This window comes from Mercenaria mercenaria, chromosome 1, assembly GCF_021730395.1.
Source record: "Mercenaria mercenaria strain notata chromosome 1, MADL_Memer_1, whole genome shotgun sequence".
In the NCBI taxonomy this organism is placed as follows: Eukaryota; Metazoa; Mollusca; class Bivalvia; order Venerida; family Veneridae; genus Mercenaria; species Mercenaria mercenaria.
The window spans coordinates 23,952,242-24,024,330 of record NC_069361.1 but is presented as its reverse complement, the minus strand read 5'-3'; the positions used below and the strand labels follow the sequence as shown (position 1 = coordinate 24,024,330).

General features: G+C 35.4%; 1 protein-coding gene across 1 annotated transcript; it reads left to right on the top strand.

Annotated features, from left to right (window-relative positions):
* Nucleotides 1-14,142: 14,142 nt before the first annotated feature.
* LOC123545724 (serum paraoxonase/arylesterase 2-like) lies at nucleotides 14,143-41,097 on the top strand. Its single transcript, XM_053536479.1, has 7 exons — nucleotides 14,143-14,544; nucleotides 34,678-34,831; nucleotides 37,794-37,914; nucleotides 38,457-38,657; nucleotides 38,973-39,054; nucleotides 39,764-39,895; nucleotides 40,389-41,097. Exons 1-7 carry the CDS (start codon nucleotides 14,143-14,145, stop codon nucleotides 40,560-40,562), a joined length of 1,266 nt encoding a protein of 421 aa, XP_053392454.1. The 3' UTR covers nucleotides 40,563-41,097.
* The last annotated feature ends 30,992 nt before the right edge of the window (nucleotides 41,098-72,089 follow it).

The following is a 72,089-nucleotide window of genomic DNA, read 5'->3' as shown; positions in this document are numbered from 1 at the left end:
TAAAATATAAAATCATGTGTATTATATTCAATATCATTTATGAATAAAATTCCTCTGGTATGACACTAAATAAAAGTTGACAATGACCAAGTTACTACATGAATACATCTATGGATGTTGTATGACTACCCGAGTGCATGAATGTTGAGTAACTGACCGAGTGAGTACATGAATGTACGGATGTTGAGGTAAGTAGCCGAGTGGGTACATAAATACATTATGAAGATGATGAGTAGATGACCAAATGAGTACATGAGTGTAAGGATGTTGAGTGAGTACATGAATGCACAAATGCTGAGTAACTAATCAAGTGAGAACATGAAAGTACAGATGTTGAGTGAGTACATGAATGCACATATGCTGAGTAACTGACCAAGTGAGTACATAAATGTACGGATGTTTAGGTAGGTGACCGAGTGGGTACATGAGTACATGTATAGATATTGAGTAGGTGACCGAATGACTACACGAGTGTGTGGATGTTGAGTGAGTACGTGAATGCACTAATGTTGAGTACCTGACCAAGTAAGTCATGAATGTACAGATGCTGAATGAGTGCCAGAGTGGGTACATAAATATATGTACGGATGTTGAGTAAGTGTGTGTATGTGTGTGTGTATTCGGGTTAAACGTCTTTTTCAACAATTTTAAGTGACTAAAAGAGTAATGAGTGTACGGATGTTAAGTGACCAAGCGAGTACACGAGTGTACCGATGTAGAGTAAATAACCGAGTAAGTATATAATACCTGTATAAATGTTGAGTAAGTGACCGCCTGATTATATTTTATATTTATTCATTTCTATAGTATCATCTATGCAAATAACTTCTAATAGAATATAGCATTGTGCATATCCGTTCTTAAGATACAATAAAAGGTCATTGTGTCATTCCTTTCTAGTACACTATAATTACTTTTGTTATATATTTACATACTAACACTTAAGAACATAATAACAATGTTAATCTTACAGAGAGTAATTGTTACATATTCTGAAGAAAACAGCAAATACTGTCTGTTAAAAACTAGTTAAAACAAGGAGTGTAAGACCGGAGCATGAAAATCTAGGCAAAGGCTGTTATAATTATTAAATATATAGCTTAAAACACTTATCATCTCAAATCAAATATGAGAAGATCTGAAGTTACGCAACGTTCAGGTGAACGTGAAATTACATTAGTTATGCCATTATTTAGTAATTGTGGTAGCTTTTATGGAATGTGTAATCACAATAAACATTATCATTAGTTAACATACTGCCAAATCCGAGTATCTACCGTTCAGACCCGAAAAACGGAAATATTATGTTTCTGCGAGGATAAGTACTAATTAAAGAATAGGCTGAGACTGTGGAATTCGTTTATAGTGATAAGAATATTATCACATCAGTGGAAACACTAGTGTACATTTTCTTTCAGTGACCTCATTATCTGCGTGGTCATATTCGAAGTTATGCAAGATAATAAACATGTATTATTTGAAACTCTTCTAACATATACAAAATTATTGCTAATACATTTTCCGCAAAAGTGAGTTATAGACCTGAGCCTATTTAACAACGTAAATAGTTAACATATTTTATATACTTTGTATAAAAGCGTACCATATTTATGGTTATTTATTTTACAGAAATGACCGTCTATAATAACATCAAATATTACGCATTTGTTCAGAACAAACTGGCCGTTCGCGATCTTGGTGTGGTCAAAAAGACATGTAGTCTCAGATAATAGCGGGTAGTTCTGCACGGATTTCTTGACGCATATTTCACGATTTTTATCGCTTCTTTATTACTAGGTATACGATATATTACTCTAGATATCTTAATGAAAGTTACATTCATTTGTAGAACTATTCAAGAACTATTTCATAAAGATATAGCGCAAGGCTCAAACCCGACCCCAAGGGTCGTCCGGGCTCGAACATGGGTGCCATTATGTCAAAAAGCAAAAACATTACGAAAATACACTTTATTTTTCTGAAAAATATTTACATCAACTCATGCTCTTAAGTAACACGTTTTGGCGAGTATCAATTATTTCTATGGGAATAAATAGTTTTAGGTAAGTTTTGTCCGTCTGTACGATCTGTAGACTTGCTATAGGGACCGTATAGCGCTAAGGCTTGGTCGCATTTTTTCGAAAAATTCATCAATTTCTTTTTATTACAAAAAGCGTTAAGAGTAAGATATCAAACTGAAATTTCTTTTAAAAAGTAGTTGGAAATATTGTCTAATCGAATGTGAAAAACAATTGTCTTCCCCTATGAGCACGCCTTCGGGAACATTTGCTGAACTTTGCCATTTTTGGCTTAAAATATTTGCCGTAAAATAAAGAAAAAGTGCTTATAAATATTTACTTTGGCGAAATAACTGCAAATTAAAACATTTTTTGACAGAAAATGACAAAATTTGAAAGTTTGTGACAAAAAGGACAACATCTTTTCGTCCGTCTGTACGTAATTTAGGATAAAAGCTGTATTTCCGTACTTTTCCGTACGGTAAAAGGCAGTGTTTTTCATTAACTTCACATAATTGTAGAATTTTCAAACACAAGATATTTTAATGAAATAACTTTTATAAATTATATCTAGACATTGTCTAAGCAGATATGTAATTTGTATATTTTTTATCGCCGACGGTTTCGTCGGAGGACCGTCTCAAAATGTATCATTTTCGAGAAAATATGCATACTTCTTCATATATTAAATAGAGGGGCTGGCCTTGTCAGAGGAGTCATATCTTCATAACCTGATGTCCGATTTTAATAAATGATACCTTGTTGCGAAGGGCAAGCAAGTATCTAGAGAAAACAGGCCACGTCAGCTTCGAACCCGGTCGACTAGGGGTCAAGGTCATAGGTCAAATTCCGGTAATGTTCTCAAAATATGAACTTTTCAGAGCAGTCAAGACAGTCCTGGAAACTCAAGCCCTACCTTCACCGAGTCCAATGACACCATTGGAGCAATTCTCACGGCTCCCCAGGTTGGGCCAGCTTAGTCTTGGCCAGCACCCTACTGCAAACAACAAGTTTGGTCATTTTCTGATACCTGTCCTGAGCTCTGATGTCATCATATGGACTTGCAAGTAGCTTAAATGTAAAGCTAAGACATCTACAAACATATTCATATATGGTATAGGTAGGTACCTGGGGTGTAGAGACTCGAACAAAGGTCAAAATCTAACATAGTGTCATTATCAGCTGAAATTCAGTATGAATTTAATACAATACCGTTCCTCCATGTATTACCTCCCGTGACACATATGGCTCACCCAGGTTTTCGAACATGGTCTTAATCCGTAGCCAGGACCCATACCTAGTCGACCATGTATTAAAAGGGTACAAGTTTATGTCAAAAGGGACCCAACTGGGTCGAAAACCTTCTAGACATGATCAAAAAAGCCATTTCGAACCTACTTCGTAGCTGTGACATGGCTTTATACCTAATAATAAATATATTACAGTTAATTGTAACTATGTAAATAAAAACTGGCGGCACCTTAGCTACCTACCCTATTTTTTAGCATGTTACCAGAAGCACGATTATGATGTTGGCAGACTTAGATTATATTTTTTCTTTACACGAAAATTGCCGTTAGGTAACAAAGGGAATACGCCGATAGTCCGGAGTTCACCGATTATTGTTCCAGTTCACGCAATGTTATCCAGGCAATTAAACTGCATAGCTAAAGCTGCTGCTGTTATAGGTTAGTGGTAGAGTGTCTGCCTTAGGTGTGAGAGGTCCTGGGTTCGAGTCCCAGTTAGAGCTTAACTATTTGCATTCTGCTAAAGCATAGTTTTGCTATTATTAGACTGTTCCAGATGTTCTAATTTTTTAGCACACAGTATCATGGATCATTATTTAGCAATCCAGATCAAAGTTGAATGTTAAATCAAATGCACCCAATTAGAAAATATTCACTATATTATGTCCCTTTGATGTTTATGCTCTCCATATTCAAGAAGAGTTACATTTCCTTGATCACAAAATTTTCTTTAACATGAAAATATTAAATGCTCATAACTCTACACTTCTGGTAAAAATTTTGTCTATATTTCTGTTTTTGAGAAATATATGGACATTTGTCTTCATTTCAAAGCTTTTTAACTTCAAACCTATGATTTGAAAAACTTAGGTACTATCTCTAGATCTCAACTTCAGATGCCATGTACTAGTGAGAGAAAATATCTTTGACAAAATATATATCCTGTACAATTGTCCGTATGTATTTGACCTGGCACTCATTAATCTTCGCTAATAATTCCGGACGATTTCGTTACTTCACGCAATATTGTATCCTGAAAAGATCTATAATTACACAAATTACCTTTATAGTTAACCGTCTGACTTCCACGCACGTTATTACGGATACGAAATTACCGCAGACTATCTTCTAAATTCAATGTAATGTAGTGTTACCGTATTTGCTTTTATTCTTACAATGTCTTTTTCACGATTTTCACGTATCTTAATTGTTTTCTCTTGTAGTATCTATTTTCGGGAGTAATTTGTCTATTTATCTAAGATACCTTTAAAGATTTTTATTCGACACTTACTACAAAATATCTTAAATACAAATATATTTCTTTCAATAAATGAGCCATAAAAAATAGATAAGTGTATTAATTTTCCGTCCTGTAAAATTTGGAGATAAAATTTGAAAAAAAAAGATGTTAGACTGAGGACTACAACCCACAACTCCGAAATTAATGGCTAATCGTTTTGTCCCCGCAGCTACTTGCACATGCGATATTTTTTAAATCATAAAGAACAGTAGTTATTTCTCTATTGAAGGCCATGTCAATACTTATGGACAAAGTATCCACTTTTTACTATTCATTTGTTATTCCTGTTGATGGTTTCAAAATGCAGATTCAAAGCTTGAAGAATATATGTCTTTTCTGTTACTAATCTTCTCAGTCTAATGCAAAATGCTAACTTAGCTTTCTAAAAAAGCTAGTATGCGGTCAGTTGATTTCGTGAAAATAGGTACTTAAACATGTTTTAAACATTTAGAAATTTCGTTCATATGTAATTTTATGATATGAGGGTTTGCCTGATTTTACCAGAAATATTTATCGACGCATGTCGGACGGTTGCTCCATTCCACATGTATAATCAGCACGAAAACAGTATACCAGATCCTATATCTGATATGAAATTAATATTTTTTACACGGATTAATTTATTGTGAATCATGAAACAAATTCTACCAATTTAGACATCAATCTCCACATCTCATTCGTGCGAGATTACGAGTTGAGAGAAGAGTCTGTTCTATACGCATGATGCTGAGCAACTGATATCATTTTTTATATCTTTGGTTAACAACTAGCGATCAAAGTCCCGACCTTCCGCGCGAGAGAGACAAAGAAACAAAGACAGTGAGGTCATAGCAAGGCAGAGTAGCTAGTTCTGCGAACAGACTTTATTCTTAAAAAAAATGATATTCAGATGACTATAAAGTATTGCAGTTGGTCAGACGCAGAGAATTTATTCTTGAGACAGTGTCTTTTTATTACAATCAAGCACGACTGCTGGTCCGATGCAAATAATATATTTTTTGGCGGGAACCTTGTGATCAAGTGCAGTTACCAGATTTAAGAAGTACGGAAAAAGTAAAAGCCATATCTGTTTCTCCGGATGCCCAGGATATAGATGTAGAAACTGTAGTTTCGTGTTCACACTCTGAACACTTGTATGTAAATAATTATAAGTCATATCTAGGAATCAACACACATAATACATGTTGATTGACCAATGATCAAAAGTTTTTTTCGATAATATCCTTAGATGCGAAATGTCGTTTACATAATTTACACCATTTATCAAATATCTCATTAAGATATTTCATATCTACAATTCTTCTTTCCGGAACAGGTCCGTAATCACCTGAATGTTATTATGCTTAAAAAAAATGGACTTTTCAACACTTTCTTAGCAAATCTCACCATATGTCTCTCAATACTTTCATGTCGATTCATTTCATCAATTCATTCCGAATTTACCTTTAATACATGCAGCTTCGCATATTCTTTAGATTATTTTGTTTAAAAAATGACGATTAAACGTGTCATTTCTTAATGGGGTAGGGGTAAAATATTGTCAAATATTGAAAAATTAAAGTCGGTGACCCCTACGTATTTATGTGTCTACTAGACGTACACAGACTGCGAAACAACATACCAAAATTTTACATTTTTTTATCGAGTCGATTTTTTATAAACTGGATTTTAAGGCAAAATTTGTAACAAAACTTGGTGTGAGTTTTTCCGTTCTGACGTCACAATATCGTCTCTGACGTCCTAAGCGTAAATCTTAATTCGCTGAATTTTATAACATTGAATAGCATTTTCTGAATGAAAAGTGACAATTATTTTGTATTTTTCATTGATATGACATTCAGAGCGCAGGAAAGGAAAAATGCCGAAAACACCCGAAACTGGGCGTTGCACGAAAAGTGACGTCAGGGCCCATGTTTGTGACACAATAGCAAAAAAACGCGAACAATATGGCGACAAAGTAAAACCGGAGCTCAATCGCATATATTTTGAATTTTGTACAGTATAAATTTCAGGACGAAATTCGGCAAAAAAATTTTGGGCGCATTTTAATTGAACGAAATACATTTTAACGATTACAGGAAAAGGGGTTAATTTATTAATATGAGGGGGCTTCTATCTAGAGAAGAGGGAGAAAAAAAAAAGATTGTTTGCTGACAGCAATAATGGGAGTTTAATTTTTTTCACTACAAGGGTCAGAAATTATGGTATTAAAGGCAATGAATAGCTCCAAATTTACTGAAATTCCTCATTATTATTTTCTCTCTATTAATGTACCTTCTTTCAACAGTCTTAAGTAAAACATAAGCAGAGAAGTTAGATCCAATTCCTAAATTCCAGTTTTGGTTCTGCTCATTGTTTTCTCGTTTATGGCAAACCCATAATTGGGGAGAATATGCCGGTTTTCTTGAAGTTACATGCAAGTGTATCACTGAAGGTTCCGTGGGCACCGCCGTATGAATAACGTCGCATCGACACAATCATAGGTCATATGGCGACTTTCCAGCTTTGATGGTAGAGGAAAACCCCAGGTGCCCCTCTGTGCATTATTTCATCACGAGCGGGCACCTGGGTAGAACCACCGACCTTCCGTAAGCCAGCTGGATGGCTTCCTCACATGAAGAATTCAACGCCCCGAGTGAGGCTCGAACCCATATCGATGACGGGCAAGTGATTTGAAGTCAGCGACCTTAACCACTCGGCCACGGAGGCCCCTCTATCTGTCTCTTAAATTATGTTTCTACTTGCAGCATGTGTAAATGTTGTAAATGTTGAGTTCTGCTCAATCCGGGGCTAGAGTGAATTATTAAATTTAGAAATACACTTTTTTTATAAAAACAAAATGCATCTATCAATACATTTCGTATATTCATTTGAACTTAATTCAAAGTAATTAAGCAACTTTCTCACCTCAGTCACTGGTCTTAGGTACTCGGCAATTAGGGGCTTTATTAAGAGTTAGTTCGTCAGTTAGTTAGTTAGTTAGATTTTACAGTGAACCGACACAAAAAGGTCTATATATCGCCGAAAACAAGCGCTTTGAAAACGTAAATTGTAAAGCATCTCTAAACAAGAGGGCCAAAATGGCCCTATATCGCTCACCTGTTATCACTGCACTTAAAGACAAGGTCAAAAAACTATAATCAAGATCAATCAAAAGAATTATGAGAAAATATCGTTGAAATTTTCTTCAAATAAAATTATTTTCAAATCAGACCAGTAGTTTCATGCCTGAAGGATTACATCAGAGGAGGTTAGGAGCATTGACTGATGAAGCCCAAAGGACAGGAACAAAAAAGGAAAGAAATTAACCAAAATAAAAAAATCTTACATGGTACAGATACGTCAAAATACACCTAAAAATTGGAGGTACCATCCATGTTGTACCACAGAGAAGTGGTCTCGGTTTTTCCCTATGGGCAATAATAAAAAAGTTACTAAATAAGCTATTTATAGTAACATAAAAGGGAAGTAAGAGTTACAGAGCGGAAGAGAAATTTCTAACCAACAGACAGACGGACACCGAGGCGATAACATAATATGTCCCTTCGGGCGAATAAAAAGGAATCGAGATCTTATGGTGACACAAGTTGTGTGCAAGTTTGGTTAAAATTAATGAAGCTGCTTTTGTGCAGACAAGGTCAAAATAGCTAATTTTGGCCCTTTCAGGGGCCATAACTCTGGAACCCATAATAGAATCTGGCCGGTTCAAGAAAGGAACCAAGACCTTATGGTGACATAAGTTTTTTGCACGTTTGATTAAATTCAAATCATAAATGAAGCTACTATTGTGCAGACAAGGTCAAAATAGGTAATTCTGGTCCTATCAGGGGCCATAACTCTGGAACCCATAAAGGAATCTGGCCAGTTGAAAAAAGAAACCAAGATCTTGTGGTGATACAAGTTGTGTGCAAGTTTGGTTAAAATCAAATCATAAATGAAGCTGTTATTGTGCAGACAATGTCAAACAAGAGGGTTATGATGACCCTGAATCGCTCACCTGAGTAATATGAGCTACATGTTTCAAATGTCAAACTGATGATTTTTAGATTTTTTTTTGGAAGATTTTCCGATGTACAATCAAGTAACCCCTGGGGCGGGGCCAATTTTACCCCGGAGGTCATGATTTGAACAAAGTTTGTAGAAGTCTACTAGGAAATATTACATATCAAATATCTAAGATCTAGGCCTTCTGGTTTATTTTAAGCAAATTTATGAAGAAGTCTGTATGTACAATCAAGTAACCCCTGGGCTGGGTCAATTTGACCCAGGGATGGGGGAGGGGTCAAGATTTGAACAAATTTTGTAGAGGTCCACTAGGCAATGCAACATGTCAAATATCTAAGCTCTAGGCCTTCTGGTTTATTTTTAATAAATTTTGAAGATTTTTCTATGTAAAATCAAGTAACACCATGGGATGGGGTCAATTTTACCCCGGGGGTCATACTTTGAACAAATTTTGTAGAAGTCTACTAGGCAATGCTACATGTCAAATATCTAAGATCTAGGCCTTCTGGTTTATTTTTAGAATTTTTTTTTAGATTTTCCTATGTAAAATCAAGTGACCCCCTGGGGCAAGGTCAATTTTGACACGTGGGACATGATTTGAACAAATTTTGTAGAGGTCCATAAGGCAATGCTACAAGTGAAATATCTAAACTCTAGGCCTTCTGGTTTATTTTAAGAAAAATTTTGAAGATTTTTCTATGTAAAATCAAGTGACCCCTAGGGAGGGGTCAATTTTGACCCCGGGGGTCATTATTTGAACAAATGTTGTAGAGGTCCACTAGGCAATGCTACATGTCAAACAATTAGCTCTAGGCTTTCTGGTTTATTTTTAGAAAATTTTTGAAGCTTTTCCTATGTAAAATCAAGTGACCCCTGGGGCAGGGTCAATTTTGATTTCGGGGTCATGATTTGAACAACTTTAGTAGAGGTCCACTAGGCAATACTACATGTCAAACATCTAAGCTCTAGGGCTTCTGGTTTTTGAGAAGAAGATTTTTTAAGATTTTCCTATGTAAATCAAGTGACCCCTGGGGCGGGGTCAATTTTGACCCCGGGGTCATAATTTGAACAAATGTTGTAGAGGTCCACTAGGCAATGCTGCATGTCAAACATCTAAGCTCTAGGCTTTCTGGTTTATTTTTAGAAAATTTTTGAAGATTTTCCTATGTAAAATCCAGTGACCCCTGTGGCGGGGTCAATTTTGACCCCGGGGTCATAATTTGAACAAACTTGGAAGAGGTCCACTAGGCAATGCTTCACACCAAATATCTAAGCTCTAGGGCTTCTGGTTTTTGAGGACAAGATTATTTAAGATTTTCCTATGTAAAATGAAGTGACCCCTGGGGCGGGGTCAATTTTGACCCAAGGGTCATGATTTGAACAAATTTGGTAGAGGTCTACTAGGCAATGCTTCACACCAAATATCTAAGCTCAAGGTCTTCTGGTTTTTGAGAAGAAGATTTTTAAAGTGTTTCCTTTCGGTTGCCATGGCAACCAGAGTTCTGCATGGAATTCAATTATTTCAACAGTTTTGAAAGGGGGCCTGTGAAGTTTGGTGTTGTTCTGCCCAGTGGTTTTCAAGAAGATTTTTTTTAGAAATTGTTGACGGACGACTGACGACGGACGACGCACTACGCACGACGGACATCAAGCGGTCACAATAGCTCGCCTTGTCACTTCGTGACAGGTGAGCTAAAAACAATTATGTAAAAATGTATAAACAGTAACGAACCCATCCGCTCAGCGGACTAATAATTACTGATAGTAATCTCACCTGTCCTCGTTACTCAACGTGTCATACACCTAATTGCAATTAGAATCTAAGACCTGTGTATAAAACTGGTGAAAATACTGGCAAATCAGACGACTTAGTCTAACCACTAAAGCAACAACTGAAGTGATTTACTTCAGTTGCCTCTCATCGATGTGGGTTCGAGTCTCACTCAGGGCGTCGAATTCTTCATGTGAGGAAGCATCCAGCTGGCTTACGGAAGTTCGGTGGTTCTACCCAGGTGCCCGCTCGTGATGAAATAAGGGGCACCTGGGGTCTTCCTCCACCACCAAAAGCTGGAAAATCGCCTGGCCTATGAATGTGTCGGTGCGACGTTAAACCAAAAAAAAAAAAGTGATTTACTGCGATCATAGATATTTTCGTTATTAACCTTTAGACTGCTGGTGGCAAGTGATTCTGCCTTTGCGACCAGTCCAGACGAAGATCGGCCTGCAAATCCATGCAGGCTGATCATGGTCTGCACTGTTCGCTATTCAGTCAGTAAATTTTCAGTGAACATCCTTTCGAATAATGAATGGTATTGCCCAAATTGAATGATGGACCAGTCCATTATAGATATTTAGCAGGGTAATGTGTGTGTGTGTTCGGGTTTAACGTCTTTTTCAACAATTTTTCAGTCATAGAAACGACGGTGTCTACTTGTAGCAGTGAGAACAATGCCCAACTTTATAGTGCTGCCTCACTGGAGTATCACGCCGTAGACACATGACATGATACCCCACCCAGTCACATTATACTGACACCGGGCTGACTAGTCCTAGCACTGCCCTCTTAATGCTGAGCGCCGAGCGAGAAAGCTACTAGTACCATTTTTTACGTCTTTGGTATGACGCGGCCGGGGATCGAAGCCACGACCTGCTGTACTCGAAGCGGACGCTCTACCATTAGCAGGGTAAGGGTTAATCATTGTGTTCACAAATTTTATTTAAATTTCTCATAAATTTAGTTTTCATTGCATTTGCTTTGCTATCAAATTAATAGTTTTCATTTAGATTTAATTATATACAGATATTCTATTTTTTTACAATTTATTTGTTTAGCAAACTGATAATTTTGCCGAGTTTTCTCTTTCTACTTCATAGGTCAAGAAACATGACTCAGAAGCAACTTATCGCCACTGATGAGGTAGAATCTGTAAGCAGCCGGAGAGAATTAGGAGAAAAGGAGTTCAAGGTAAGCATTATTTTATAAGGAAATGCAATGTTGTTGATATGTTTATTCCACCTTCCTGCTAGGATTGTTTATTTCATTTAAATAGGTTAAATAATTCAAGAAATGCGCAATTTTGTTCTTTTTCACCATGGAAACAAAATGGACGCCTTGACAACGGATATAACACATCGTTGTTTTAGTCCACCTGCATAAATAATACTTGTCTTTGTAGGCGACAGAAGTTACATACAAGGCAAATAACCAACTTTTAATGTATGTTAATTCATATTTAAGAATGCAAGAGGATCTTTTCTATACTGCCCTTGGTGTGTTACTTACTATGGAAGTCAGTTGCAGAGACACATGACGTTGTCCTGCAAGGAATGCCCCGTTCAAAGCGAGAAGAGGAAGGAAGAAGCGGCTGCATGGGTCAACAAGTTAAAGTAGTCAATGGCCAAGTACCCGGCAAACATGGCTTTTAACCCGTACCAGATTAAGGACAGGATGTACACTAAGGCTGAATTGTGCCACACGCTGGAGGTCTGGAGCCATTGAGCAGTGCCGCAGCACTTGCAACAAAAGGTCGAGATCAAGCCACTTTCCACGAACCACGTCCAGTATCAGTATCGTGGAGCTGCTTCACAAGTCAATATCTCATTGGATGCTTATAGACTGCCTTTGTTACGTCTGCCTATCGTGTCCGCAGCCCCTACAATGGCTGCTCGCAATGCCACTACTACGACAACGGCCGTAGGGGATTTCATACCAGATTCGGAGTACTCGACCAAGAATACCGAAGATTTATCAAGCAAAATGGACATTGGAGGATCTGTAGGCAAAGAAGAGACCTTTAGCGACACCGGAAGTGCAAGGAGAAGATTGGTCATGACGGAAGAAGATGAGGAGGACGCAACAACAACACTGCATGAAGACATCCTGGATTATTCTACAGAGGAAGCGGACCAAGAAGACACCACCAGGGAGAGATCCATAGACAATTCTACGGATGAAGAGGATGAACCTACGAAACCCGTCAGCAGGAACAAGAGAATAATTTTAAGCAGCCCAGAGGATGTGACACCAAGGAAGAAGCCGGGCCCAAAGAAGTCTCCATATGGTTACAAAAGGACATTAACCCGAGCACCTGGCCTTAGAACACCAAAGAAGAATCTCGTGAATACCTACGATTATACAGATGGAACAAAAGGAAGGTTAAACAATGCTGGTTTTTACGCAATTCCCGTTGGTTTGAACAACAACAAGTCTTTTTAAAACTAGGGGACTGGTACGTTATGCAGGGGAAGGGCAACAAAGAGCAGTCGATGAAAAACGTCGTGAGACTTACTTACTGGATGGGAGACAAATCTTCAAGATTTGACATAAGAAACATTACCGTCAAGAACTACCTGGATGCCAAAACCTTTTTAAGATTTTACAACATTGACGTACAGACGCTCGTCAACTACAACAAATGCATGAAACACTTTATGCAGGTGGACTAAGAGTTTCTACCTCAGCGATGACTTCAACAACCTGAAACAAGCGGACAGGAGCAAATACGACAGGGTTAAAGGAGTGAAATACAAGAATGGCCTAATATTCAAGCAGCTAGAGAAGGAAGCAAGAGATCGACAGAAACAAAGGAAGGCGACTGACCTCAAACCAGCGACACCGTACGAAGTACAGACAGTATTGAGGATGCCAAAACAACATCTGAAAAGTCCATGGAAGCATGTAAACAGAGGGCACTAACGTAAATTTAAATCGCAGAAGTGAACATGTATATAGCGGCTTTCGTTTGCCTGGACCAGGGCAATAGGCCATCGTTGGCAACCAATCTAACTACAGCAAAGTACCACAACGCATCAAGTCAGGTTCCAATGGAGAAATGAGGACGAAATTTTGGGTGGTGATGGTGGCGAAACACAAGACCACTTTACAGTATGACGCCAGCATTGTTTTGGGCGAGTACTGCAAGAAATTTCATACATACAACAAATATATAAGGCAACAGAGTGCAGGCAAAGAACACAGATAACGATAATTTCTTATTACAACATGACGTACAGCCATTTGTTAAGGTATCTCATTGAATAACGCAACTACATTGTACACAGGAAGTACAGTTTGAAACCAGAATACACTGCCAACGACGCGAGGAAGAGTTTTGAAACATACAGCGGGAGGTTAAACAAGGATATAAGGAAGGATATATCTAACTATTTGGCTCACTCAGAACACGTGGAACACACATTACAGGGAACAGGGACAACAAAGGCAGTAGAGACAACAATAGTAATGCAGGGGATGTACCAGTATTATGCCAGACAACCGAGACGAATATCCAGAGGACGTCGAATTGATGGAATGCTCACCAATGGAAGGAGAAGTCGAACAAATACAACAGGAGCCACAAGAAGGGACAAGCACCGGCGGCGAAACCTTGCCAAGAGATGAGACAGAGGAGACCAACGTAAAGACCATAGCCACACCACCCAGACAACCACCGATGGCCCTAAAACAGGCAAAATTACAGTCGTAAAGAAGACCAACGAGATTCTCGAGGAACTACTGAATCAATTTAATAACGACCTTACGCAGGCTAAGATACATTCAACGACAACAATAATGCAGCAGTTCAACGTGAGGTCGGTCGACCAGGCCAAGCACATAAATCGGAAGTTGCGGTACCAGAAGGAGGAGGCGTGGATTGAATATTTTGCGCAGAAGCAACTGGCCAGGACAGCGAAGCAGAAGAGGATTCCCGTTGCCCAGCTGGAAGAGGCCCCACAACCACCAACGTCGGAGGACCTGTGTGACAAGTGCAGTATCAAAATTAAACTGATCAAAGTACAGAGTAGGAGGATAGAATTACTAGACCAACAGAAGACAGATTTCAAACAGAGAAGCGAGGAGGGTTTTAAAATATTCACCGAGAAGCAGAACTTGAAACACATTTGTATTGGAGACACCAGCGACGGAAAAGGACAAGAAGTATTTGCAACTGACGACATGATAAAGGCCGGTGACGTAGTTTGCAACTATCACGGGGCGATCAGGACAGCACAGGAAGCGGACAGACGACTGAAGGATTTGCCTCCCCTATATGCAATTATATGTTGTTTTCCGGAAACAAGCATGGAATAAAGATGTGTGTCAACGCGTCGACGGATTGTGGATGTCACCCACCAGGAGAATTTCATGCAAGCCCCGGACGATTAGTAAATCATTCTTCGAAGAAACCGAATTTGAAACCGATGCGGAGGGAAGTGAATGGGACAGAAGTTGTTCTGCTACTCGCGACATGACAAGAGATATCCAAGCAGATGAGGAGCTATTTTTCGACTACGGTGCTCGCCGGTCTGAAGATGGCGAGAAACTAGATTGGCTATACACATAGGTATTTCTTTACTTATGTATTATCTACAACAGTACAGTACAAAATCTCAAAAAGCTCTCTTTAATAACATAATCAAAATTTTCCTAAGCTGAAATGAACTATCAAATTTGCGTTTTCAGAAAAACAACCTCTACTTAACAGTAAATATTTGTATTTCTTAAAGGGTGCTGCTATGTAGGGATTGCACTGTACTTATTCAAGTGTTTAAATATGTTAATTATTTTTGCATGCTTGAATGTTTCATTTTGAATTTGCTAATGTATTAATCTATTCATTCATGTATTAATCACTCACTTAAATGTCTACTCATTTCCTTTTCTTGTTGGATTAAACGTCGCACCGACACATGATAGGTCATATGGCGACTTCCCAGCTTTATTGGTGGAGGAAGACCCAAGGTGCCCCTCCGTGCATTATTTTGTCACGAGCGGGCACCTGGGTGGAACCACAGACCTTCCGTAAGCCAGCTGGATGGCTTCCTCACATGAAGAATTCAACGCCCCGAGTGAGGTTCGAACGCATATCGATGAGGGGCAAGTGATTTGAAGTCAGCAACCTTAACCACTTGGCCACGGAGGCCCCTACTCATTTGCTATTTGCTATTGTTAGAGAATGTGCATTGGCTTCTTGAATAAACGGGGTAGCCGAGAACGGTCCCCAGAGCAGGAGGCTTAGCGTTTTGTTTATAATGATTGTACTGTATGTCCTATTGAGTGTATGCTTGAAGTGTCTATTTGTATTTATTTACTTTGTTGGGTTTAACGTTGCACCGACATAATTTTTAGGTCATGTGGCGACGCTCCAGCTTTGATGGTGGAGGAAGATGCGGTAGGTGCCCCTCCGTGCATTATTTCATCACGAGCGGGCACCTGGGTAGAACCGCCGACCTTCCGTAAGCCAGCTGGATGGCTGTCTATTCGGAAGTTCATAATATTAATATCTCCTTATTTAGGTATTAATTACTTACTGATATGCCTACTCATTTGTTATTGATAGGGAATCTTCATTAATTTGAAATGAAATTTGAAAAACAAGATGTATTGATACATGTTCTTTTATTAAAAAAAATGGATTTATAAAATGAAATTAAAAACTCTGCCATTTTGTTTTTTGTTAGATGAAGTTAGAAATCCTGTTAGAGGAAATTCATATATGAACAAGTTTAAAAACTGCTTACCTTGTAGTTCTTTTCCCCTTATCTCTTCTGGCTGACGGCTGATGCTACTTCTTCCGTGGCGATAATAAACCGCAAAAACACAAGATATGTTTAAAAATATATAAAATAAAAATATTAATTTGATAATAAGTGTAAGTGAAATGTAAAAATAAAACATTAAATAAAGAACTATAATTAATTTCAAATGAAATTCTCAAGGTCAAAAACCTTCAGAAAAAAAAGAAGAATATTTAAATTTTAAATTGGAAAATGCAAGTCCCTATTTAAAGAATGGAAATAATCAACTTTCAATTTAAAAGAATTTAAACAAGAATTTATGTGAACACAATGAATAATAACGAAACTATCTCTGATCGCAGTAAATCACTTCAGCTGTTGCTTTAGTGGTTAGACTAAGTCGTCTGATTTGCGAGTATATTCTCCAGAGATTTATACCCAGGTCTTAGATTCTAATTGTAATTAGGTGTATGACACGTTGAGTAAAGAGGACAGGTGAGATTACTTTCAGTAATTATTAGTCCGCTTAACGGATGGGCTCGTTACTATTAATCAAGCACTTAATTGCCGAGTACCGGAGACCAGTGATTGAGGTGAGAAAATTGCTCAATTAGTTGTAGTAGATCTTCGTATCACCTCATCGCATACTGGACCGGCAGATAAGTGAGTCTAACAACTACAACAATAGCTCAAAATAGCATTTACTATGTGTTTGAATAATTTTTATTCACAAATTTGCCTATTGTGATGGAATCGATTATGCTGCTTTGTGTTCTTTCATTAACAACTGCATCTGAGGATATAATGCGCCCAAACGTTGGAGTGACATACCAGGAGTGGGAAAGGTACATTATTTATTTTTTCCATTATCTCATTGTTTGCATTTGCAATTGTATTACTTATTACATACATAAATATTTATCTAACAAATAACCTTTTAAAGATTTTTTTCGGGGTTGTTGGGGGCGGGGGGGGGGGGGGGTTTAACGTCGCACCGACATATGATAGGTCATATGGCGACTTTCCAGCTTTAATGGTGGAGGAAGACCCCCAGGTGCCCCTCATCATTATTTCATTATTTCATCACGAGCGGGCACCTGGGTAGAACAACCGACCTTCCGTAAGCCACCTGGATGGCTTCCTCACATGAATGATTCAACGCCCCGAGTGAGGCTCGAACCAACATCGATGAGGGGCAAGTGATTTTAAGTCAGCGAACTTAACCACTCGGCCACGGAGGCCCATTATGTTCCGTGAGTGTAAAACATGGAACTTGCTTACCGTGTCTACCAGAAGTACGAAAATGGCCGTTTTAGCCTTATTTACAGCGTGTTTAGCTTTACTGCCGGGCGCATGCTGGTCATATCATAATGTATGATATATATTTGCTTACTTAAAGGACGTACCTACAAAATGATAACATGTATAGGGGCGCATGCAGGCAGTACGTTAAGATAGGGACAACAGTTCGAGATCCGTGCCTACCAAAACAACGAAAATGGCCGTTTTAGCCTTATTTACAGCGCGTTTTAGCTTTACTGCCGGCCGCATGCTTGTCATATCATAATGTATGATATGTATTTGCTTACTTAAAGGACGTACCTACAAAATGATAGCATATATAGCGGCCCATGCAGGCAGTACGTTCAGATAGGGACAAAAGTTCGAGACCCGTGTGTACCAAAAGTACGAAAATGTCCGTTTTAGCCTTATTCACAGCGCGTTTTAGCTTTACTGCCGGCCGCATGCTGATCATATCATAATGTAAGATATATATTTGCTTTCTTAAAGGACCTACCTACAAAAATGATACCATATATAGCGACCCATGTATAGTGTACGTTTACACAGGGACAAAAGTTTGACACCCGTGCCTATAAGAAGTACGAAAATTGCCGTTTTAGCCTTATTTACAGCGCGTTTTAGCTTTACTGCCGGCCGCATGCTTGTCATATCATAATGTATGATATGTATTTGCTTACTTAAAGGACGTACCTACAAAATGATAGCATATATAGCGGCCCATGCAGGCAGTACGTTCAGATAGGGACAAAAGTTCGAGACCCGTGTGTACCAAAAGTACGAAAATGTCCGTTTTAGCCTTATTCACAGCGCGTTTTAGCTTTACTACCGGCCGCATGCTGATCATATCATAATGTATGATATACATTTACTTACTTAAAGGACCTACATACAAAATGAAACGATATATAGCGGTGCATGAATGGTGTACGTTACCATAGGGACAATCGAGACACGTGCCTACCAGAAGTACGAAAATGGCCGTTTCAGCCTTATTTACAGCGCGTTTTAGCTTAACTGCCGACCGCATGCTGGCCATATGATAATGTACGAGATATCTTTGCTTACTGAAAGGACGCACCTACAAAATTATAACATATATAAGGGCGCTTGCAGACAGTACGTTAAGATAGGGACAAAAGTTCGAGACCCGTGCCTACCAGAAGTACGAAAATGGCCGTTTTAGCCTTATTTAAGTAATTATTAGTCCGCTGAGCGGATGGGCTCGTTACTCTTAATCAAGCCCCTTATTGCCGAGTACCGGAGACCAGTGACTGAGGTGAGAAAATTGCTCAATTACTTGGAATTAAATTCAAATGAAAAAAGAAATGCATTGATAAATGCATCTTTTATTTGTTTGTCTGTATCACGGCTACTAAACGCTAGCGCCACCACCAAATTGTGGTGATAAGGAAAAGAGCTATCGACTTTTCCGTGGTGCAGCTATCGCCCGTTTCTACTTGTAAACACGTGAGTAAAATTTATATTTTATCTTATATTTTCATTGATAAAACTTTTTTCGAAAATCGGAGAATGTAGTTCCGTGTAACAACATTTTTACTACAGGTTGGCTGTGATTTCATTAAAATGATATGCAAATTGTGGTGTCAGGAGCTTTTCTCCCGAATCTGACAGTGGCACATTTTCATATCTGTCAGTATTCGAACACCATTCCGATGAATAGACACACTGTAAGGACATACCTGCGCATGCAAATGGTGTAGAAATGATAAATAATTATATACGCGCACACCATGAATAATAGAATCTCGGGTTAGAAGAAATATACCAGAATTTTTAAAAGTGGTGGCGCTAAAAACTCTAGTGATGGCGCTATACAGTAGTGGTGGCGCTGTTACGACATTCAATAATACGAACTGCTGACGTATCCGAAACAAAACAAACACCAACATTCTCTAATTGATAATTTTCCCGCAAGGAATTATGTTATTAAAGAAAGAAAAACACGATCATAGTTTACTTACCTTTATGAAACATTCTCTATCCAAGAAAAAAAGAAGAACAAAATACTCACAGAGCCCTTGGGACTCTTGTAGTCAAAGTAAATAGTTTCCTTTGTTTAATGTTAATGTAGAATTATTTCTAACTTTAAATATTCTACTTCAATACAAACGTAAGTGTACTTTAAATTCAGGTCCAAGAAAATAGTAGAAATACTTTTTATTTCAAACATAGATTTGTGTTCAGGAAATAATTTGAAGATAGTGCAGAATTTATTTGTTATATTAAGATTCTGAAAGTTACTCCCCTTTTTTTTATACGTCGTTGATGCCATTGTAAACAAAAGACCTTACTTTCACAATTCTTTCTGAAAAGTGAGTACAGTACATTTTCAGTTCCAATCAATTAAATACGATTAACCAGTAGAGCTTAGATGTACAATCTGAATCCATATACATGTAGATTATTTTACGAGCATGTAGAGGTTACTACATTGTATTTTGTTGAGTAACGTAATTTGGGTGTATGTGGGATAAGTTGATAACATCGATTATTGTAGATATTCGGTGGCTGGCAGACAGACATTTTCATATTTTAAAATTGGGAATATATCAGCCATTAATCTATACAACAGCGCCACCACTACTGTATAGCGCCACCACTTTCAAATTAGTCGTGTTTTAACTTTTTACTGTGTCTTTCGTAATTTTTTGGTGTATGGGAATACGTGTAATTCATTTCTACACCATTTGCATCCGCAGGTATGTTCTTAAAAGTGTGCCCTATTCACCGGAATGGCGTTGGGAATAGTGGCAGATATGAAAATATGCCACTGTCAAATTAGGGAGAAAAGCTCCTGGCCCACAATTTTGCGTAATATATTAATGAAATTACACCCAAATTTGTAGTAAAAGTGTTGTTACACGGAACTACATTCTCCGATTTTCGAAAAAAAAGTATTATCAATGAAAATATAAGATTAAATATAAACTTTACTTACGTGTTTACAAGTAGAAACGGGTGATAGCTGCACCACGGAAATGTCGATAGCTCTTTTCCTTATCACCACAATTTGGTGGTGGCGCTAGCGTTTAGTAGCCGTGTGTATGTTTTGGGTTTAACGCCGTTTTTCAACAGTATTTCTGTCATGTAACGGCGGGCAGTTCACCTTACCAGTGTTCCTGGAATCTGTACCAGTACAAACGTGTTCTCCACAAGTAACTGCCAACTTCCCTACATGAATCAGAGGCAGAGGACTAATGATTTCAGACACAATGTTGTTTACCTTTTTTTATAGAAAAAGGTATTTATAAATTTAAAAATTCTGCCATTTTGTCTTGTTAAATGAATAAAGAAATCCTAGCAAAGTGAATTCATATTTGAAAGGTATGTAGCTTTTTTCTATTATTTCATTGTCTGCATTTGTCATTTTATTACTTCTTAAATACATAAAACCTTGAACAGTAAAGAAAATATTTTACACAAATAAGTAAATTACGGTGGCATAGAGGGGACATAGGAAATATTTTATTTATCACGTGCGCACGTGTTAGCTAACACGTGCGCACGTGATAAATAAATATTTCCTGTGTGAACGTGATCGCTATCACGTGCGAACGTAATAAATAAAATATTTCCTATGTGAACGTGATAGCTATCACGTGCGAACGTGTTAGCTACCACGTGTGAACGTGATAGTTATCACGTGCGCACGTGATAAATAAAATATTTCCTATGTCCCCTCTAAGCCACCGTAGTAAATACACTTAAAACATATATTTAAGTGAGTGAGTGAGTGAGTTGGGTTTTACGGCGAATCGACACAATATGGTCATATATCGCCGAGAAGAAGTCATATTGCAAACGCCAACTGTAAAGCCTAAACATTGATGTAAAAATGTAAAGCATACCTAAAAACATCCATGTAAAAATGTAAAGAACACTATGAATAATGTAAATCATATCTAAAGCATCCATGTAAAAATGTAAAGCATATCTAAAAACAGTAATGTAAAAATGTATGTACGTGTGGTTAAAATATCAGCTGCAAACATAATAATTGCAAGATGTAAATAAAAATAAGAATGTTAGATCTTTTGATATATTCCTATCTGCTTAAAACGATAAATATTTCCGACCCAAACGTTGTCAAATAATTCTCTCAAAGACTGAACGTCATAATATGTACTGCGTTGTGTAGGAAAGTCCACACAGTCGATTAAAATGTGTTTAATAGTTAGCGGTGTTTGACATGGTACACATATATTTAAATTATTATTACATAATTACTATAAAAGTAAATGAATAGGCTCTATCAAACCGAGTCTGCAACATTTTCGTTTTCACCGTGTTGAGCGACCTTTGGAGTCTGCAACATTTTCTTTTTTACCGTGTTGAGCGACTTGTGGAGTTTTCGCTTTTTCTATCAATTCTGACGTGAAACACAACCAATTGTGGTATTAAATATGATCGGCAAACCACTGAGAAAGAGAATGCCTCTGTACATGTTATACCCTACCCCTAGGTATTCTATAAGATCCATGGTCATGAACGGGAATATATACTAAAATGTTTCAATCGCGCATTTCATACCTAAAATAAGCAGCTCGGTAAATGTGTGTATTTATTTTTTTATTTGTGTTTTACGGCGCACCAACACAGTATAGGTTATATGGCGCCAAACGGGACTACAAATTTTAGTTCCACATCTCATTTACATCGAAATTAAAACATAAGGTATGGAATCAAAATTTGCATACCAGCTGGAATCACAGAGTTACTGCAAAACCAAGTGTTAAGACCCTATTAGTCACCTCTTACGATCATGCAAGGGTAAGGCAGTGGTTCCAATTCTTTTCATACACAGATTGTCCCAGACCACATGGGGCCGGTAAATGTGTACTATAGATACAAGTGGTAATTTATCTTCCATTGTGTACCGGTCACATTTCTTCAGTACTTCTTATCTTAGAAAAACAACGCGTAGTTATAGTTTTTTCAACGTTCCAAAAAAAAAAGAAAAAAAAAACTTGCATGAACTTCCCTGGTGAGGTTCCGGTCTAGATTACAAAACCATTCTTATTGGATGATGTGATAATGTATGTCAGTCGTCATTTTACTACACGTGTTCGCTAAAATATACTGAACAGGAAAAGAAACTATCCAGTTTTATAACTGGGATATTTTTTATTTAAAAACTTTAAATTTTAAAAAAAATTTCACTTTTTTTTTTAAAAACACTTTTACACTTGAAAAACTTCACGAAAAAAATTTTAAAAAAAAAATAAAATCAACCCCCCCGGGGGGAAGTCAGTATCCACAATAGCCGTTTTGCACAAAAATTATGTGCGCCCGAATTAAAAATTTTTTTGTGTGAAATTTTACTGTCTTTGGAAAAAATAAAAAAAGGATAACTCGAAAAACACATAAATTTTTAAAAATATTTTTGGTTTGGGGCCCCCGCACGCCCTGAATAAAATTTGGGGGATGTTACAATTGAACGACGCGCGGAAGATATAGCCTTTTTCAAACGCGGGTTGTAGAAAAACGGGATTTCCCAGGGTTGATTAAATTTTTAAAAAATTAACACTTTTAAGATTAAAGGGTGAAAATTTTGGTAAAAAAGAAACAATTAAAAAATTTGAAAAAATTTTTTTTTTATTTCAAAAAATTTTACCGTTAACCAAACCCCTTTGATAATTCTTTTTTTGCTGTTTCAGCATTACATTTTAAATTTCTCTTTTTTTGGGGGTTTTGAAATTAAATAAACAAAAAAGGGGTTCCAATGTAAAAATTTCAGAATAAAAACAATCCAAGTTTAAATTTCATTCATCTTTTTAGAGTTTAGTGTTAAATTGGGAATATTTTGAAATTCTTTTTTTTGTTTTTTTTACTTTCCCGCCAAACACATCAAAACTTTTGTGACCTCTAAAAGGGATGTTAAATTGGGGAAGTTCATTTTTTTATTTGGTTGCAATCTAAACCCCCTGGGCCATTTTTCTACCCCAATAGACCTCTGACATAAAAAGCGCCATCTTGGACAAATTTTGGGCCCAAAATGGCCCCCCCGGTCACCTCTGAGGGAGTATGCTAGAGTTCTCTATCGTTTCCCCCGGGGGGGAAGAAAAGCGGGGAGGGTTTTTTGAAGTGATATTTTCAATTTTAGTTTTAATTTATAATAAAAAAAGTAGGGTAAAAAAATTGTTGGGGGACTTTTAGTGCTTCTCGAAAGGTTTTAAAAAGGTGAAGAATTTCAAAAAAATTTACTGTCCCAATTTTGCGGATAGCCCTAAATTTTTTCGACGTTTCACAAAACAGACATATAATACAGTATAACTTTTTTCTCCCTATCGATATTGGGTTTCCCGGTTTTGACAAAAAATTAAAAAAACCCACAACAGCCGAGATTTTAATTTGGCAGAAACAAATTTATAAAATGTCAGGAGGCAAGTTTAAGATTTTTTGGCAACATAGATTCATTATCAAAAAGTAATCTTTAACAAAAACATTCCCAAGGGGTTTTTTTGGGGTTTTTTTTTTCCCCCAAAGTTTTGAAACTTTATTAAGGGTAATTTCCCTTTTCATTTTTTCCAATAAATGGAGCTAACTTTTTAAAACCTTTTCAAGTATTGATTTAAAGGGGTAGCATAACCTAGGTGGCGAGGGAATTGAGTGAAGACTTTAATAAAAGGGTTTAAGGTTATAGCAAGGTCAAATTCTGTTTTTCCCAAAAAAATTTTTGGGTGTTCAAAGCATAAAAACCCTTTTGAGGTTTTGGCAAAGCCCCTCTGGGAATAGAGATAGATAAGTTTATTAATGTAATAAGTTTTTTCTTTTCCCCCCGCCCACTTCAAAAATCTTAAACAGTATTTTTCCCAAATACAGGTTAAATAGGTCATGGTTAAAAACCCCACAAAAAATTTTTGTATTTTCCCTTACTTTTTCTTTTTCTAAAACGCCCGGGGAAAAGTTGCTATGCCAAATTTTTTTCAAAGCTCCTTTAAAAAATTTTTGGGTTTTTTACCCCCGCATGACATGTTATTTTTTGTTTTATAACCCACTTTAAACCCCTTACCCTTTTTACTTTTCTATAATAAACCTTGTCCATTTTTTTAAATTTTGGCCAAACTATTAACGTTTTTAAAAAAGGGATGCATACCAGAAACGTGCTGCCCAAACAGTCCCGGTCAGGATCAACTTCATGGATATGCAGGCTGATCATAAACCCTGTAATGGTCCAAAATATTAAAAAGATAAAAAATTTTCTTTACTGAATACACCAGAATGGTACGTGGCTTAATCACAAAAATTTGTGTTTTTTTTAAAATTTGTTTTTTTACAGTAATTGGATTAGGGTGATACAGTAATGAATAAAAGGGTTAAAAAAATAAAAATTTGAAAAGAAAATTTTTTTGGGACATCGGGGCTCGTATTCATAAAGCCCCAAAGGGATAAAAAAAAATCCTTCCCGGGAACTTTGAAAAATTTTTTTTCCAAAACAAAAATAGCACAAAAAAAATTTTAAAAAGATTTATTGATAATCATCATTACAATCCCAGACTGTATGTGAAAATTTTTTGTTAAAACTTTCCAACATTTCGACAACTGTCCACAAAATGCTATGGAACTTTTCTCTCAGTTAGTCCTTTAGGGAAAATATTCCTTTTGGAGCTTTATGAATACCAGCACGGGTCATTTGACACCCACATGCTATAAACAAAATTTTTTTAATTTTGGGAAAAAGGGAACACCCCCTGTGATGAATGTTTTTAAAAAAAACAAAGACAAATACCCAAACGGGGAATGCCACGTCCCAAAAAACGCACCTCCCCAAAACAAAACCCCACAGTACGCAGACGCGCCCCACCAAAAAACCACTTTCCACAAAAAACGCGTCACACAAAAACCGACCCCATGAACAAAACGAACAAAAAAAAGGGAAACACAGGGGGGCTTGTGAAATTAAAAGAATGTTTTAACTGTACACCCTTTTTAAATTAAAATTTTGCTTTAGTATTTTTTTATTTTTTGGGTGGGGCCAAATCCCTGAAAAACATTAAAATAAGTCCAATGGATAAAATTTCTTTAAAAAACGCTTTTAATAATATTTTATACCCAATAAAAAAAATTTTTATATAAATTTAACTTTCAGATTTCCCCATTAAAAAAAAACCAACTGAAAAACATAATTCAGTAAACCCTCCCCTGCTACATGCCCTTTTCTTTTGTAATTTCCTAAAAAAGCGGGTATCTGGGGAAAAAGGATCCCAAGGGTTTTTAAAGGGACCCGGGGACAAATGAAAAAAAAGCAAAACAGAAGGGGGGGAAATAAGATGGAGCTGCATTCTCATTATGTAAACAAAAAATGAGTATACTTTATCAGCCCTCCCCTAAATACCCCTTGCTGAGAAACCAATTTTTGGGAAGCTGCTTAAAAAAAATTTAAAATTTCCAACATCCCCTTCTTTTTAAGACCCCTTGAAGCTATCATAGGAACTCTGGAAAAAAGCGAGCCACAGTTGTAATGATTAAAACATGAAATTAAACATTTCGAAACAACAAGGTGTCAAAATACAAAGGATGATTACAACCCCCCCTTGGCGTCAGATGTCATGCGACAATAGGGTATTTTTTTAAAAAATCTTTATAGTTTATTTGTAAAACTTTTTTTCGTGATTTTGAAATTTTTAAATAGCTTAGAAAAAAAAAGAATAAACCGTACTTTTGTAATGTTTATAAATGACCAAACCCCTAAAATTTTTAAAAAAATTTTCAGCTAAAAAAAAATATTTTTTGGGACCAAAATCTGAAAGTTTTTGGCTTTACAGGATGTTAAAAGCGTAAAAAATTTTGGGCATCAATCTTGTGTTTGTTTAGGATTGCACTAGCCTAAGGCCCCCTAGGTCAGGCAAAAATTTTTCAGTCCTAAAATTTTGGGAAAAAAAACATACAAAAGTGCTGGACATTTGCATAAATAAACATGAAAAATACATGTAAATTTTAGCAAAAATTTCTACGGAACCCTATTTTAAAATTGAAATATAAAATTTTGTAGTTAAAAATTATCCCGATTAAAAAAAAACACTTGCAAGGTTTTATAATATCTCTATTTTAAAGTTATTTTTTTTGTGAGTTCCCATACTTTATTTAAAAAAAAAAAATAAACTGATTTTTGGGGGTATTTTTTTAATTGAATAAGGATGATATGAAATAAGTACGACAGAAATATCAAAAGAATAGATTAAAAAAAATAAATCTCATCGAAAACCCCTTTCAAAAATCACTCGGTCAATTTTTTTTTTTTAATTTTCCCGCTTCTTAGTAACAGAACAAGCTTCACAAACACTGCTGCATCCCGTAAAGGCAATATTATTAAATTTAGTGTGGGATAATTATGACAAGCGTTTTAAAAAAGCAATAGCAGGTTTTAAAAGATGGAAATTGAACGGGGACAATGGGACATATTTGGGGCCCAAAAAACGACATTCAAATGGCAAATAAAGGGCAAAAAAAAATCATTTTTTTGCTACAGACTTTACAAACCCTTTAAGGGACACCAGACACTTCAAAGAAGAAAAGAAATTTTTTGGGTTTCATATTTTGGGAAAAAGAAAAAGGGGTCCAAACATAACGCAGGAAGGTTTATCCAATGCCCAAGGGGGTAAATTTAGAGACAATATTAAAAATTCCGGTAGCTTTAAAATCTTATTTACCCATCCAACCTTTTAAAAGGGTGGACCTTGTTGTACCCAAAACATATTGACCAACCTTCAGTAATTGATTATGCTATTTTTTAAAACCGATAAAATGTAACTTTTTTTTTTAGAGAGGTAATTTTTTGTTGGAAAGAAGTCCAACTCAAATTACTTTTCCCTAGGCTGAAATTTTTGTCCTTCATATCTAAAAAAAGCTTAACACAGGGTTCCCTCTAAAACCCCACAGGGTTTCCCCAAAAGCAAGAAATCGAGAACTCTGTGCTTTAAAAATTGGGGACCTTTACCAAATTGTTGCAAATGGCCACCCCCATGAGAAAATCAAATTTTTGGCTTTTCGACCAGCATGGTTTTCCCGGGAAGCCCGGGGCTGATGCCAGGGTTTGGGCTAGATCCTGTTTGGGCGCAAAACCACTATATTTGGTTTTTTTCATGGCGCGGGTCAAATTGCACGAGAAGGAAGGGGAAACATTTTTTTACACATTTATCTCAAAAAGTATTTTATAAGAAAATTTTGAAAAATATTTTGGGAAAATTTATTCAACATTTGAAGCTATTTGTTTGCTCAACAAACCCAAATTTTTTTTTTAGTCAAAAATATTGTTAAGTGGGTTTTGGGAAAAATTTTAAACCCAGGGGACTGAGCGTGACAGTGGGCAGGAGGTGGGGTTTACACATAAAATGGTTATTTTTTATGCACTTTAAACAAATCTCAAATCACTTTTTAAACTTGTTTTAAAAAAGGAAATTTTTCGGCTGAAAAGTATAAATATTGTTTAAATTGAAAATTTTTTTGATATATATATTAAATTTTTTAAAATAAAATTTTTCCCCAAAAAAATTTAAATTTTATAATTTAGGATATCATGTTAAGGAAAACAACTCCTTCTGTTTACCATTATGTTTTAAAAATGAAGTCAGAAAAGAAGATTGGATTCAAATCATGGATTCGTATGAACAACCGTTACAAAAATTTGGGACAGAGAAAGGGTAAATTTTATTTCAAAGTACGTGAAAATCAAAAACCAACAAAATTCATTTCAAGTACCAGACAAAGGTTGACCAAAAAGGGAGTCTTGAACACACAAAAACTTTTTAAATTTAAAAACTGGTTGTTACTTTTGAGAACTTTGGTTTTTTTATTTTCAGTCTTGGGAAAATGGGAAAAAAAAAAGTTTTTTGGGTTTGGTAGTGCCTGGTCAGCTTAAAGGGGACGACTTTTTAAACATGAATAATTGTAAAAATTTCTTCATTTTTAATATGTCCTAATCAAAAAAATTTTTAACCCAAAATTTCAGTTGATGACTTCAAAAAATTTTCCATTTCCCCGCGGGTGGTGACAAACTTACACGGGTACGGCCCTTTAGGGGGCTAAAAAAATTTTAGGCCCTTTGGGGCCCATACGCTCAGGAGAGAATTTTTACAAATTGTGTCCCGTGGGTTTTTGAGAATGTTCCACACACAATTTGGGTTTTTTTAAGGGATTGATATTTAATTTTTTAAGTTTAAAAAGTTGTTTAATTTTAAAGGGGAAAAAGCACTTTGGGAATTTTTTTACAACCCGCTATGAATTTTTTATATCATATCAAAGTAGAAGTTAGCCCCGGCCTGAATGTGTAGCTTTTTCCCTTTGGGTTTTTAATGAAACTTTTTACCTTTATAACCCATAAATAGTAACAAATTTGTGGGGAAAATTCTCCCATTATCGCATTGCTCCCTGCATTATCCCCCATTAAAACATAATAACCCCGGGGGCCCTTTTCGATAAGGCCCTGGCATAAACGCGGGGAAAACAAAAGTCCGTAAAAAAAAATGACGTCATGGGCGTTTCAAAGGGGGGAAAAAAATGCAAAATTTTCGTTTTTTTTTATCAACCTTTAGCGTAACATCGTGTATTCCCTCGTGAAATAACGTATTTTTAAACCCTAATAATGCAATAAACAAAAAGAAAAAAAATACCCCGGTATTTGATTTTATACAGAAAAAAGACTCTTATACAAATAATTAAAAAAATTTAAAAGCGAAAATTTTTTGTGCCCGAAGATGCAAAACCCATAAAAATGAATAAAAAAAAACCCTTTCTTACTATTTTTATAGGTAAACATTTAATAAACAGGTTTAAAAATATTGGGGGAAAACGGTTTCCTTTGAGGATAATGGGGCCCCGGAAGAAGAAATAGCCCTCGGCTAAAGCCCTCGGGCCAAATTTCACCCTTGTCAGGGCCATTAACACTCCCAAAAGGCCCCCGCTTTTCCCTATATTAACCTATACATTTAGCTATGGGGGTTTGCAAACATTACCAGCACGCCTGTTTTGGGCCCCACGTTAAAAGGCAATAAAAACTCGTTTTTTTTCTATCATTTTTTCATTTTTCCCAATTTTCGGCAGAAAAAAATTTCATATCAAAGTTGTTCAACCCAAAAGGGCTTTCGGCGCGGATAGTTTTTTGGGCACTTCCCGTTTTCAAAAAGAAGGTAAAAATGAAGAAAAACGGGCATTCTCAAAAATTTTTGTTTTTTTGAAAAAAAAATTTTACAAATCGTTAAATTTCCGGGGAAAAAGGGTCGAAAATTTTTTTTCCAAAATTTTAATTTTTTCAAGATAAAATTAAATTTTGGGTAAATTTCAAAAAATTGGAAAAACCTTTTAAAACCCTCTAGTAATTTTTTTCCCGTCCCCGATTTTGTCCCCTATCCGGGCGAACAATGAATTGAAAGAATAATAGTTGGGGGGTTTTAAAGGGGAAACGAAAACAAAAAGGTCATATAACCCCGAGAAAAAAGTTTTAAAAGGATTTCGTTAAATTGGGAAAGCAAAAATAAAACCATTGAAGAAAAAACGTAAAAACATAAATAGTGTAAAAAATCAAATGCAAACATTAAAAAGTATAAAAGCGGTGATTAATAACAAATAAGGTTCAGTTTTTTATGTTAATACCTATTTCTTCAAAACTGCAAAAATTTTGTCGGCTGAAATTTGCCGTACAGCTCTTTTAGAGATTAACATTGAATAGTTGCCTGTGGATCGAAGCTAACAGTCGTTTTAAAAATTTTAATATAAGTGGTGTTTGACATGGTATACATTGGGTTTGATCTTCATGTTCAGCAAATCTGAAAAAACCGGATCCTACCCGACAACGGAAAGAACAATTCCTCCCGCGAACAGATCTTTTTCCTTGGTGCCATTCACCTAAAGTGGTTTAATTTCACGAATTTATTGAACGAAGCATTGTTCCCGGGGGCTGCCATTTTTTAAAAAATTATTTGTTTTTATTTGACCTAAAAATCAGTATATGGAATTTTCAATTTAGATTGATTTAATGAAAGTGATTTCTTTGCTCGTATCCATTTTCATTTCCATAAATCCCAACTGCTAGGAACCCAACAGAATATGAGGATTTTTTAAAAGATGTTCAAAACCCCTGAGAAGAATGTTTTGAATGGGGGAATTTTCTGTATTAGGTTTTGGTATTGATTGTAAACAGAAAGTGAGTCGGAAAAAAAAATAAAACTTTTTTTCATTTATTCTGAAATAAAATTAAGGGCCAAATCAATTGCTTTTGCTTTCCCTGAAAAAATTGTACGTTATTTGGTAAAACAAATTTTGTTTGTGCAGATGGCTAACGGCGGCACATCCAATTTGAATCTCTTTTGAACCATCTGTATAAATAGGAAAATGACTTTGTAAGCCGTTTTGATTTCGTTATATTTGGATTTAATTTTTCAGGGTTTGTTTCAGCCTTTTTAAAGGGGTTTTTTCATATCAAAAAGAATGTTGGAGAATTAAGTCCATGGTGGTGTATTCAAACAAAATTTATCTTTACATCATGAAATTCAAAATCTTTTTCCCTTTCATAAAATTTAATCAATCGAAACCAAAAAGGTTTAATTTTTTTTGGTTTTCTGTCAACAAATCGTGGTATTTGGGTTTAAATATGATTTTAGAGCAGGGTTGGATTTTTTTGGCACTACCCTCAGAGCATATTCTTTGACGTTTTTTCCTCCGTTAAAGGGGGGGTTTCGTTTGCTTAAAACCCTAAAAGCTTTCAACAGGCGGTTCTAAATGCGCCAAGAGCAATACGAAGACCTTGATTAGAATAGATCCAGTACTGTAAAAAAGTTTTTCGGGGCTAAACCTAAATAACACAACCGTAATCTGCTTGGTCGAATCAAAGCTTATACGTCTTAAAAAACTTGCGATCTGCTCCCAATCAGTTTTTGAAATTACCTTTAAAAGATTCAACGATTTCAAACTTTTGGGCTTTCAGGTATTTTATGTTTATAAAAAAAACTTTTACAAAAATAACCCCAAAGAAATTTTGCTTGTCAACAAGGGTTTTTTTGTACCTTTTAGAAACAGCTCAGGGTCAAATGTTGTTTCCGTAATTGAAAAAAGTGGACACATGATTTTTGTTGGGGAAAAAATTTAAAACCATTTTCCATTCCCCAAGTTTGAACTTTTTTTCAAACAGCTGAAATTGGGCGTTCAATCGACGCATTTTTTTTGAACATAAAAATTAAAAGTCTAAAATAATGAACAATCATCCCTGGTGACAAACTTTTCACAATATTTATTAATTTTGATGCTAAAAATGTGACAGAAAAAAGAACCTTGGAACCCCTGTTTTTGCTAAAAAAGGTCAAAAGGGTAAACCACACGTTTTTTAAAATTGCGATCGATAAAAATTGCGATAAAAATGTTGGAAGACGACCTTTTAAACCTAAGTCGTTAAGATCATTCAAAAAAACCTTTTTTCCCAAAGTAGTGTCAAGGCTTTTTCTAAATCGAAAAATAAACACAAAATGCTTTTTTTTTAAAATGCACACGAAATAAAATTTTCCAGTCGAAAAAAGGTCAGTTTGCTGGCGCGCTTGCGAAAACCGCTTTAAAATTTTTGAAATTTGGGCCCTTAAATTTCAAGAACCAAACTACTAGAGTTGATCATACTTCAGCGTTTTACATAAACAACTGGTAAGTGCAATGGTCTATAATTTCTGGGGTTAGTGCTATCTTTCCCGGGGTTTTTGGGATTTGGAATAATATACTTTTCCCCCAGGGGAAACTGGAAAAAAGCCAGTTTTTCCCTTTTAATATTTTTAAAAATTTAAGTGGATTTTTAATGATTTGTGGAAATGTTTTAAAAGTTTATAATAATTTTGGTCCGGACCAGCTGCGGTATCGGACATTAAATTTTAAAACGTAAGCAATTCTGTGAGTGAAAAGATTTTTTATAATCTTCATCATTAATTTTTAATCAAAATTTAAAAGGTTTTCTTTCTTTTTTGATTTTATGTTTTTAAACCTTTTTTCTAATTGTTTGATGAAGAGTTTTTTTGAAAAATTTTACCCCAAATGTATTGGGAATGTCCTCCTTCAGATGCAAAAGACTGGTTTCTTTGTAAGATGGGGAAACTTTTAAGATTTTTCCCTTTTTTTACTTTTTTTGCAATCATTTTTCCCGCTTTTTTTTAAACCCAACCTAAATTAATTTTTTAAAACGATGAATGCCATGATTTTTTCTTTGCTTGTTTTATAGTTCTGCGAGCTTTTGCTCTCAAATCCAACTGATTGTAAGTTTTTTTTTTTCGTCGCCGTATATTTAACTTTTTAATGGCCCCCTCTGTTTCGAAAAAGCAGTCTTTAATCATCATTATACCCCGGCTTATTTTTATGTTTACCATTTGAAGTTTTAGGGGAAAGGACTTGTCAGCAATACGGACAGAAAAACTGAAAACCGATCAATAGGATCATAAAATTTGTAAAATTTTTCCCAAAATCAAATCTTTTTCATAGCGTTTCAAAAGCCCAATAAACTTTATTAAATTTGATTGAAGGGGGTCTGATGGAGATTAGAATATTTTAAATAATAATTGGGAAAAAGGGCACACAAGAAATCTCCAGTACTTTTCCATTCAAAATCAAAAAGATGTTTTGGTTGACAAATTTTAATCAAGCGAAGAAAAGTTTTCCTGTTTCAAAGGGTGAAGATACGTTTTGGTTGATCATTTAAAAAAACAGAGGCATTTCTTTCAAAAAAGTTTTAAAATTTGACCTCTAGTGTTGCTGCAGAAAAGCCCCCCAATTCATGAGACCATTTAAAATTAAATGGGTTTGGGAACTGTTTTATAAGTCATCAAGCTTCAAGATTTAGTTTATATTTGGGAGGGATTAAATCGAACAGATAGTAATCGGCCATGTAATGTTACTTTTAGCAACGATTGGATACTTTTATTTAGAACAATTTGTCTGTGGGACATGCATTATTAATAATAATAGTGTACCACCAGCGCCAAACAGTGTTATGTTTATAAATTATACCTGAATAAATTTTTTTGAAAGTTTTTGTGTTTTTTAAAAAATTGTTTCGTAAGGCAATAAGTGAAAGGGGTTATATTTTTTTTAAAAAAAGGGGGAATTTCATTATAATTTGCTTTAAGTCCCCGCAATTCCCTGGGTAATTTTACTTCCATTTACAATGGCAAATAAAAAATAAAAAAGACTGGAAAATTAAAATTTTTGGGTTTTCATTTATCGAAGGGAAAGTTTTGTTTTTTTCCCCCCCTTTCCGACGAAAAAAAATGACGCCAAAGTCGTTTTTGATAAACGTTTCGTAAAAGTATTCTGTTTTCTTAAAAAGGAGACATTCCCCATAAAATATTCTTTTTCTCAATTTTTAATTTTTTAAACACAAATATTTTTAGAATGAATTTTAAACAATTTTTTTCCAGATCTTTTTTAACTGGCAAAAAAGTGCTGTCAGTAGGGAATCAAAAATCATTTATAAATATAAATTTTTTTTTTTTACGAAAGAAAATTGTTTGAAAATTTTAAAAAACAGAGAATGTAAAAGCTGAAAACTTTAAAAAAGGATCTCGGGCCCGCCCGCCCCCCTTCCCTTAGATGAGAGCGTTTTTCTACGTGACGATATGATAAAAACAGTGTGTGAAATCATTCGTCCTCCACCTCTGATTTTTGAGGGGAAGTTGGGAGTTAATTACGGGGAAAGTTTGTACTGGGAAAATCCAGGGAAGCTGAATTGGGGCAAATGCCCCCACGTTTCATAATGAAATACATTTAAAAAAAAAAAGACAAACAAAAAAAAAAAGAAGAATCTCCCGACTAAGTGAGATCACACGAACATGTCATAACAGATTTTATCAAAGTTGATAAAGACAAATTCAAAAGGGAAAACTTTTCCCCCAGGTAACTATCTTTTTTTTTAAAAATGTAGTAGTGTTTGACAAATTACTTGTTTCCCTTTAAAATAATACTTGCAGTGATAGGTGTTGGTACAAAGATGTTTTTATTTTATACATGATTTTACCCTTTGCTAGTAAATAATAGAAGTCGGCTTTATTTTGTTGATGATAAAAGGGTATCGAGTTCAGTTCCAGTGAGACAAGGTTTTCGTTCAATTTGACAGAAACTTCTCCGGTCCCACCTCTTATCCATGTGGGGAGAAGGCAGTACCGTACATATAAAAGGCCAGCGTTACATAACTAAAATATTTTTAAAAAGGACGTTTAACCGTTAAGCTATTTTACGCCAAGGTCTCAAAATATTAATTTTATCTACAGTATACGGTTATATGTTTAAAATTATCTGCAAACAGGGATTTAGCTTTGATAAGATCACTGGTGACGTCTCAGCTATAGGTGTTAATGGAACTCCTGGAATGTTTACTCTCAACAAAACAAACGTTCAGTCTACGAGCTCTATCTTATCATCTCCCCTTGGTCTTTCAACATGGAGAGACCCGAAAACAGGTATTCTCGTATATATTAAACACTTTAGTATATTTTCACATTAAATGTATACAACTATGTTTGTTAACAACATTCCATGTAGTAATGAATGTTAAATATTTTTATTTGAAACATATCCATTGCAATATTATCAAGACCATTATGAAATTCCACTCTTGTTCCTCCGAAGATTGAACATTTTCTCCTCTATCGTGTCAACAAATACTGCTCACATTGTCACACACCTACTCTTATGTTTGCTTAGTTTGGTCTATACATTTCGAAAAGACCAGTATGAACAACAAAAAGGTCTGTCTATACGGGTAGAGCTGCGCAAAAAAAGAAATCAAGAAAGTCTGTAAATTCGATCCTGTATCAACAAAACAAAACAGACAATCGCTTTCATTTTAGTTAAAACTGAGTAGAGTAGCATGTAGATACATGTAGATATATATACTGTTTATTACATTAAATGTTTGACAAGTCCAAAACAAAATAACGTAAATTATATTGATTGCAAGCTAAAATTACACATTTTGTAAAGTTAATGTAATTTTAATATTTTATGTTTCGGTTAGGTTAATCTATGAATTTTGAAGTGACTTGGAATTTTAGAACCACTGATGTCCCTTCCTACTTATAGCTTAAATAAGAAGGCCTAAAACATTGTTTCCGCTAACCCGACTGACTCTTTTGTTTTACCCACGGCCCTAAAGTTTTAATTAGATAATAGAATAATAAAAACATTAAAGAGGTTACTTCCAAATACGTGCAAGACAATGTGAAGTCAATGAAATGCCTTTAACAATGAATATTTTAGAATAAAAAATTACAATATCTAGAATTCTAATTAGAAATGTAAAAACGTCACAAATACACACAGTCGAGGTTGATTCATCCAGTCTAAAAGTTGTCACCATACTATTCCCTACTGAGGTATAATAGGATAGAGTAGAATAACTTTTAGTTTTACTGTCTCTGTTCTCATAAAATGAGTAAATGTTTGTGCTGTCGTCACGTCCTTCGAACTCTTGAGCCATTTTACACTGCCTACTGTACAACTACTTAAAAATGTAGTCCGTCAGTTATAATGGCTTTCAGTAATATTGGCCAGATAAACTACAATTGACCGTACAAACGTACAGTTTATACGGCAAGCAGATATCGGCGTGGAATGATAAAAGTATTCTTGACATGTTCTTCAGGCTTGGGTTGACAAGTAGTTGGACGGTGCTTAAGCCGGATATCGACCTCATACTTTGTTGGCCTTTCTGTAGAGAGAGCTTCACTAAACACGCTTTGTGTCACATGTAGCTCGTGGACAGGTCTTCTTTTATAGAAAGACCTCGTACTCAGTCAATTACCTATTATTAAATTCTTACTCGCAAAAGCCTTGATATTTAAGTGTTCCTCAGTTAAATAATATCTATACATTCGAGGTATTTGTGAATGTCAATCATGCCCTTAATGATTGCGAATTTTATCTGGTTGTCAAGTTCTTATTTCAAAAGCTGTACATGTTTTTTGCGAAATCGGGAACATTTCCGCAAATGTTAACTACATAAGTGTTGTCAGAATGTTATTCATACTCCTGGGATTTTTTGTGAATTTAAATAGTTAACCAGATTAATTGTTCAAGCATTTAGAGATAATTCATATTCTTTTCATTGAACGTTGATTCCTTTGTGAAATTCCTATGACAAATTCTATCATGCTATTTTTTCATTAGGCAATACAATTTTACGCACCATTTTTCTATTTAGTGTCCGTATACCTATAAGCACTTCTATTAATATATAAAATAGCATGATAGAATTTGTCATAGGAACTTCGGTCATACACTACCACTTCAATTTTGGGTCTAATTGTTAAACATTTAAAATGTGTCTTTGATGTGTGCTGCAGGCACTGGAACTTTGTCAATTTTATATAGAAAAAAGAAGACCAGATATTCCATGTGTTCATAGTACCCTTCATTAATTTAATGCCATGACCGTTCATTAATTTGTCACTGACAAATTATGGAAGTTTATCTCGTGTACACTACATGAATATGACCGAGCTGTCTAATCAGTTTCTGAGGCCCGCATATGGATACATGTTCGTCGCGGTAGCAAAATTATTTAAATTAAAAATCTTGTTCATTTTAGCTTAAAATGAGTACTTTTCACCTTAGATATACTAATCGAAAGTTCTAACGAACCCTGGATATTTTGGCATTATTTTATTCGTAATTAAAGTATTACAAAATATAAGTTTTCTCACACTTTAAGAAAGTTATAAATTTTGTTAATACCATATTTAAATGTAAACCAAATCCAATTATGCATTCATTTTACAGATATTTAAAAACTCGCAAAAGATGTGGATGAATAATTTTGTTTAACATGCAGTTACCATTTATATGAATACAGAGGTGTAGATATTGAATTTCACCGGCCAACTAAAATTTGTTGCTAAAATATGGTAGGATAAACAAGTAATTTTGCTTTTATCATGATTTTCCTGTCAAACAGCAAATTCCTTAACATTTATATGTACATGTATTTATGTAACATTTTTAACCTTGCGAAATTTTCATATATTTAAACAACATATTTTTAAAACATGTCAAAAGTTCATTACTGTTCTGTTTGCAAAATATAAACACACATTCCATGTACATGTAAAACTGAGCGGTAAATAAAAAGCACCATGAAGGGCCTCAAAATTTTGTCTGTATTTAATCCGAGTAAATCAGCAGGGCTACAGACGCTTCTTTGAAGAACGAGTATTGTGACTGGGCATAACATACTCGCTACAAAATGTTAACTAAGCATCTCACGAGCGGTGACTGAAGAATACATTTGTAACGGAATTTATCGGTCGTGAGTTTCTGACAATGGGTATAAACTGTGCCGAAAATATTGCTCTTCACGCATTGCATACTTTATGTCTCCTTATCTGTTTTTATTTACCATATACTTTTATTTGCATTTATCAGGAAGACTGTACGTTTATGTCATTACCCACCCAGCGACTGGTGATGTTGTGCAAGTCTTCGAAGTCGAGATGCCAATAAAGCTGTCTTACATCAAGTCTATAACAGACCCAAGCTTTACCTTGTAAGAAATGGCTGTGACTAAATACAGAGTTGGTGCGCCTGTGATATATTACAGACTCCGGTATATACCGGATTAACTAAATTTGAACAAAAATACCTTAAATGTATATATTTTGTAATCATGGTGATTCTAACCCTAACCTTTAGTCGGTATATTATGCACATTATACACTAAATGCGTGCGGACATGCAAAAAAATGAGTATTTTTGCCGTGCGTTCCATTTGATAATAATTCCGCGCAGGCGCAGAACGGCTGCACCAACTCTGCAATGAGAAACATTCGTAAGAAATAGTCTGTTTGCTTGCTTCTTTATTTCCTATGTAACCGTACTATAACTCTACATTAACTGACAGGCGTATTGAGAGCAAACGATTTGACAAAACATAATTGTTCTATGTTTTTATTCACATGAAAACTATTCAGTCCAAAATTGATTACTTACATTTTGAAATAAAAAGAAAAATACACCACGTCCGATACCTTTTTGAATATTTCAGTTCAGTGAGGTACTCTAAGTAATCGATACTCACATTTTTTTCAGCATGAACAATCTCGTTGTGGTTGGTATGGACAAATTTTACATTACAAAGTACACGATGTATAACGACTTATTGCGCATACAGTTAGAACACTTATCCCACCTCAGGAATGGCAAGGTCCTCTTCTACGACGGTCAGAAGGCAATAGTCGTTTCTTCGGGACATTTCTTACCGAATGGAATCAACATTTCCCCTGATCAAAAGTATTCTGAACATTTAAAAACATTTCATTTTAAAGCGAATGTTTCTTATTAGTACAGTATGTATTCAGCAAAAAAATCTTGCAAAGCATCCTGTTTAAATCTGGTTGATGCTTATTCTAGACAGATTAATTTGTTTGTATATTAAAGTCTGAAATGGATATTTTACAAGTTTGAAATCGCAAACCTTCCTATGCAAAAATGAATTATTTGAACTGAATATTCAAATAATGTTTAATATAGAGCAGTTCTTTACACCTCCACAAAAATTTGACATTTTAATTATTCATGAGGTAAGGATATCCTATTATGTTTTAGGATGATTTACGTAGCGGAGTTAGGTGGCAAAAAATTAAATGGATTTCGGCGCGAGTCAAATAACAACCTTGTACTTACCTGGGTTACGACTTTTTTTTCAAATGTACATATCTTTGAGAAAATCCAGTTGAAAAGTGGTCTTAAGATGGAATTATTAATTAAGTTGCCGAGTCTGTTGGACAGGCTCAAGGAAGATTTAGAAAATACTGATGGGTCTTTACTAGTCTTGGCCAAAACATCCATGTATGGAACTGTCTTAAGTTTGTTCAAATGGTTGTTTTACAGCTTCAGTGGCCATAAGAGCTAAATCAGGTAGCCTTCCAATGGCCTTTCCAGCCGCGTTATTCATTTTCACTGAGCTTGACCAGACGCATCCTTATATATTATTTTAATTTGTTGATTTGGTTTCGCTTGATTACAGTATGTGTAAAACTTTCAAACAAATTCTTTTGAGAGAATCCTTTATTAGATTTCCTTTTGATTTATGTTTGTTTGAACTGCTCGATGGATCTTGTCCAGAAGCAATAGTTCTGCTTGAGTGCATAAATGGGCTGCCACAGGTGAAGTAAGAAATACTTTGAATGAAATGACTTCCGTTCTGTTCGTCGCGCTTGTTCGGGAATCACGTTTTCTCAGTGCATTAGCGCTTTTAATATTCGACTTCGTTCAATTGACATGCACGTACAGCACAATATCTTATGTCAGATATGATATTTAATGGGAATTATTTCAAAACTTAATAATTCAGATTAGAATATTTTATTTGTAACACATCTTGCTTTCTTGATCAGCATGTAGAGATGGATACCGCACCTGATAATATTAACGTGGATGAAAATGGAGATCTCTGGATTGGCTGTCATCCAGTGTTGTGGAAACTTTTAGACTTTTATGGAATATTTGGAGCTTTACAGCCCTCACAGGTTAAAACATTAATTTCTGTGTTATTCAACATAACTATAAACGTTATTTTCAAATGAAAGGAATGGCTTTAGTGGATAGCTGTTAGAGATGACAAGCATATAGAACTACTTCGAATGAAATATTTTTGTTTTGTAAAAGATTAATAAACTTGACTGTGAGTAATATATTTTACTTGAGAAACACAGTCGATATCACTTTTATATACATAATGATGTAGTTTACAAACATACGAGCCGAACCATGAGAAAACCAACAAAGTGCATTTGCGACCAGCATGGATCCACACCAGCGCAGTCTGGGCAGGATCCATGCTGTTCGCTTTCAAAGCCTATTTCAATTAGAGAAACCGTTAGCGAACAGCATGGATCCTGACCAGACTGCGCGGATGCACTATGTTGGTTTTCTCACGATGCGACTCATATAGTTATATTGGCCACATATTTTCTTGCAGATGGTTATTAGTTTAATTTTGCATTTTTCAATTTATAACAGGTGATAAGAGTTAAGATGAGAAATCACACGGTTTCGAGCATCGAGGAGATATATATGGATGATGGTAATGAATGTACGGCTTCAACTGTGGCTGTATTTGCGTATGGGAAACTAGTTATTGGAACACTCTTCAAACAAACAGTGGTTTGTGATATAAAATATTTAAGTGATTAAATCCACATGTGCACCCTCAACGGGCAGCTTACAGTTCGCTTTTAATGTATAACAATTATAATACTATATTTCACACAAAAGACATTAAAGGGAGCTATAGAGCATCTATCTCGCTGTGACGAGGTACGGAAGCCATTTGTGTGCCGTGAGTGGTATCCCGAAAGCCAAAGAAACGTCCTGTGTGTTTAGCAGATTACGACGGTGATGCATAAATGCACTCGTATGCAATTCCAGTTTTTGGGGTGTCAGTAATCATCTCCGGCCTCTACGACGGGATAGATGCGGTGGCCATATTAGCAGTCAACGCTCCTTTTACTTATTGTCATATTTTCTGTTGCGTTATTCATCTTTTATGCATATGTTTACAAGTAAGCTTAGTTAATAACAGTTAGATCTATATGTAATAAAACACAGTTAGTTTATCTATGTATAAAACTTTGATCAACACACTGCATGTCGCGTTCTCAATAGTTGTTAACATCGTGTAATTTATCTTAATATATAAGCTCTTTACAGCCAATAAACTTGAACATTTTTTAATGTAGTTGTTTTAGACTGGAAAACTTACTTTGTTAGGCATCATTTGAGTGAATGATATTGCAAGAAAAAGGTTAATGACAATGTTTTCAGGCTTGCTTTCATGGAAAATGCTATTTATATATTACGTCAAACAACCATCATTATCAACACAATTGTTTCTGACTCAAAGCTCCGTGCAGAGCAATTACGCTTATACCGATGAAACACGGTTACATGCTTTAGTAACTTTGTACACAATCATTAATTTCATTTGCCTGACTGCACATGGCACTACTTAGACTAGCCACTAGACTGGTAATAACTATATTTCTACATTGTTTCCTTTTTTTTTGTTGAATTCAATTTCATAGAGACAAAAGCCAGTCTATTTAAGAGATTTTCACATAGGAATGAAGTTGAATTATGATATTGGACATAGGATATAGACTGGCTCAGTTCACGACATTCAATCAATAAAATGTAAAAAGATATATCATAGTATAGGAGCTAGTCTAGGCACTACTGTATTCGTCGGAATATTACTTTCTTCGTATTCAAAATAAAATAAAGTAATAAAGTAAATAATAATACTGATAAATAGATTTTTGAAAAGTAAAGTTTATTATATATTGAAATATATTTCCGCAATTAAATGTAGTTTCTCTGGAACTATCTGTTGTGCCAATTATACAATACACACGAGTATATATTACTAGGCAGTGTCAAATTTGCAAGTTTATATATCGTGTACTTGATTGATTTGTTTGAGCTTCAAATAAAGTGCCGATACACTTCATGCAGAACAATCAGGGGGTCTTGAAAATGTGTTCATTGATGAACGTAACTGACATTCAAGCTCAATTCTATATGTCATTTAAGTTGCTTGCTAAATATAATAGTTTTTATCATGGAAGTATACACAGAACTTCGTGTTCTGTGATCTAATCTAAAAGGCGCGGACTATCTCTTTCTAAAGATTCTTGTTCTTCTTGGTAATCAGAAGGTGAAACTGTAGCATCTGTAATATCGAAATAAAAACGGATTAAATTTTTAATCACACATTTTCTGAAGAAACAACTGGCGGGTGATATAGCAATCAAATGAAATGTCGTTTGCTTATATACAAAATACGTTCATTCTTTATTGCAATTTTGCCATCATAAAGGTTATAACTTGATTCTTGGTATGGCCTTACAATTTCGCTAACACTTACAAGTACGTATCGGCATCTGTTGGATGAAAATGAGGTTAAATTAAGTGAAAGAGATTGGTGAATATGTAATCATCAAAGCGTCACACTTAACTTGATAATCAACTATCAACAAATTTTAAAAACATGTCGATGCATTATTACCCATGCGTATCTGGGCTGCTTCTATCAGCGTTCCATCTACCAGGGTTTGCACTAGATAAAATACATTAATCTGGTTTTGGTAACCATGACCTATTTGTAACACAACCCTACATGTTTTACTCGTGATTTTGGGAGCCATGACCGAGTTGAAAGACAAACCCGTAATTTATTAACAGCATTTTCGTTGCCGATCTGCGTTCGGCTTTGGCTTACCTTTATGAAACGCCTACAGTTATTTTGAATATGGTTAAAATATTCGTACTGACAAAGTTTAATGTGAGAGAAGTTTATATTTTATATCAAATAAAGACAGCTGAATTAAGTGCACTCAACTACGGTGGCATATAAAGGTGACATGAGAACCTTGATATATTTTGCAAAAGCAAATAAATTGCGAAAAAAGTATTTTATTCTGCAAAAGAAAATGTTGAAGCCAAAAAAGTTGTTCTAGAATCTGTTTTTCATAAAAAGTCGCGAAATGAACAAATCGGCCTTCTTTCATAAAATTTTATCTGCTTCCGGAATAAAAGAGGATCTTCCGGTCTGTCCCTCTTTTTTGCCGCTATACAGAGTTTTTACTGGTGAAAATCACAGCAAAAATTGAAGAAAGCGCAGACCACAGCAACAGAAAATCAAAATTTGTTCGTACGTACGAACAAAATTCCAAATAAAATTTACAAATTCTTGTTCATTTCTCACATTTTTAAATGCAATTTGGAATTTTGTTCGTACGTACGAACAAATCCTGGCTGTTCGTACGTACGAACAATAATCCATATTCCGTATTATTTTTCAGTTCTGACATGCTGTTCAAACAGCTCAGATTTGTTCGTTCGTACGAACAAATGAGAGAACCAAAAAAGAATTTATTCTTAAAAAAATGCAATTTGGAATTTTGTTCGTACGTACGAACAAATCCTGTCCATATTATTTTTCAATTCTGATATTCTGTTCAAACAGCCCAGATTTGTTCGGACGTCCGAACAAAATTCCAAAATAGCTTTAAAATTTCTTTTTCATTTCTCACTATCATTTGTTCATACGTATGAACAGCCTGGATTTGTTCGTACGTACGAACAAATGAGAGAACCGAAAAAGAATTTATTCTTAAAAAAATGCAATTTGGAATTTTGTTCGTACGTACGAACAAATCCTGTCCATATTATTTTTCAATTCTGATATTCTGTTCAAACAGCCCAGATTTGTTCGGACGTACGAACAAAATTCCAAACTGCTTTAAAAATTCTTTTTCATTTCATTTCTCACTATCATTTGTTCGTACGTACGAACAAATGAGAGAACTGAAAAAGAATTTATTCTTAAAAAAATGCAATTTGGAATTTTGTTCGTACGTACGAACAAATCCTGTCCATATTTTTTTTCAATTCTGATATTCTGTTCAAACAGCCCAGATTTGTTCGGACGTACGAACAAAATTCCAAACTGCTTTAAAAAGTCTTTTTCATTTCTCACTATCATTTGTTCGTACGTACGAACAGTCTGGATTTGTTCGTACGTATGAACAAATGAGAGAACTGAAAAAGAATTTATTCTTTAAAAAATGCAATTTGGAATTTTGTTCGTACGTACGAACAAATCCTGTCCATATTTTTGTTCAATTCTGATATTCTGTTCAAACAGCCCAGATTTGTTCGGACGTACGAACAAAATTCCGAACTGCTTTAAAAATTCTTTTTCATTCACAATCATTTGTTAGTAATGAGCAGCCTGCATTTGTTCATATGTACGAACAAATGAGAGAACTGAAAAAGAATTAACTTTTAAAATAAAAAAAGCAATTTGGAATTTTGTTCGTACATACGAACAAATCCAGGGTCTGTATGCAAAAGATACTTTCAGTTCTGACATTTTGTTTGAACAGTCCAGATTTGTTCGGACGTACAAACAAATTTCCAAAGTGCATTTAAAAATTCTTTTTCATTTCTCATAATCATTTGTTCATACAAATGCCACTTAATACCATTTTGAAAACAATACAACAATCACTGAAAATTTCAACACATATTTTAATCTATTTATTTAAAAAAAAAAACAAAACAAATACTTATGAACATAATAAATATAACACAAAAGTCTAACATAAGTAAAACAAGAGCTGTCATTGACAAGAGCTGTAGGTGACAAATGCACACCCTCCACCCACAAGTATGCTATAGTCGTATGCACAAAAAAAAGAAAACAAGAGGGCCATGATGGCCCTATATCGCTCACCTGTTATCATTGCACTTGAGGACAAGAAGGTCCTCAGAAAAAAATATCTAAGTCCAAAGGACAGGAACAACAAAATGAAGAAATTTAACCAAAAAGAAAAAAAAATTCTTACAAGGTACAGATATGTCAAAATACACCTAAAAATTGGAGGTACCATCCATGTTGTACCACAGAAAAGTGGTCTCGGTTTTTCCCTACGGCCAGTAATAAAAAAGTTACTAAAAATAAGCTATTTATAGTAACGTAAAAGGGAAGTAATTACGAAAAAAAATATTGTAAGTGAACAAAAGAAGGATCTGCCAAATAAATCTGTTGACATAAATGAAATTTCAGATCAGTATCTTCATTAGTTACGGAGATACACCCATTTTAATTTGAAAAAGGGAGGTAACTTGACATAAAATAAGTCCATAGTTATCTACCCCGATTATCTCAGTCCAACTAATAACAATAATGAAATTTCAAATAAGTCCTGTAAGTACTTACTGATATAAATCCATTATGATTACAATCAGGGGAGGTAATCAGATATAAAATATCTCTGGAACCTACAATTGGATATGATTTGTCATGGAATCCAAGATTTATTGTTGTTAAAGATATTTTGGAAGTTTGTATCAAATAAAACCATAAATGAAGTCTCTATATGGCTGCAAAAGCCAAAATAGCCAATTTTGGACCTTTAAGGGGCCATAACTCATGAAGGAATCTGGCCAGTTGAAGAAAGGAAGCAAGATCTTGTGGTGATACAAGTTGTGTGCAAGTTTGGTTAAAATCAAATCATAAATGAAGCTGCTTTTGTGCAGACAAGGTCAAAAAAGCTAATTTTGGCCCTTTCTGGGGCCATAACTCTGGAACCCATTAAGGGATCTGGCCGATTCAAGAAAGGAACCGAGATCTTATGGTGACACAAGTTTTGTGCAAGTTTGATTAAATTCAAATCATAAATAAAGCTGCTATTGTGCAGACAAGGTCAAAATAGCTAATTCTGGCCCTTTCAGGGGCCATCACTCTGGAACCCATAATGGAATCTCGCCAGTTCAAGAAAGGAACCAAGATCTTATGGTGATACAAGTTGTGTGCAAGTTTGGTTAAAATCAAATCATAAATAAAGCTGCTATTGTTCAGACAAGGTCAAAATAGCTAATTTTGGCCCTTTCAGGGGCCATAACTCTGGATCCCATAATGGCCAGTTCAAGAAAGGAACCGTGATCTTATGGTGATACAAGTTGTGAGCAAGTTTGGTTAAAATAAATCATAAATGAAACCACTATCGTGCAGACAAGAAATTGTTGACGCACGTCAGCACTGACGCACGGACGGATGACGGATGAAGGGTGATCACAAAAGCTCACTTTGTCACTATGTGACAGGTGAGCTAAAAATGAAAGTGTAAAAAAACTTCAACTAAGGTGGGGACGCGGAAAGACGCCAATGCCAGGTCGAGTAGGATAGCCCTCCTTATTCTTCGTATAGTTGAGCTAAAAATTATATACAATATATGCCCATCATGTAAATGTTACAGAAAAACATATTCTGTTTTGCAGACAGTAATATCAAACAATGACATATACAATTCCAAAAATGAAAATGAATTCTTTAAACAATTTTGGTAGGGGGTCACCTAAGGATAATTCCTGTTAAGTTTGGTGTAAATATGCCCTGTGATTTTGAAGTAAATTTTTTACAAATTGTTGACAGATGGATAACCCATGAAGGAAATAGAGCAGTTACAAAAGCTCACCATGAAGTGGTTACAAGAATTTATTAAAAGGTTGCAAAATTTCAGCAATTCAGCTACAATTTGGCAGTTTCTCTAAACAAGAGGGTCATGATGACCCTGGATCGCTCACCTGAGTATTATGAGCTACATGTTTCAAATGTCAAACTGATGATTTTTAGAAAAATTTTGGAAGATTTTCCGATGTATAATCAAGTAACCCCTGGGGCGGGGCCAATTTTACCCCAGGGGTCATGATTTGAACAAAGTTTGTAGAAGTCTACTAGGCAATGTTACATATCAAATATCTAAGATCTAGGCCTTCTGGTTTATTTTTAGCAAATTTTGAAGATTTTTCTATGTACAATCAAGTAACCCCATGGGGTGGGCTCAATTGGACCCCGGGGGTCATGATTTGAACAAATTTTGTAGAAGTCTACTAGAAGCCTTCTGGTTTATTTTTAAAAAAATTTTGAAGATTTTCCTATATAAAATTAAGTGACCCAGGGGCGGGGTCAATTTTGACCCGGGGGTCATGATTTGAACAAATTTTGTAGAGGTTCACTAGGCAATGCTACATGTCAAATATCTAGGCTCTAGGCCTTCTGGTTTATTTTTAGAAAATTTTGAAGGTTTTTCTATGTACAATCAAGTAACCCCATGGGGCGGGGTCAATTTGCAACGTTACATATCAAATATCTAAGATCTAGGCCTTCTGGTTTATTTTTAGCAAATTTTGAAGATTTTTCTATGTACAATCAAGTAACCCCATGGGGCGAGCTCAATTGGACCCCGGGGGTCATGATTTGAACAAATTTTGTAGAAATCTACTAGGCAATGCTTCATGTCAAATATCTAAGATCTAGGCCTTCTGGTTTATTTTAAGAAAATTTTTGAAGATTTTCCTATATAAATTAAGTGACCCCTGGGGCGGGGTCAATTTTGACCCCGGGGGTCATGATTTGAACATATTTTGTAGAGGTCCACTAGGCAATGCTACATGTCAAATATCTAAGCTCTAGGCCTTCTGGTTTATTTTTTTTTAAAAATTTGAATATTTTCCTATAGAAATCTATGTAAAATCAAGTGACCCTTGGGGCGGGGTCAATTTTGATCCTGGGGTCATGATTTGAACAACTTTAGTAGAGGTCCACTAGGCAATGCTACATGTCAAATATCTAAGTTCTAGGGCTTCTGGTTTTTGAGAAGAAGATTTTTAAGATTTTCCTATGTAAAATCAAGTGACCCCTGGGGCGGGGTCAATTTTGACCCCGGGGTCATGATTTGAACAAATTTGGTAGAGGTCCACTAGGCAATGCTTCACACCAAATATCTAAGCTCTAGGGCTTCTTGTTTTTGAGAAGAAGATTTTTAAAGTTTTTCCTTTCGGTTCTGCATGGAATTCAATTCTTTGAACACTTTTTGTACAGCTTCACCCAAGGAACATTCCTGTGAAGTTTGGATGAAATTGGCCCAGCAGTTTATGAGGAGATGTCGTTTAAAGTAAAAGTTTACGGACGGACGCCGACGCCGGACAGTGAGTGATCAGAATAGCTCACCCTGAGCTAAAAAAAGTGGCTATAACTTTTTGAGGCCCAGTTGAGGCCCTGCTATATAAAGTACACTTTTTTTACCTACAAACAGCACTTCACCCAATACTTTTTATGTAAAGTTTACCTTAATGGATGAAATGGCTAAAACAATCATACTAATGTAACATTTTTGAATAACCCAATAAAATATTAGAACCGTAAAAAATTGTTTTCAAGTACCAGTAGAGTGATCATAGTTACGAGTTTGAAAACACTATTTCTCGAAATCTAAAGTCACAATTTATATTTAAATCCCTTGCTTCCTATGTTGTTCGAAACGAAATGACAACCTAGGTTTTCAGGACATGAACATGATGAACTGAATAAAAAATAAATTCACACAAGAAACTTGCATACAGTTAAAATATTTTCAAGTTAATATACAAATGCAATATGCTGTTCTTTTCATTGCATCTTCTAGTCTTACACAGTAAAAACCCAATTAAGTGATACGTATTGTAGTAATTAAGCTTAGTACAAACATATATTATACAGTTTCTCCGGGTTGCCACTTAGTTGAGAAAATGAAATTCCCAAACTATTTCCTGACTTTTCCCTGACTCAACTGCACTTTTCATTGACCAATACAAGGCTCCAGATAATTTTGTTGGCCTATGAGTATTTACTCATCATAATTTTTGTGAATGAGTAATATGGTAAAATCTGAAATTTACTAGGAGTAATTTTACTCCTGAAAATTTGTAAATGTAAACAAGAGGGCCATGATGGCCCTATATCGCTCACCTGTTATCATTGCACTTGAGGACAAGAAGGTCCTCAGAAAAGATATCTCAGTCCAAAGGACAGGAACAACAAAAGGAAGAAATTTAACCAAAAAGAAAACAAAAATTCTTACAAGGTATAGATATGTCAAAATACACCTAAAAATTGGAGGTACCATCCATGTTGTACCACAGAAAAGTGGTCTCGGTTTTTCCCTACGGCCAATAATAAAAAAGTTACTAAAATAAGCTATTTATAGTAACGTAAAAGGGAAGTAATAAAAAAATATATTGTAAGTGAACAAAAGAAGGATCTGCCAAATAAATCTGCTGACATAAATGAAATTTCAGATCAGTATCTTCATTAGTTACGGAGATATACCCATTTTAAACTGAAATAAAGGGAGGTAATTTGACATAAAATCAGTCCATAGTTATCTACCCTGATTGTCTCAGTCCAACTCATAACAATAATGAAATTTCAAATAAGTCCTAACTGATATAAATCCATTTTGATTACAATCAGGGGAGGTAATCAGATATAAAATAACTCTGGAACCTACGATTGGATCTGATCTGTCAAGGAATCCAAGATTTATTGTTGTTGAAGATATTTTGGAAGTTTGTATCAGATAAAACCATAAATGAAGTCTCTATATGGCTGCAAAAGCCAAAATAGCCAATTTTGGACCTTTAAGGGGCCATAACTCTGGAACCCATGATGGAATCTGGCCAGTTCAAGAAAGGAAGCAAGATCTTGTGGTGATACAAGTTGTGTGCAAGTTTGGTTAAAATCAAATCATAAATGAAGCTGCTATTGTGCAGACAAGGTCAAAAAAGCTAATTTTGGCCCTTTCATGGGCCATAACTCTGGAACCCATTATGGGATCTGGCCGGTTCAAGAAAAGAACCGAGATCTTATGGTGACACAAGTTTTGTGCAAGTTTGATTAAATTCAAATCATAAATGAAGCTGCTATTGTGCAGACAATGTCAAAATAGCTAATTCTGGCCCTTTCAGGGGCCATAACTCTGGAACCCATAATGGAATCTGGCCAGGTCAAGAAAGGAACCAAGATCTTATGGTGATACAAGTTGTGTGCAAGTTTGGTTAAATTCAAATCATAAATGAAGCTGCTATTGTGCAGACAAGGTCAAAATAGCTAATTCTGGCCCTTTCAGGGGCCATAACTCTGGAACCCATAAAGGAATCTGGCCAGTTCAAGAAAGGAACCGTGATTTTAAATGGTGATACAATTTGTGTGCCGGGTTGGTAAAAATCAAGTCAAAATAAAGCTGCTATTGTGCAGACAAGGTCAAAATAGCAAATTTTTGGGCCCTTTCAGGGGCCATAACTCTAGAACCCATAATGGGATCTGGCCATTCAAGAAAGGAACCGTGATCTTATGGTGATACAAGTTGTGTGTAAGTTTGGTTAAAATAAAATCATAAATGAAACCACTATCGTGCAGACAAGAAATTTTTGACGCACGCACGCACGACTGACGACGGACGAGGGACCCGGGACGAAGGGTGATCACAAAAGCTCACCTTGTCACTAGTGACAGGTGAGCAAAAAAAAAAGAAAACGGTTTTATAACATATTTATTAATTTGGTGTAACACCCATGAATTTGTTTGCAGTTCAGTTTCAATTCAGCATTCAAGTTTTTGCTTTTTGTTCTCCCTTGGTTTACTCTGGCTTACAAAATACCGCTACTGAATCCAATAGAATACTCAATAAAAGTTTTAAAATATTTTTTAAATGATCGTTCTTGTTGGTTTTAAAGATGCGTAGTGTTTGTTCATTTTTTACAATCTCAGATCGACACCGCTTTAGAATACACTATCGTACCATCAATATTGTTTCCCAACTATTTGATTTACGAAGCATTGGTATATAATACAGTTAACTTATAAAGTACCATTCAATGCGTATGTACGTTTTGTGTGGGAGAATTAATGCTGACCGTGCTTTGTTATGTAAAACTTTAGATGATTCAGAGTTTGTTTACGCATAAAAAAGTCATTGCAGAGTTTCTGTAATTCTTATACGTTTTTATACCTTAAAAATGATCACACATCGAAATATGAAATTATTTCAAAGCGTAATTTACGCTAATACGCATCTTATCTGGAGCCCTGCCAATATTTTTTGGCGTTTTTTTCCTTCCCTCTAGCAGTCCACTCCTTGCTTTTATTTTGACCTTGTGACCTAGTTTTTTAAAACCAGATTACACAAAATCGAACTCTCCAAGATTTTATTTGGGGGTAACATTTCTACCAAGTTTCATTATGATTGAGCCAAAATTGTGACCTCTAGAGTGTTAACAAGTGATGAAGTATTGCCATGCAATACAAAGTCCCCTACTGGAAGGCACCTAATTTCTTTTACTGCAGTATAACATCATGAACTGATATCTGTCAATGATGTATAAACAATATTGTACTATTATATACAAATGTTATAACAACACACCGGGATTAAAATGTGCATATTAAAAACCCACAGTAGTTTCATATTGAAATGTTTTTGCCGATTATAAAAAAGTTACATATAATTATTTATAGTACCAACAAAGGGAAATTTAAATTAAATAAAAAAAAAAAAAAAAAAAAAATCTACATAATGTAAGTCCACAAGAAACTCTTTACCAGGTAGAGATAGGTCAAAATACACCTAAAAAGGGATGAACAGCATGTTGTACCACAGAAAAGTGGTCTCGATTTTTCTCTACGGCCAATAATAAAAAGTTAAAATAAAATCTATTTATAGTTAAAACAAAGGACGAAATCAAAAAACAAGGGCCTCAGGGGTGGTGAACATTTGGTCCAATTTACATCAAAATCCCTCAATGCTAAAGAAGAAATGCCCCGGGCCCAAAGTCATTCTTGAATTTGACCTTTGACCTCAAAATATGACCTTGACCTTAGACCTGGGACCTGGTTTTTGCGCACGGCAATCCGCCTTATGTTGGTGAACATTTGTGCCAAGTTACATCAAAATCCCTCCATGCATGAAGAAAAATGCTCCAACAAAGTCTTTCTTTGTCTGACCTTTGGGTCTCTAAGTGTGACCTTGACATTAGACCCAGGCTTGGGTTTGCGCATAACATGTCTCATCCAGGGAATATTTGTCCCAAACTGATATCTAAATCCTGTTTTGCATGACAAAGTTTTAGACTGGACAGGAAAAAATCCTACTGACCTTGATCTCAAAGTGTGACCCCTTGACCTTTAAGCTAGGTACTGGGTGTTGTGCATGACATGTCTCTCATCAGGGGGAACAATTATGCCAAGTGATATTGTAATCCCTTGACGGATGACAGAGTTCTGGATTGGACGGGAAAAAAATTATTGACCTTTGGGACCTCCAATTGTGACCTTTGACCTTTGAGCAAAGGGGCCCGGGGATTTGCACACGACACGTCGTCTCATCATGGGAACATTTGTTGCCAATAATATTAAAATCCCTTAATGAATGTCAGATTTATGGCCCGGGACACGAACAGACCCTGTTCATGCATGTTAACATTTGACTGCAAAGTGTGACCTTGACCTTTGAGCTAGGGTTTGAAAGTTGTGCATGACACATCGTCTTATTAGGAGGTCATTTGTCCCCAAGAAATATTAAAATCCCTTCATAGATGGAGATTATGGACCGACAGGAAAAAAGCCTTGTTGACCTTTGACTTCCAATTGTGACCTTGACCTTAAGCTAGGGGCCCCGGGTTTTTGCGCATGACATGTCGTCTCCTCATGGGAAAATTTGTGCCAAGTAATATTAAAATCTCTTCATGGATGGGAGAGTTAGGGACCGGGACAGGAAAAAAGCCCTGTTGACCTTTGACCTCCAATTGTGACCTTGCCCTTTTGGAGCTAGGGTCCGGGATTTGCGCATGACACATCATCTCACATGGGGAACATTTGTGCCAAGTAATACTAAAATCCCTTCAGGATGGAGAGTTGTGGACCGGACAGGAAAAAAACCCTGTTGACCTTTGACCTCCAATTGTGACCTGACCTTTGAGCTAGGGTCCGGGTTTTGCGCATGACACATCGTCTCATCATGGGAACATTTGTCCCAAAGTAATATTAAAATCCCTTAAATGGATGACAAGTTATGGCCCGGGACACGAAATTGCGGACGGACAGACGGACGGACGGACGGAATGAGGGAAAAAGTGCATTCCTATAGTCCCCAAAACCCTGTTTTTCAACCAGTAGGGACTAACAAGTTTTTCCTTTGATTTGGCCGGGTGACCATTTTGACCCTAGATGACCCTTTATCGAACACGTCCAAGATTTTATTGAGGGAACATTCTGACCAAAGTTTTCATTAAGATTAACCAAAATTGTGACTTCTAGATGTTAACATCAAATTGTTGACGACGACAGACACAGGCGATCACAAAAGCTCACCTTTGAGCACTTTGTGCTAAGGTTAGCTAAAAATCTTTCAGTCTAGGTTTTTAGTTATATGGGTCATATATGTCAGAAGGAGACCATTCCTATAACCCCAACCGTGTTTATGCGAGGACCTTATAATAATGCTACAGAAAAAAAAAACCATCAATCGTTCACGAAAAGAATCAATTAATGTTTTTATTTATTTTAGCCCTAAATTAGCAGACCCTAAGAAGGGCCAGTTTTTAAAATTCTATCTCAAATATTTCTATAACATCTTTTAGTACTCCTAAAATGCTTTTTTTTTCAAATTTTCTCTTTGTTGAAAACAAAGAAATAAATCACTTATCTGCCTTTTCTGACAAAACCTTCATGAGACCAAATAAATACAAAAAGTTCACATTCCCCTTATTCCATTAAACATTTTCAAGTACATTATCTTCTCCAATTCATTGTCGTCATTAGAATCGTCTCATCTTAAATTGTTACTTGATTTGAAAGTGACTGACTTCTCCATATGTTTTTGTTTTAATTGGAGGTGATTCATGTCTTATGGCATAGTTTTGATCGGTAAACAAATTTAAGCCCTTTTTGAACGTCGATATATTGACCACCAGTGGAGTCCGTCTCCTTGTTGTAAACTTGCCTTCAGTGGATACTTGTCACAATGTCTTGTTTGAATCAATCCCTTCGGAGAAAAATGCTATGCAAGATAAAAGTTCCCTTTTAAGTTGTTTTGGAGGTCCACTTTCTTTTTCGCTTGAGACTCCCATCTGCAATAATAAACAGTGTCTGCATATTCCCTTTAATTCACAGAAGTATAATGAAGCAACAAAACCCTTTTAGGTTTTTAGGTCCCTGTGATCTTGACCTTTGATCCAGTGACCCAAAATCAAATAGGGTCATGTACACATTAAGACCAATAAACCTATAAGTTTCAAGGTCCTAGGTTAAACCCTTCACCAGTTATTGAGCAGAAACCATTTTTAATGTTCAGGTCCCTGTGAGCTTGACTTTTGACCCAGTGACCACAAAATCAATAGGAGTCATCTACACATCAAGACCAATAAACCTGTGAAGTTCCAAGGTACTAGGTGGAACGCTTCTCTATTTAATGAGAGAAAATCATTTTTAAAGTTCATGTCCCTGTGGCCTTGACGTTTTACCCAGTGACTCCAAAATCAATAGGGGCTATCTACTCATCAAGAACAATGTACCTGTGAAACCCTTCTCCATTAATTGACTGAGCGGAAACCATTTTCAATGTTCAGATCCATGTGACCTTGACCTTTGACCTAAGGACCCCAAAACACCAAGTATAACATTCTGACCATATTACGTGAAGATATGGTCATAAATGTGACCTCTAGAGTGTTAACAAGCATTTCATTTGATTTGAACTGGTGACCTAGTTTGTGACCCCACATGACCCAGATTCCTGTGGATTTGCATGCTAAAGTTTGGTGTGTGGCCGTTAACTGTTACCTATTGTAATCGTGGGTTAACAGAGCTTGAACAGCCGCGGAGCAGGGCTTAAAGATAAACATTCTGGTCAAGTTTCATTAAGATATGGTCATTAATGTGGTCTCTACAGTGTTATATAGCTTCTCCTTTGATCTGATCTGGTGACCTAGATTTGACCCCATGACCCAGATTCCAAAATTGATTTAAAGATCAAAAATAAAATTCAGACCAAGTTTCAAGAAGATACAGTCATAAATGCGACCTCAGAGTGCTAACAAGCTTTTCCGTTGATTTGACCTGTGACCCTAGTTTAGATCCATGCGACCCAAATTTCAAACTTGACCTAGAGGTCATCAAGACAAACATTCTGACTAATTCTCATGAGTTTCAAACTTTAAAAATTTTACTTCTGATTTTACCTGCTGACCTAGTTTTTTACAAGGTTAATATTCTGACCATGTTTCATGAAGATACAGTCATAAATGTGGCCTCTAAAGTGTTAACAAACGGGTTTTCCCTTTTAATTATTTGACCTGGTGATCTTGTTTTTGGAACCCACTTGAACCCGATTTGAACTTGGACTAAAAATCATCAAGATTAACATTCTGGGCAAAGTTTCATTAAATATGGTCAAAATGTGGCCCCTAGAGTGTTAACTAGTAAGCCTTCCCTGAATTGACCTGGTGACCTAGTTTTTGACCCCTACTGACACAGATTTGAACTTAACCTAAAGAACATCAAGATTAATATTCCTACAAAGTTTTATTTAAAATATGGTCAAAATGCTGTCTCTAGAGTGTTAACAAGTCTTTTTAAACCCCAAAGACCTAATTTTTTGACCCCACATGACCCCGATTTAAACTTGATCTATAGATCATCAAGATCAACATTCTAACCAAATTTCATAGAGATATTGTCACAAATCTGGGGCCCGTGGTTTTTATCAATGAAATAAATGTAAATTAAATTTAAATTTACTCACCTGTTTCCATTTTGAAACTGGTGATAGCTGCACCATGGAAATACCGACGCTCCTTTCATAGGGTTTATTAGCCCATGTGGGAGACTGATGCAGCTGAAATTCTATATCTGAACTTGACCTTGATGCAAGTGGCCCCAAGTCTTGTATGTTACACACAATCTTACAATGGTCATTAACATGTATCCTAAAAAATGATCATAGATATATATAAGAAACATATTGTCTTTTTAAGTTGTGTGATACACGGAATCGCATTAAAAATCAAGTCAATCTTCTTATAAAGGGGATCCATGCCAAGCCCTGGGAGTCGAGAAAAGAGGTCTGCCCCTACTCCATCTGCTGCTTGCTTGGCAAATCTGTAAATAAATGAGAATTTTAAAATGAATAGAAAAAGTTTGATGTGCTTTTTTAATATTTTGTATACCAAATGGTGCAATACTTAAAACCTCCTGAAGAAAACAGTAGAATAGGTGTACAGCATTTAACCTGTGAGGTTTCCGATCTAGAAATATTGATTGTCACCAGCGAGGGGCATAGCATCAAGAGGAGATTTCCTGGTAAGGGAGGGGGCCTCTGGGCTATATTTGGGTAAGAGTGGAGTCTCCTCCCTGAAAGTTATTTGATATAATTATACTGTGTCATAATCATACATGAAATGGTGGCCTCTGGTGCAATTTTTTCTCTCTATTTAATTTCAAAGTACTGTAGGTACGCTTCCCTCATTTTCCCGGGAAAGCTTTTATAGATGTATTCATAATTTTAAAAACGTCCAAAAAATTGCCATGATTTGCGGAATGATACTAATTTCCAGGTTTTGACTACCACCCAGGGTGGGTAAACCCGCCTGGAAAATCCGGGTTGGGGAAATTTTCTCCTAAAAATGAATGAAGTGGCAAAACTGGGGAATAAAAAATTTTTCTATTTTTTTTACCAAAAGTTGAGTTTCTATGTTATAAAATGTGACTAATTCTTACATTAAGTTTACTTACTTTGAAAACCCTTTTGGGGAAGTGATAGTAAACAACAACAGTTTTCATTAACAAAATTATCATTTATTTTAGTAATTTTACCCAAAAAAATATTTCTCCATGTTTAAAGTAAACCACCCTTCAACATTTATAGTTACAGATATATGAATTTATAAGGACCAGTACCGTATTACTTTGAAATTGACGTATTATAATCTACACACTGCCACCCATCACATATTGAACACTCTCTCTAGGTCACAACTATAGATTTAAATTTGCTTAACATATGCACGGGTATGAAACGTTGCCTGCGGCACAAAATGTGCCGCACAGAAACGAAGGCATCGCGCCTCCGGCGGCGCAGGCATTGCGCAGGATGTTTACAAAAAAAATGAGAAAAGGTGAGTAAAATTGAATGTTTTTGGTTTTTGTTTTTTTTAACGTAAAATTTTTAAAAATCGGGAATCAGCGGATGTGTTGTGTCTTGGCCGACAAATCCATGCCAAATTTGTAAACAAAATGTAATATGTTATTTTTTGGCGGTTTTTCTCGATACAGAAACGTGAAAATTAAAAAAGCATAAATATTCAAGTCTTTCCCTCCGCGGGAAAAAAATGATTTTTTTTTCGCAGTATATCATATAAAACAGATATCTGATCGATTGAGATAAAATACAGCCTAGGAAAAGGCATACCCCCTCGTTTTTTTTGCCGACTTTTCGTCCGTCCCCGCAGCATCTCGATGGTGCCGCGACTCCGAGGGCGCAGTCCCTTGAATACTAGGGAATCATAGTACGGGAAATTTTAACCTCTAACAGTTTTAAAGTATAAAAATATCAAAAAAATGTTGTTCCTCCATTATTATAAATAAACAAATTTTCCAAATCCGAACTTTGTAAATAAAAAATTTTGCAGTTTTTTTTCTCGCTTTTTTTTTGGGAAGGGGGCCAGGGAAAATCCGTATTTTGTATCAGCGGGATTCTTTTTCCCCCCGAAAAATGCAATTTTAAATTACAAATTCCCATTTGTAACAATTTATTGATGCTTATATTCAAAGAAAGGTAGAAAATCACAAATCACCCCCCCCCCCCCCCCCTCTCCAAAAAAAAAAAAAAAATTAAAAAAAAATTTAAAAATAAAAAAGGCGACTTCCCCCCCCCCCCCCCCCCCCCCCAAAAAAAAAAGACCCCCACAATACTAAAAACTGAAAATTTTTCCCCCCTTTTCTCGCGCTATTTTTTTTGTACCCTTAAGCCAAAACACTGTTAAGTCAAAAATTTTCTAAAAACGAAAATATTTAAAACATACGTTCCCCAAATTTTGTGTAGAAAAAACCAATGAAAAAATGTCCAAAATGGGACTTAACTTTTCAATCATATCTGAAATTCTACAAAAAAATTTAAATATTTACTCACTCTTGCGTTAACTATGATTTTTGGGCTGGCATTGCTGACCATAAAATTTTTCTCTGTCATAAGTGGGAAAAAAATTTTAGCGAAACAAAAAAATCAAAATTTTGGGTTTAAAGACAAAAATTTGAACTTTTTGGCTAAAATGATGGTTTTTAACTTGCTTTGAAATTAGCACAATAATGTTCAAAAGGGGAAGTTGGTAATTGTTTTTTTTTCAGGAGAAAAAAATCCAATTTGATACAAAATAAAAGTGATTTTCTCAACTGGGGGGGCACCTGGTCCCCCTCCCCCATAAGAGCAAGAAAAAATATTGCAACTTCTTAAAATACTATTTATATACAAAGTCGGATTGAAAGATTTGTCTTACTACTATAAAAAACTTTGGGGGAAAAACATTTATTGATTTTTTGTACTTAAATACATCTTGAAGGCAAATTTTCCCTTAACCGACTAAAATAAAATTCAAGATGACTGCCCTCTCACGATGTCTGCGCCTGGCTGAAAAGTCGACAAACGAGGGGATAGCCTTTTCCTTGACATGTATTTTATCTCATTTGATTAATGTTTTGTCTTTTTAAATTACCCCGAAAAAAATATTCCTTTTTCAGGGAATATAAGACTCGGGAAAATTCACTGCTTTTTTTTAATTTTCAGTACGTAAAATAAAAAAACGCCAAAAAAACAATATTTCTATTCTTCACAAACTAGGGATGGATTTGTCGCAAACACAACTAATCCCCTGCATTCTCCGTTTTAAAAATTTTTACTGAAAAAAAGAAAAAAACCCCAAAACTTTAAATTTTTCCCCACCTTCATGGCCCTTTGCTTTATTTTTTTTAAACATCCGCGCAATCCCTGCGCCTTTTCGGAAGCGCAATACCTTCTTTCAGGGGCCGGCACTTTTCTTCCGCAGGCAACGTTTCATACCCTTGCACACACATACATAAAAACATAAAAATTTTCTCCCCGTTTAAATCCCCGCGCAGGTTTTTTGTACCAGTAATCAGCAAAAATTTCACTTTTTTAATCAAGAAAATTTACATACAAACCCGAAGAATATTTAAAACGATACTTTTTCCCAAAGTTTTTTTGTAGAAAAAACCAATGAAAAAATGCCCAAAAATGGGACTTAACTTGTTCTAATCATATCTGAAATTTTTTCCCCCAAAAATATTAACGTATTTTACCCCACTTTTTTTGCCCGTTAAACTTTTGTTTTTAGGTCTGTGCTTTTGACTGAAACATAAAGTTTTCGTCGGAAAAAAAGGGTAAAAAACTTGATGCAAAACAAAAACTTCAAAATTGGTTAAAAACGACAAAATTTTATGAAATTTTTTTGTGCTAAAATGAGGGTTTTAAATAATTTGCTTTGAATTTTGGGCAAAATTTAATTGTTAAAAAAGGGAATGGGGGGGAAAATTGGATATTTTTTTTTTAAAGGAAAAAAATAATCCTAATTCGATACAAAATAACGGGGATTTTCTCAACTGGGGGGCACCGGTCCACCCCCCCCATAAGAGAAAGAAAAAATATTCCCAACTTTCTTAAAATAGCTATTTATATTCCCAAATTTTCGGATTGGAAAGTTTTTGTCTTCCCAACAAAAATAATTTAGGAACAACATTTTATTGTTTTTTTTGGGAAACTTAAATACATCTTAGAAGGTCAAAAATTTAAACACGTACTAAACCCGCAAAAATAAAAATTCAAGATAAAGGGCGCCTCTCACGATGTCGCGGCAACCAAAATCGAGATGCCTGCGGCACTGGACTAAAAAGTCGACAAAAACAAAGGGGATAGGCCTTTTTCCTTAAAACATGAAATTTTACCCAAAAGTCGATTAAAAGCCCTGTCTTTATATAAATCCCAAACAGAAATAAAATCTTTCCCTTTTAACAGAAAGAAAATGAAATAAACTGGGAATATTAAACTGCTTTTGAAATTTTCCACGTTACGTACCAAAGGAAAAAACACCGCAAAAAAACAATATTACTTTTTCCCTTTCACAAACTGGGCTTTGGTTTATGTCGGCAAACACAACTACATCCCGCTGCATTCCCCGGGTTTTTCAAAAAAGTTTTTTTACTGTAAAAAGAAAAACCCCCAAAACATTAAATTTTTTTTCCACCTTAAAGACCTTCTGGTTTTTTTGGGTTGTAAAAAACCCTGCGCAATGCCTGCGCCGTCAAAGCGCAATGCCTTCATTTCATGGGGCACTTTTTTGTCCGCAGGAAAAACGTTTCATACCCGTGATAGGGGAAGTCAAATTTCTTCTTTATCAAAAAAACTTTTCTGTAAATGAACAAAAAATTTTGTAGTCTTTTTAAACCCCAAGTCAGTGTTTCTGATTTTGCCCTGAATAAATACCAAAAATTTTGAAAACACCCTTTCTGCAGACCCCAGCTGATCCCCCAGCATATCTAAAGGTTTTGGGGGCTACAGAAACCCTACAGAGGGGTTTCAAAGGCTAAACAAAAACCCAACAAAATGCAAAAAGTCTATGACTTTCAGCCCTAAATTTTTGGTATAACCACACTGCCACAGTCTTCCCCTTTTGGGCAATTTTTTTAAACCCCTTCTCAGTTTCGTGAAATTAGGATAGAAATGACAATGTATTTTTTTGGAAAGTTGTTTTCAAGGAAAAAAGGGGGCAGTTTTAAGTTTTTTTCCCACTTTAACCCCCTTTAATCTTTTTTCAAAAAAACCCAAAATTATCATCAAAATAATTCTTTTCCCAATAGATTTTTATAGCTTTAAAGGCCCATGCAGGTGTCACTGCAAACACTATAGGGGGTTTGAAATTGTCAACTAAAGTTTGAAAAATGTATATTGGGGTAATTGCCCAAACTGAAATATTAAAATTCCCAGTAACCCCCCGGGTTTTCCCCCAGTATTAACCACTGGACTAGGAATTTTTTAAAAAACCCGGGTTTTTTTGCCAAACCCTGCTAATTTCATTTGGGAAAGGGTTTAAACATTTTACTGGGACTTTATCATAGACTCCCCTGTGAAAAATCTCAAATTTTAAACAAAATAAAGTAAAATTTAAATCCATATAATTTTCCCAAATAAAAATTCAGAGTTTTGTTTTTTGTAGCATCATCTGGGGCATATATCCCAGTGAAAAATCTTAAAACTATTAGACAAAATTTGTTTTTTTTTTAAAAAGGGGTGATATTTTTCTAAAGTCACTAGTATAATTAGTTCATTGAAAAATATATTTTGTTTACCAAAGGGGAAACCCTGGCAGGTATCAAAAAATGCAGCTCTGAGTCTCTGTTTGGGTCCAGAAAAACCCCTAATGTCCGGTGATGTTTTTTTTAAAAGGGAATGAATTGTTACTTGTCTTGCCGATTTCAAAATAAAATTTTTTTTTTCTACCCTTATTGTCCCAGGATGAAAAAAATTTTGCAGCCCGCCCGGGGTCCCAAAAAACCAAAAGACCCCCTTGTTTCCCGGGCGTTTCCCTCTACCAATTTGGCAAATTTCGGCTGCCTGACACAATATTTTTCCCCCTTATATTAAATCCCCTCCCCCCCCCCCCCCCCCTACAATTGAAATTTTTGTCCTCGTTTTCCCGGGAGACCAGGTACATAATTTTGCAAGGGGTTGAAAAAAGCAAACAGCCCACATTGGGTGAAAAAAGGGCCACAGGGGGAAAAAATTTCAGCCAGCCCGGGGCTGGGAACCCAGGACCCCCACGTTTTCCCGGGGGCGAGTCCTCCCAAACGAGCTTACCGTCTCCTAACCCAAATTCTTCCCTTTTAAATTAAACCAAAGTTCGTACAGTAAACAAAAAATTTTCCCGGGCCTTTTTTACCCCCCCCCAATTTTTTTTTAAAAATATCACAATGGGTATTTAAATCAAATAGCTTTTGTAAAGTTTGGGCCAGCGGTGAACTTTCACGGTTTTGGGAAAAGTTGCAAATGATATCAAGCCCAAAAAAGGCCCAGTCAAACGGGGATTTTCTGTCTAAATTTTTATACGCGGGAACTGATGAAAACCCGGACTGATGATAAAGTTGACCACCTTGGAAATATTTGATTGCAATCAGTTTTTTTAAAAATTGAACAACCCGTCTAATAGTTCCACTTACAACCCCCAACGGTGTAAACAAAAACAAAATTGGTAAAAAATCTTTTATAAAAAAATGATTTAACATTTTGCTATAAAAAATTAGGGGGAAAATTACTGAAATAGGGGGAAGAGGGCTTTTTTTGGGAAATGATGCTCACTTTTTCGACCCCATGAAGGCCTGACATCGGGTCACTTTTTCATTTTTTTGATCAGGAATACTGTTGCAGTTTTTTTGGGGAAAATTTAAATAAAATTTCCCAAACGATAAAAAAGTTTGTAAATGAAAAAAGGGGTCAAATGTATCATCAGTCAACGTTCGTACAGTCCCCCGTTTTTAAAAAACCCCCTTTTACCCTTTACTCTGTGTGAGTTTTTCTTACTTTTGTTTAAAAATTTGAATAAAATTTAAAAATTTCAGAAAATGTTAGGGTTTATTTTTATACCGACCCCTTATTAAAAATTTGCAGAAATAAAAAAGTGAAAAGATAAAAAACCTCATTTTTTGTCCGGGTTTTTCATGAAAAAAAAAAAGTAACCCTAAAGAATGCTAAGTCAAAAATGACCTTCAGCGGTTTTTAACCTAACCTCTAACCAAAAAAAAATTAAAGAAGAAAAATATTTATCCCCCCGAACAGCTTAAAACGATATATAAATGGTTAAAAACCCAAATTTCCGGGATATAAAATATTTAAACCGGAAAATTTCCCGTTTTTACACTTAAAAAACCCCTGAAAAATTTCTTTTCAATTTTTCTCTTTATTATTCATGCTCAATGTGCTTTAATTTTTAGCAAAACTTTTTTTTTAAAATTTGGGGGTGTCTTTCTTTTATTTCATTAAACCCCCGGGTCCCAGAAAATTAAGGGAAATTTTGCTAAGTGTATTTTTCTATTTTTTTAAAATTCGCAATTTTTCAAAACCCCAAATTTTTTATTGAAGTTGCTTATTTTTGCTTATCTTTTCATATTTTGTTTTGGCCCCTTGTTAAAAAAAGAAATGCTTTTTTTTTGTCCCTTTGGTTTTAAATTTTAAAAACTTTTTTAGATTGAAAGTTGAAATTTACGGGAAAGAAAATATGCCCGAAAATGCTAAAAATTTTCCCCAAACCCCTGTTTTTTTGAAAGACAGTAGTGGAACTTTACTTGGTGTTTTGAAGATTTTTTGCCCAAAAACAAAAACTAAAATATAAATTAATTAAACCCGAATAGAATTTAATCCCTTTTATACAATGTCAATGATTTTGTTATAATTAAAAATCCACTTAATATAAGACCCCCCGGTAATTTGGAACCCAATAAAAGTGGGGGAACCATGCTCGGGTATTCCTAGCCCCGCGGTATTTTTGATAAATATCCTCTGCAAAACAAATGATAAAAATATTTCATCATGCTATGGTTTAACAAAACCAGGGGGTGAAATGCCTTTTCAACAAACGTAGCCCTAGCCGCGCGTGCCGTTTTACGTACGTAAAACAAAACCCGCCGATACATTTTACCAATCTGGGATCCGTCGGGACCAAAAATTTACACAAATAGTCAAAATCACTAAACCCCAAATTAAATTTTTTTTATTTAGAAAAACATGCATTAAAATTTAAAATAAGATACATTTAAAAGCAAGAGTGTGAATGTGACGCCTGGCTCCCCTTTCGAGTGCCTTTCGAACCATGAAAAAATCGGGTGTTGATCTTAGTAATTTTTACAAAGCCAAAGGTTTTTTCCCGAATGTAGGAGGATAAATTTCCTACACACAAAAGAAAATTAGAAAACATTACGAGTTAATCCCCTGTCGTTTTTTTTTGAAACTTTAAAACTTGAACATTCGTTTTTAAACAAAAATTATTAAAACGTTTTTAAGCTTTGTTTTTAATAAGGGGCCTTTCCCCTTCTGAAAAAGGGAAAATATACACAAAAGAGGGACATACTAAATTTTTTCCCCATTTTTTTTGGTTTTTTACATAATAAATGAGTAATGTTCTAAAATTAATTTGCATAAACTTTTTTGTTCATTTTTTTTGCCTGCTATTTTTTTTTTTGGGCCTTAATTTTTAACGATATTAATACCGCCAGCTAGGTTTTCCCCCAGGGCGAATTTTTACCTTTTTTTGTATCCGTGCGATAAACTCACGAAAACCCACAAAATCACGTTGACGCACATCAACAATATGTTTCGATAAAAAGGGGGGATAACTTTATTTTTTTTTTGCTAGGCAAATCGAAATAATAAACAGAGCTTAAAAAAAAACCGGCGCCGCGAAGCGGCGCCGCAGCGCGCATTAAAGGTTAGACGTGTGAAAAAAGAAATAAATAAAACTGTGTATTAAATAAATATCGGGGTTAAAAATTTTGTGGAATTTTTTTGGGAAAGGTGTTTTTTCGGGGTTTTCCTTTCCCGTACCAAAGCTCAATTTTTTTAATCAAACAGTTAGACGGCAATAGAAAGCTTGCGTTTAAAGGGTTTACAAAAGCGTTTTTGCTTACTGGGTTTGAACGTTGAATAAAAAATGTAAATAGCCCCCTGATAATTTAAAAATTTTTGGCTAAATACATTTTTTTAAAGAAAAAAGAAAGGGAAAAAACAATATTTTCCCCCAAAGTGAAACGATTTTTTTTGCACGCTGCCCCCAAACTTAAATTTATTTTATAAAACTTTTAAAAATTTTTGTTGATGACGTCATAACCCTTCCCCCAATTTGGGGCAGTGGTTTTCGAGGGTCGCAAAGGGAAATTAAAGGTTTCGGGAGTTCGTCCTCACCAAATATTTTTTTTTTTTTTTTTATTTTTAAATTTTTTTTTTCCTCTTTTTTTTTTTTTTTTTTTTTTTTAAATTTTTATGGGTTTGAAATATTGTAAAAAAAAAGGGCAATTTATTGAAATTTTTTAAAAAGGTTTTTTTTTGTGATGTCAGGTTTCCCCAAAGGGCCCTATACTGTCAAATGTAATCAGTAGATAAAAAATTTTTTTAAAAAAAAAAGGGTTTTTTTTTTTCAAAATTTACCCGGGCATTTGGGAAATGTGAAAAGCACAAAAATGCTCTTCCCCCCTGTTAAAATATATTTCATTTCCCCAAGCTTTTAAAAAACACTGACCAGAGTTTATTACAGGAAAAAAAAAAAAACTGATTATGAAAATTAAACAAAAAACTCAAAAAGGGGTCCAAATTTAAAATTTTTTAAATAACTACCATTCCCAATTTCTAAACCAGTTGGCAAAAAACATTTACCCTAAAAAGGCATAGACCCGTTTTAACCTTTGGGAGTTTTAGTAAATAAAACAGAAAATTTTCGAGAATTTCGGCAAAAAAGTGGTTTTTTCCCGGTAAAATTTTCATCAAAAACTTTTTTAAAAAAGGGTAGTCCTTTTTGGGTTTTTAAAAAAACTTTGTACATGTAAATGATTTTCATTCCCCTTACCCAAAAGGGCCAAACATAGCAGTTTTTTTTTCCTTAAAGTTGGACACATTCTTCTTTCTAAAAAAAACCCGTAACTTTCTTTAGTTCGTATATAGGGGGGAAAATTTGTAAAAGTTTTTTGCAGGGCAAGAATTTTAAACTTAAATGGGATTCTAAGACATTCATTCAGAAATCAAAGAATTTTTCATTTAAATCATGAAAATGTTTTAAAAGATCTTAAAGAACATAAAATTTCAAAACGGATTTCCCTAATTCCAGATCATTCCACAACCCCTCCTTTGGGGTTTTTAAAGGGGGGTGACTGGGGGATTTTTTAAGGGGGCTCTGCCTTCTAGGTAGCACCATGTTCAATTAATTTTTTTTTTTAGCTTCTTAAAAAGGGTTATAAAATGTACAAAAAAAAAATACCGCGAGCAAAAGGGTTTCCCCCACCTATAAATTCTACAGGGGCCCAAAATCATATGCGGATCCAGGGATTTTTCTTCAGGGGGGGTCCAAAATTTTAGGGTTTCTGCCAGAGGGGGGCCCAGTAAAAACTTTTATTTTCAAAAAAAAACCCTTTAAAAAAAATTGTATTTACATTAAATTCCCCAAAAACCCAGGGGGGTTTTTGGACCCCCCCGGCCCCACCCCTGGATCCCGCATGGGAAAATTGGGATTTCCAAAGGGGAGAAAAAATCCCGAATGAAAGCCTTTATTTTTGGGCCTTTTTGAATCTAGCGCCAAATAAATCAGGGCCTTTAGCGAAAACCACAAACTGAACCCGTAAAAACTGCCATGGGCAAGGGGACAAAATTTTCCACAATCATAGATCACAGGGGTCTGAAATTCCCAAACAATTAAAACCCCCGAATCTATCTTTAACCCAAAAAAACCCCCCCCCTATATAAATAAAATAAAAACCAAGGGAAAGAAACGTCAAAAAAACCCCGGGTCCCCCAAAATCCCAGGAAAAACAGGTGGGTCCCCAATTTGGGGAGCGTAATTAAAAATAACACTAAAATACACCTACCCAAAACTTTAAAAGCAAATTTAAAACGGATACACGTTTCAAGATAATCAGAAAAATTTTTTTTTGAGGTTTTTTTGAATTTTCAGCTGTTTGCCGAAGCCTTCGCTGACGTCACAAAAATAAAACAATTACAGCCCCGGGGATAAAATTAGAAAGTAGCTTTCCCGACTTCTTACCTTAAAATTTACATAACAGACTTTTTCCCATTTGCTCTATTCATATAAAAAATCAGTGTACACCAATATAAAATTTTTATACTGAAATTTGTATTCCGCGATCGAAAAATGGATTACCCCAAATAACCTCCCTTTATGGGTTTTCCCCAAATAAAATTTTTGTAAATTATTTTTTTATTGCAAAAGGAATCTGGGGGAATTATAGATGATGTAAACATAAAATATTCTAATATTTTTTATTTGATGTACAAATTTTAAAGATAAAAAAAAGGTTTTTTTATTTTTATCTGGGCGCTTTTTGTTTGTTGTTGTTGTGACGTCGCGAATGGTTTTCGGCGACAGCTGAAAATCCAAAAAACCTCAAAAAAGTTGATTACTCAAAATGTACAGATTTGAATGCGTTAGTAGTGGGTTTTATTTTGTGTTTTTTCTTACTACCTCGCTAAATTGCGACACCTGTTCCGTGCGTATTTTTCGGGACCCGGGTTTTTTGACTTTTTTTTCCTGGTGTTTTTTTTATAATTTAGGGGGTATTTTTTTTAAAGTAGATTTCTAGGGGTTTTTTTATAAATTTCAGCCCGGGATAGATCGCGAAATTTTCAAAAAACTGTGCCCCTTTTTCTTTAGTCAAAGGGTTTTTAAAATCAAAACAATATTATATAAAAAGAACTTTTAGTATGCTACTAATTTGATTCAAGTTCCCTATGCTGGGCCAGTCCAGGCTCGGACCTAATTCTTTATTGTTTATCAAAAAAAAAACTTAAAAAACCTTGTTTCAGTTTGTTTACCAATGAAGCGCCAATTAAAAAGGGGGTAAAATTTGTGTCGCCGGGCCCTTTTTTTTTCACACAGACAAACAGGTCAATAGCGACAGCTGTCTTTTTGCTTTTTCGATTTAAATACCGCACTCATGGAAAAAAACGTTCATCGTAATTTCTTACAAAAATATTTAAAAAAATGATTTTCTATTGAATTATATGCAAAAAACAAAAGTTTATTTTTTTTACTGCAAAAATTTGCTTTTTCGGCGGCCTGTCAATGTACAAAAAGAAAATAGCCCGCACCGCCCCCCCTTTTTATGAGTTAAATTTTGCTATTCTTAAATTAAAATATATCACATTTTTTTGTATTAGAGTTAATTACATTGCTTTGTTGTTAATAAAAAAAAAATAAAAAAAAAAACCCCCCCCCCCCCCACCCCCCCCCCGCAAAAGCAATTTTTTTTTTTATTGCTATTCAAAAACCTTCCTTTGTTCAATAAAATTTTCTTTACAATAAAATGTCGCTGTTAAAAAGGGGCCAAATCCATAGACCCGAACATTTTTTTACTGCAAAGACCTCAAACCCGTGACCTACTCTTTTAAAAAGGTCTAAAAACCCGAAATACCTACCAAACACGAGGGACATCGAAGGGCAGATAGCTAATAAAGAAAAAACTTTTGGCCCAAAGGGCTGTTAAACCCGGGCAGAACAAAGAGCACCCCCTCATAACTATTGTAAATACATGTCGTCGAGGGGGGCCACGCCCAATTATATAAAATTTTTAGCCGTGACCTTTTCACCAAATGGTCGATGTTGTTCCATCTGACAAAAGGCTTTGGTTTTTTTTAAACGTCACCCCGATTACTCTTAGAACTGCGCATCCTTGCAACAAGACAGGGTACGTCACAAGGGTAATGGGCATTACTTTATCTTCTTGAGGGGAAACCTTTATAAACTGAAAATTATTCACGAGCCTGTCGCATATTAACTGCGACGGTCTGGGGTTTAGGGGTTAACCTTTAAAAGGTCATTTTGTCAAAAGGAACACGTGCGCCTACAACGTTTTAATTAGTGGCCAATTACCATTTTTAATGCTAATACTATAGCCAAACTCTGCCACTATTTATTTATAGCCCGGGCCCTTTCCCCGCAGTTACAGGATGGTGTGCCCGAAGCTGTTTTTAAATCAAAAGGAAAGGGTATATTACAACAGGCATTGAGAGTGGTTTTTCAATGTTTTTTCCATAGTTGGTGAAAAAGGGCCCGTTCTTTGATACTTTTAAAACCCCAAACCCATCTATCCAAAAAACCTTCCCGGGTCAGCAAAAAAAAATAAAATGGCTCTCTACTTACCTCACACTCCCCAATATTTACAGCCCCCAATTTTGGTTTTTTTTCTTTCCCAAAAAAAAAGTTGCAGAAATTGCAAATTTAGGGGGTTATTTGGGGAAGAAAACCTTCCCTCACTGTTTTCCCAATTACTTGTTCCCGGGGTTTCCCAAAAAAACCTGCACAGGCAGCATTTAAAGTTTTGGTATTTACCCCCTGAACAAAAAATTTGTTCAGCCCTTTTGCCTGCAGTACTGATGGATCAAAAAAACACGGGTCGCTCTGAAAAACTGAGGAACCCTTTTACCTTGTGGGGTCCCTAAGAAAAAAACCCCTGGGAAAAATGGGAAATTGCCCCAACTTGCAAAATTTTTCCTAAAACCACCTTTTACGGTCCAAAAGAAATCTAAAGTAAAAAGGGCATTCACACAAGCTATCTGTTTTTTCGGAACCCGAAAAAAAAAAACCACCAACCGCACCTTTTTACAAAAGGCCTGCAACCCCCCCCCCCAGTGCAAAAGATGCCCATAAACGGTTTTTGTTTCGTTGATTGGGTTTGAGGAGGGGTATTATTGGGTTGGGTCACACATGGATAAATGGTACATTTTAGGTTTTCCAAACTTGTACATAATGTAAACTAAGTCTTTTTTACAGAGGGGTTTGGTGTCGCTATTGCAAAAAATAATGAAATTAAGGTACACCAAATTTACATTGACTCAGTTATGGACATAATAAAACAAACATTAAAAGGACATGTACTGAAGTGTTTAACTGGAAATTTCCTTTTAAATGTTTGCCAGGGTTTTTTTAATTCATTCCTTTCTTTTTTTTCTTTGTTTTATGAAAGAAAAATGTAATAAATTTAAATACAGTAGGTTTAATATTTTTTTACCTATTTTAAAATATTAAAATATTTTGGTTTTACCTAATTTTTTGTAAAACATGTTTAAAAAAAAAAAAATAATAAATTTAAAGCCCAACCTTTAACAACGTTATTTTGGGGGGGCCGAGCATTGGTTTGATCTGGTGAAATGGGGTTTTACCCAGTTGCCCGCACTTTTTTACTCTGAAATCGTGATCAATAGAGCTTGATCACTTGACCTATTTTTCAAAAGGTGTACTTTTTAAAAAACATTTGATTGAAAAGAACAACTTTAGTAAAACATATTTCAAAATGTAAGAAAAGGCCAGCATTGTAACTTGATAAATAAATAAACTTACCCCTAAATTTCGGACTGAAAAACCACAATAATTTCCAACACACAAAGGAATAAACAACGCGTGTGTATGTAGTTGACTGGTATCCGTTTTCACTCTTCGAATCATAAACGCAAGTCTCAGAAGTCGTGAACCAGTCATGTGTAATTGAATCGACGCGTCCATTTCATAACACGCTAAGATTAGGGTAGATCTATACATAGAGCTCTGAATTCGGCTACCCATATCGGGCCTCAGTCAGAGCTCTATTCCCTTCCATTCAAAAATATGCAATATAAGGTTTCAGCTAATGTATGTTCTATATACGCATTTTGCCAAAAATTTGTTTACTTCGCTAACTGATTGCCACTTTTTCTACATTTCTATGAAGTCGACTCTTTCCGCAATGTTCGGATGATTACTTTTAGTTGTGTTTTTCCGTATCAATCGCGCATCCAAATCGATGCGGGACGCCATGTTGAATTTGACATGAAATGGCGGCCTTTGGTGCATTTTGAGTTAATATAATGAGTATAGGTCACTTCTCAGTCAACGAGGTTGGGGGAGGGGGGAGCACGAGCTGGATCCGGGTCTCAAGTCATTAAGACAAGTGAATGGTGAAACAAATTTTACGTTTTTGATATAAATTGGTAGGGGTGAGTTATGTCAATTTCTGTATTTACTTTATAAATAATTTATAAAATATTTCTAACCGTAGACACCGATCTCGAAGAGTCAATGGTTATGAAGTTTGAGCACACAGCGCTTGCTCCTGCCCTTATCATGTTACTCAAACTCCTGATGGAAAACAACTTGATGTCAACATCTTCGTAAGGGGAGCGCTGGTCTAGTGGTTAAGGTGTCGGTCGCAGTTCATAGTTTCAAGCCCCACTGAGGTCACGACCCTCATATATGACACTAGTAGACTTGCTTTTTCAGGAAGCGGACTCGAGTGTTGGTCAAATAAACTTGAAGCTTTTATCACAATCGAGCTCAAATAAATTTGTTTTAACAAACACCTTTGTATATTATGAAAAAAATCAATTACATGCTTCCCTCAGTTGTTTATAAATGTACGGTACTGGTAAGATGCGTATCGTAAACAATAAACCCGTTAAGTGCCTCATTTTCTTTACACGCATAATTATGACCCTGGCATTTTGATTTATGGTCAATCAAGAATCAAGAGCAGCCACTTTTACCATACCCGGATAGTAACACAACAAATTAAAAAAACAACATTCATCACTATTCTCTGATTATCTTTAGAAATAAAGTTAAGGTTTTATGTTCTACAACAGACAGGCATTTCCCACCACAATTTCAAAGAAACCCGTGGGAAACCGCACGTTTGACCACAACGATTTGCATATTTGTGACGTCATTACAATGTAGAGAAATTCCTAAAATGGCGGCCGCTGTTTGAAAACATGACAGAATCACAGCGGTGATGAAAACGTTTTTCTTGCAAATTAGAAGCATCTACACTGATTCAAATGGTATTCAATATAAAAAAGGACAATTTATGTTTATTTATTTCTATATAAAATTTTCCGAAATCCTTGCATGGAGTTGCATTGCACATTCTAAATTCTCCTTCTTATATTGTAGAGATAGTACCTAAGTTTTTCAAATCATAGGTTTAGAGTTAAAAAGCTTTGAAATGAAGAGAAATGTCCATATATTTCTCAAAAACAGAAATATAGACAATATTTTAACCAGAAGTGCGGAGTTATGAGCATTTAATATTTTCATGATAATGAAAATTTTGTGATCAAGGAAATGTAACTCTTCTTGAACATGGAGAGCATAAACATCAAAGGGACATAATATAGTCAATATTTTCTAATTGGGTGCATTTGATTTAACGTTCAACTTTGATCTGGATTGCTAAATACTGATCCATGATACTGTGTGCTAAAAATTTAGAACATCTGGAACAGTCTATTAACAGCAAAACTATGCTTTAGCAGAATCTAAATAGTTAAGCTCTAACTGGGACTCGGCCCCAGGACCTCTCACCCCTAAGGCAGACACTCTACCACTTCCCTATAACAGCAGTAGCTAATAGCTATGCAGTTTAATTTGCTGGATTACATTGTGTGAACTGGAACAATAATCGGTGAACTCCGGATTATCGGCGTATTCGCTTTGTTACCTAACGGCAATTTTTGTGTAAAGAAAAAATAT

Bases quoted from the DNA above. Each gene is read 5' to 3' on its own strand.
- LOC123545724 (XM_053536479.1), top strand. From the start codon at position 14,143: ATGCAGCAGTTCAACGTGAGGTCGGTCGACCAGGCCAAGCACATAAAT. The intron at 34,832-37,793 runs GTATTCTCGTAT...TGCATTTATCAG, and splicing joins ATGGAGAGACCCGAAAACAG to GAAGACTGTACGTTTATGTC. The intron at 38,658-38,972 runs GTATTCTGAACA...ATTATGTTTTAG, and splicing joins AACATTTCCCCTGATCAAAA to GATGATTTACGTAGCGGAGT.